Source organism: Coregonus lavaretus (assembly GCF_964263955.1).
Source record: "Coregonus lavaretus genome assembly, chromosome: 24".
In the NCBI taxonomy this organism is placed as follows: Eukaryota; Metazoa; Chordata; class Actinopteri; order Salmoniformes; family Salmonidae; genus Coregonus; species Coregonus lavaretus.
Genome location: NC_140011.1, coordinates 34,379,107 through 34,432,989, shown reverse-complemented (window position 1 = coordinate 34,432,989; position 53,883 = coordinate 34,379,107). Strand labels below are relative to the sequence as shown.

The 53,883-nt window shown below is 42.9% G+C and overlaps 1 protein-coding gene across 1 annotated transcript; it reads left to right on the top strand.

The window, feature by feature from the left end:
• The first annotated feature begins 17,952 nt into the window (after nucleotides 1–17,952).
• On the top strand, nucleotides 17,953–44,461 carry LOC311100208 (transmembrane protein 47-like). Its single transcript, XM_084141021.1, has 3 exons — nucleotides 17,953–18,242; nucleotides 20,805–20,945; nucleotides 41,126–44,461. Exons 1-3 carry the CDS (start codon nucleotides 18,047–18,049, stop codon nucleotides 41,305–41,307), a joined length of 519 nt encoding a protein of 172 aa, XP_083997147.1. The 5' UTR covers nucleotides 17,953–18,046; the 3' UTR covers nucleotides 41,308–44,461.
• Nucleotides 44,462–53,883: the final 9,422 nt, after the last annotated feature.

The following is a 53,883-nucleotide window of genomic DNA, read 5'->3' as shown; positions in this document are numbered from 1 at the left end:
GAAACGCTTAATTTTTACCACAGACAAGATTTCTACTTGTGAGCAGGGGCGGTGTGTTCATTAGGGCGATATGGGCGACGCACTGCCAAACGGGAAAAGGAAGGGATTTTTTTTCTAATCAATTATATCACGGCAACAGTAGTTATCAGTGTTCTAATCTAGACGTCTGATCTGCCACTAAATGTCCAATCAGGCTAAAGTCGTGCTTCAAATGGCCCCGCCCGTTTTGGGGCGATTTCAGTCAGGTTGAAAATCGCCCCAGAAGTCTCTCATAGACTCTCATGTAAAATCTTTTTTTTTCAAATATCAGAGCTTTCAATACAATCTCTATGGGTTCCGGGAGGGCTTGCACTTACGCGCTTTCGTCATACGTAACATAACCATGAACATAACTAAGAAAAGAGCGGGTAGCAGCGTCAATCAATTCACGTACTACTGTCAAGATGGCTAGCGTTCAGTGCAACTCGATTGTCTCTTTGAAAGAAGTTCCTTTTTGTCGGCGAACAAATCAAGATAAATTGGCAACGAAACAATTAGGACCTCCCAGACCAAATTTAATAATTCAACAGGTTTCTACTAAAGGGGGAAAGTCCTACACACGAGGATTTTCCAAAAATTGGTACGAACAAAGAACCTGGCTAGCAGGCTGCGATGTAGCTAATGCAGTCTTCTGCTACCCCTGCTTACTCTTTCACCCTGAAGGCGGCACGGCAGACAGCACCGCTTGGACAGCGACTGGTGTAACGGACATGCACCATCTTTCAGAAAAGATTAAGAAACATGAGCTGTCAAAGACCCACATGGATAGCTGTTTGAGATTGTCTGCTTTGGGGAGAGTGAACATTGCCACTCAACTGGATGAGGGATACAGGCTAGCTGTCCGCCGCCACAACGATGAGGTTAGCAAGAACCGCCACATCCTCAGCCGGCTAATCCAGTGTGTGAAGTTTTGCGGAGTGTTTGAGTTAGCTTTGCGAGGCAAAGATGAAACTGAGGGCTCCACCAACCCTGGTATTTTTCTTGGACTTGTCAACTTTGTGGCACAATTAGATGAGGTGTTTGATGACCATCTTAAAAATGCTAAAGTTTTCAAGGGCACATCAAAGACCATTCAAAACGAGCTACTGGAGTGTATGCTAGCGGTCATGAGGGAACATATTGTGGAGGAGGTGAAGTCGGCGAACTTCGTAGCTATCCAAGCTGACGAGACCACGGACGTTTCTACACAGACACAGCTGGTGCTTGTGCTGAGGTACATAGATAGCAACCACAAAGTGCAGGAGCGCTTTTTTGAGTTCCTTCCCATCTCGGAATCAACCTCAGTCTCAATCGCCAGTGTTCTTTTGGAGAGACTGAACGGTCTTTTTGCCGACGACGAGAAAGTCAAACTCATTGCGCAAGCTTACGATGGAGCCAGTGTGATGAGGGGAGAGAAGGCTGGTGTGCAGCAAAAGGTGCGTGAGCATTTCAAGAATGCCCATTACGTGCATTGCTATGCGCATCAGCTGAATTTGATCATGCAGCAAGCTACTTCTCGCATCAAAAAAGTGAACATTTTCTTTTCCGATCTGAGCGGGATTGCAACTTTTTTTTCCCGGTCACCCAAACGCACCAGCATTCTTGACCAGACTGTTGCACGAAGACTGCCCAGACCTTCATCCACACGGTGGAACTTCAACAGCAGAGTCGTGAACACTGTCTACGAGAATCGAGACGACCTCATAGAATGTTTTGAAGCCATCCGGACGGGTTCATTGGGTTCATTTGACCAGCCCACCGTGAGAGAGGCATCTGGCTACGTGAGGATGCTACATGATGAAGATTTTATTTTTTTCCTGGGGCTTTTTCACAAAATCATGCCCCACGTCGACATTCTGTACCAGAAGCTACAGAAGAAGGACATCGATGCTGTCTTCATCAAACGTGCCCTCGACAGCTTCACAAGCAGTGTGCAGGCCATAAGGTAAGATTAAACAATATAATTCGATCTTTCTCAAAGCAGAGCTTTATTTGAAAATGTATGCATGAAAGGAGACTGCATTTGTGTTTGAAATTACATTATTCTCATTATATATGGCCAGTGGTGTAATCTAGCTTATTTTATATACTATGTGTACTGTACAGTGGTGCTCATAAGTGTATGAACACATTCTAAAGTTGACTAAAAAGAGGAATAAAAAAATAAAAAAATCATCTTTTGGAAATTGATCTTAATGACTTAATTAAAAAAGTTGGAAAATCCAACCTTTAAGGACACCAATTTTCTTTTCTTTTTTATTCCTCTTTTTAGTCAACTTTAGCATGTGCTCATAAGCTTATGAGCACCACTGTATACTGTGCTGAACATCCAGGCTATGTGAGACACAAAGGCTAACTTAAACACTAAAGACTTTATGCATCCCTGCCCATTTTAAGTGGAACTGAAGTATTTGTACTATACATGGATATATTGCATATACCTGTGCATCACATAGACAACAATACTGTACAAAGCCAACAAACACATTGGTCTGTTTGCCTTCAGGGACTCCTCTCAACAGCAGCTGCAAGAAGCAACAGGAGCCAAAAGACCCAGAACAGCTTTGAGAGAAGAGGAGAAGCAGAGGCTGTCTGAAGAGGTCTGCAACACCATCCTGGATCACAACAAAGAAAGGTTCTCTTTCTCTGGCCACCTTGTGAGTGCTACCTTACTGCAAGCAGACATGTTTGAAAGGTACTGCCATTCATTTCCTGATGAGGCTCTGAATGCCACTTTGAATGCATAGCCATGCTGAGCAAGGCAAAGCTCAAGACAGAACTATCTCTAATCTATGAGAATCCTGAATTCAAGGGCTGCTGTGGTGCACTGGCACTGTACCAGGTTCTCATGAGCTACAACCTCCAGGAGACGTTCTCTGAGACTGTGACTCTGTTGAACATCCTCATAACTACTCCCATGACAACAGCTGAAGCTGAGAGATGTTTCTCAACTTTGACACGAGTTAAGACATTCCTGCGAAATTCAATGGGCCAGGAACGTCTGAATGCACTGGCCATGCTTTCCATGGAGAGGGAACTAGTCCTCAGCATGCCTGATTTCAATGAGAAAGTCATTGACCGCTTTGCTGCATTGAAAGAGAGAAGAGAACAGTTTCAGTACAAGTAATGTAGCCTCTCTCTCTCTTTGTCCCTCCCTGTCTGTCTCTTTAACACACACACGCCCAAATCAGTTCACAGTTGATGTTGTTTAAAATAGTTGTTTTTCATTTTTTTTTAAGTAAAAATAAATAAAAAATCTGTTCATGTTCATTTTTACAAATCTATACAATTGGCCAGAATATGGTTGATCATATTTACAAATCTATACAATTGGCCAGAATATGGTTGTTCATTTTTACAAAGCCATACAGATAGCTGTGTTTACCTTTTCTAGAAATTATTTTCAAATTCTGTTTTCAGACAAAATGTCTATCACTGTTCATTTTCACAAATCTATACAAGAGGGCAGAATATGGAAGTCTATAAAAATGTCTTATTACCAATAACTTGCATCAATGTTTTCAGTAGCCTCTATCAAAAGCTCCTGCTTGCTTGTTGTGAAATATGCTCAGGTGCACATATTTCCAATTCAACCATGAGGCCTTTTTGAAGCAAGTAATGTGTATATCAGTATTGACTTATATGCTGCCCCTGTCTTCATGTTGTTGCTGGACATATCTTTTTTTAAATGTGTGTAGGTCACCTAAATCATCAGAAAAATTGCCCCCCCTGAGAATTTTTTCAGGAGCCGCCACTGCTTGTGAGATACAGCATACGGGGCGGCAGGTAGCTTAGTGGTTAAGAGCGTTGTGCCAGTAACCGAAAGGTCGCTGGTTCTAATCCCCGAGCCGACTAGGTGAAAAACCTGTCGATGTGCCCTTGAGCAAGGCACTTAACCCTAATTGCTCCTGTAAGTCGCTCTGGATAAGAGCGTCTGCTAAATGACCAATTTATAATTTATTATATGATCACAAGGTCCAGGCATCACTTGCGATGTGCTAACTGTGAGACTGAAGTGCCACCTTGTGGACAATCTACAAACTTACGCTGCGCTCGCCTTTTTTTCTTTACATTTTATGGTCGGAAGGAGAGAAGGACAAACATGATCCGTTTAATCCCTTAATGATCTGCTCCAAGATCATATTAGGTACGACATAAATAAGAAAATAAGAAAAATATAAATATTGTCACATACACCGGATAGGTGCAGTGAAATGTGTTGTTTTACAGAGTCAGCCATAGTAGTACAGCACCCCTGGAGCAAATGAGGGTTAAGTATTTTGGCCCTTTTATTCTGTGATCACTTGTCAGCAATTAGGTTGCTGTGGGCTAATGAGTTGACGTATTAAACCAATTCTGAGACAGGATGTAATCTATGAATGATTGTAGGCTATCTTTTGAGTCTTAGTGAATCTTCTAACACGGTGATGTTATTTATAGCCAGAGCCTGTCAGATAAGCTGTTCTAGTGACCCCTAGTGTGAAGGCTCATAACCACACGCCATTTCAGCCTCAGGGCAGGAGGCCACACTGAAAACCTATGAGCATAGCTAGCTGGGGAGAAAAAAACTGGACAGATGTCTCCAGGGTGTAGGATCCCACCCATCCATCTGAAAAGAAATAGAACGTCTCTCATCACTACCACTAAATATTGAGTGAGTGATGTAGCCTAAACGCAGGCGAAATCTGTGTAGACGAACAAGCGCTGCTACACTAACTTAAAACCCTGGTGCTATGTACGGTGCATTAGGAAAGTATTCAGACCCCTTCACTTTTTCCACATTTTGTTACGTTACAGCCTTATTCTAAAAATGTATTTTTATTTTTTATTCCCTTATCAATCTACACACAATACCCCATAATGACAAAGCAAAAACAGGTTTAGAAATGTTTGCACATTTATATAAAAAAAAAAAAACAGAAATATCACATTTACATAAGTATTCAGACCCTTTACTCAGTACTTTGTTGAAGCACCTTTGGCAGCGATTACAGCCTCAAGTCTTCTTTGGTATGACGCTACAACCCCAGTCTGAGATCCTGAGAGCTCTGGAGGAGGTTTTCATCAAGGATCTCTCTGTACTTTGCTCCGTTCATCTTTCCCTCGATCCTGACTAGTCTCCCAGTCCCTGCCTCTGAAAAAAAAAAACATCCATCCTCAATCTTGGTTTCATCAGACCAGAGAATCTTGTTTCTCATGGTCTGAGAGTCCTTTAGGTGCCTTTTGGCAAACTCTAAGTGGGCTGTCATGTGCCTTTTACTGAGGAGTGGCTTCCGTTTGGCCACTCTACCATAAAGGCCTGATTAGTGGAGTGGTGCAGAGATGGTTGTCCTTCTGGAAGGTTCTCCCATCTCCACAGAGGAACTCTGGAGCTCTGTCAGAGTGACCATCGGGTTCTTGGTCACCTCCCTGACCAAGGCACTTCTCCCCCAATTGCTCAGTTTGCAATGTGTAGATTGATGAGGAAAATGTTTTATTTAATACATTTTAGAATAAAGGCTGTAATGTAACAAAATTTGGAAAATGTCAAGGGATCTGAATACTTTCCGAATGCGCTGTATATGCCCATGCCTTTCACAGGCTCCCCCTGAGAATACCTGGCAGCAGCCATCGCTGATTTTTGACTGAATGTGACCCCATGACACGGAGGTGCCCAGGACGGCTAGTCACTCAGGCTCCCAGAATGCTCAGGGGTTTCATTCCCCTCTATTAATCTGGAAAATATGTGTCATGTCCTAACGGTCCTCAGATTTGCCCACTAGACCTTGCTACCTGCTCTGGCACAAGGTGATGACGTAAGCATCACTCCAGGACCAGAGAGCAGGGAAAGCAATTATGGGGACAAAGAAGAGGGAAATGGAGCAGCAATTAAAGCCATCTGAGTCAATAGAGGGGGAGAGATTGGGATGGCTGTGCTGTGGAGATAGGCTGTTCCTCCATCACTGCCGAACAAACCCAGTGAGTTTATATGTGGATAGGCTACTCCGACTGGGAGGCTGTGGTACTACATGGGCACCAGCTATTTCAGGTAAAACACCGTTTTCAAAATGCATAAAATCAAGGAAGACATTTAACAATCCTGCTGATCATTTAATCAAAGTAGTAGCATCACTCACATGAGGGAATTGAGAGATGTGCACAAAAAGCAGGAAAGTCCTTACAGTGCAATGACACAATATGAGAGCACGTAGATAAAGGGCCAATGGTGGTCATAGAAAGATAATTAGAATGCACAAAAACATTGGTAAAGGACACAGAATAATGCTTTCAAGGAATACATTATATTACACAGATACCAACAGTACAATCAAGAAGGCACATACGTTGTGTAAAATAAAAAAAAGGCTGAATTGTATAAATATGGTCTTTCTTACATTTGTTACATTCATCCTGTTATGCTAAAATAGATGAGCCAACACCTCAGACTAGTTGGGCAGATCTCCAGTTGTGTTCTTGCCTGCCTGGAGTCTGCCAATTAGTGATCATGTCAGGTGAACTGGCCCTTCACTGCTGTGATGCTACAGGTGAGGTTGGGGGGGTGATAGCTCTCATCTCAAGAGGGCAACCAACCCCTACCAAGCAGGCACTCACGCTCTGCCTCAATTAGCTTTCATGTACTCGAGAGTATGGAGGCCTGGTCCATTAGCTTCCCACCACAGATCAGGCACCAGACTGATCTTAGAGTAATACAGGAATATTTTAATGTTAATTTCCTGCGGGAGCTTTAATTAAGCATTTCATTAAAACATGATAAAAGAAAGTGTACTTGAAAAAGATGCATCTAACCCCTCTGTGAAAAATGTCTCAGCAAGTTAACCCTGTAGTGAAGCCTACACAAGAAATAAGCAAATAAATGCTCTCCGATCTGATTCATTGAGTTGGGTGAAATAATGGCTCTGTAATATCAATGTTAAAGAAACATTACTAGAGGATCCACATCTGCAGGTCTTAAATGTTACATGTGGAGATATTATATGCCAAAAGAGTCAAAAGTCATATCAAGATGACAAGTATGGCACTATTTTCCGACATCAATATTTTCCACTCCTTCAATGATCCAGAATTTGTTGACAATTCTGTTTAGTTAACGCTTGACAGGTTGCCTTCTACTACTGAGCAAAGTGAGAGAAACTTTACAATATCATCTGTTTATCAAAACAGTAACCCAGCTTACAAGACAGGTCCCCAGCACATAAGATAACGTTTTCCTTTGGTTTATATTTTCTAAACATTGTTAGAACGTTTTTAGTCAAGCATGATAAAAATGATCTGCCACAAAATAACGTGCTTAAAATGGTTCAAATGTTCAACATAGAATTTGAAAGGTGTAAATATTTATAGAATATAAATCACAAAACAATTTATTAGACTAGTAATTTATACTGTAGTTTGATCAGCACAAAGTGATGAGAGAGGCAGGACAATGCGTCCGAGTGGGCTCTGATGATCCGAATGAGCTACACGGCGGCCAGTTCAAAATCTGGAAACATTTCCATATGACCCGCATTCTCCATATCTGAGGGCAATGGAGCAATTTTGTGTTTCATTCGGTAAAGCATCACGATCAACATGGCAAGCAAAAATAAGAGGAAACATACAAAAAGTCCAAGGTATGTCGATAAACTTGGTAGCGTTGGGTCTTGACGTTCAATTTGCGCGACAGTTGTTGTCCAGATGGGCTCCTCGCTGGAGTTGAATACAATTTTGGAAAAACCATCAGGTCTTGGGGTAGAAAAGTTCCTCCAGATTATTTGGTGATTCATCATGGTGAATATTACAGTGGTGTCATCAAGCTGTTGCCTGTGGGTTTCACGTGAATGAATGGTTTATGTCCAATTACATTTGAATGTGCAATCGATCGACATAATTCAAACGGTTTGGTGAATAAAGTCCGTTTTGTGAGTCCGAGTTCAAGTTTCGAGGATACACGGTGACCGTAGTAGATTTTGAGGTGTGCGTATAAGCACACGGGCGCGCGGACTTCTGTCACGCCTGTGAGTGCGCTCTTTGCGTTTTCTTTATTTAGGACGATCCGTAGGACTACGTCGCCCTTATAATGAGAGCATATGCATGATACAAAGCTTAATAGAAGACCGCTCTTTATTTGAATGCATTTAAAATGGACTTCTAATATGCTCTAAAGGTGAAAATAAATAAATACATTGTCTAGGGTTTTTTTGCGCACTGTCGTGACTGCGTTTCTCGTTGCCTCCCCCCAGGTCCTCTTATTTGGCAATTTGCTGTAAATAGACTATCCCTGAAAGCTAGAATCTTTAATTCAAACAATAACAAAGCACATACCCTGCCTCAGTTTTGGTAAAAAGCTGATGGATGGGCCTGGAGAAATGTAACCACTCTTAAATTCATAGGCAGAGATATGGACGCAAGGACTGACCATCCATGATATAAAAGTTATAATTTTAACCATGTTTTAAGGCTATACAGTGTATGTTTACATTTATATTGTTTACAAACAATGGAGTAAAACAGCTAATATTTTGGGTTCTGATGGGTTACGACAGAAGAACTATGCTCATGAGTCATTTATAAGTTATATTCTTCTTAATATTCTAAAAGGGGGGAGAAAACAGGGAGGGGGCGGTGGAGAGGGATATGTTTAGCTTGGGAGAGAGAAGGAAGGATTTAGCTATACTACAATGTAATTTTATTTATTTTTGTGACTTGCAAACCTGCTGTAAAATGAATAAGAGATCTGGACAGATTAGGAGAGGATGTCAAGTCATTATTATTCCTTGTTTGTCATTATAGCTAAGATTCAATGGTGGTTATTGGTGAGCGTGGAGAGGGGCTCTATCTGGGGGATGGGGATGGGATGACTGGGAAGGCATCAGACTCTTCTCTGAGTTGTGTGTGGTGCCTCCACTCATCTCACTTCAGTCTCTCAGTGGACCCACTCTCCCCAGGTCACCCACCAGCCACTATATTTTAATTTAATTTACAAGGTAATACAAACTGACCACAATACTTCAGTGGCAGTATTTCTTAAATATCGCCTCAAAGTACAAAGAAGTACTTTACTTTATGTTTTTTGTGTGTTTTCTGTTAAATGTCAGCTCAGTCCACATGCTCACACGCTCTATATATGTAATGTATACAATAACTATGTATTCATACTATGACTCTCCCATTTCATGTAATGCCCACTGTCCTCATACGACATGTCTGCTAAAATGTTTTATCACGGTTTTCAATGATAGACAGAACAGACAAGGTGATTGTATACAAGTAAAGACAAACTAAATCCAACTCATTACATGGAATATGCAAGGGCTCCATGATAATAAAAAAAAGCATATGGTTCTTGAACACTTAAAGAGATTGTCAGCAGATGTGGTTTTCCTGCAGGAGTTACATTTAAAAAAAGGAGAACTTTAATATTTAAAGAGCTGGGTTAGAGAGGCCTATGCTGCCACCTACTGTAGTAACAGCAGAGGTGTAGGCATCCTGATAAATAAGAATACACAATTTTCCCTTATATCCCAGCACACGGACCTCAGAAGGCCATTTTCTAATGTTCAATTGTACCTTAAATGGTGAAAAATACACATTGATTTCATTGTATATCCCACCAGGAGCACATCTGATGTTTTTCTATATAATTTAAGCTATATTAGATCAAATCCAGAAAGGAACTATTATCTAAGCAGGAGACTTAAATCATATATTCGATAAGATTGACAGACGTAGCAATAAAAGAGGCAAATTTAAGAAAAGCTATTCAAGAATTGACAACATTTTGATTTCCAAAATATGGAGAATGAACAGAGACCCGAAATGTATTAAATACGTAAATTATATATTTTTTACCTTTACCATTACAAATGTAGACATAGAGGACAGATAAAAGCCGTCCCCTGATATAATTTGGGATGCTTTTAAGGCGTACATTAGGAGAATGATAATCTCATACTCGGCAAAAGTTCAATCTGAGAGAAATTAAAATTAAAGAAAAATAAAACACTATTTCAGAAAAAGCCCATAAAAAATCTTTACAAGGTAAAGAAGAAAATACTATTTCTGAATTTAAGCAGGAATATTATATTTTACATTTGAAGAGAGCCAACAACTACAGGTTAAACTCAAATAAAGCATACTATTTAATGGCAAATAAACCGGGTAAATATCTCGCAGCCCTCACAAAACGAATAAACGCCAAACCAGTTATATTTTTAAAAGATAGAGATACAAATGCGTTAATTAGAAACAACAGTGCTATTAATTACAATTTTAAAAGCTTCTATAAAATCGACATAAATCAGAATTAAACAACAGTTGGACTGATCCTACAGCATTCTTAGACACAACAATCCTGAAGCAGGACCCAAACGTAACAGGTATCAGTATTGGTAAACATGAATAGAAACTAAACTTATTTGCAGATGATCTCCTGATATACCTGACCAATATTGAAAACTCAATGCCCCTTGCTAAAAGTATTTTCAGAACACTCTAAAATCTCAGGATATAAAATGAACGTGGAAAAGAACTAAATAATGGCAATACGAAAAATAAAATCATGATTTACAGCAATCCTTTAAGTGGACCACAACAAATATAAATGATGCTTAATAAGTGACAACAAACAACAAGTATATAAAGATAATTTTATCCCATTATTCAACAATATGAATGCAGATCTAATTAAATTGAAAAATCTTCCCATAAATCTTACAGGTAGAATAAACCTCTTCAGAATGGCATGGCTCCCAAAGTTTTTATATTTATTCTAGGTAATACCAATTACCCCACTGAAGACATTCTATAAAAATATATACTTGGTCATAACAGACTTTATGTGGGCAAATAAAATTCATAGAATAAAAAGGAACATTTTACATATTCCTAAAAAGAGGGTGGTTTTAACCTTCCAGACTTGGAATTGTATCAACTCGACACTCAGCGCTTTTACTTGCTACATTGAGGGCATGCAGTTGTGTTACAAATCACCTAGCAACCGCACCAGGCGCCATGTTGGAAGACCAGTCAGTCCTCCAATCATCCACATGGCTAGCTGCGTTTTGCTATCACCGGAAACTTCGGGAAGATTGCCCATTATTTTGTTTTTCTAAGGACCCAGCAAACGGAGGCCGTGAGAGAACCTACAGTGCATTTGGAAAGTATTCAGACATTTACATTTTAGTCATTTAGCAGATGCTCTTATCCAGAGCAACTTACAGTTAGTGAGTGCATACATTTTCATACTGGCCCCCCTGGCCCCCCGTGGGAATCAAACCCACAACCCTGGTATTGCAAGCGCCATGCTCTACCAACTGAGCTACACGGGGCCTATTACTTTTTCCCCATTTTGTTACGTTACAGCCTTATTCTAAAATTGATTCAATCGTTTTTTCCCCTCATCAATCTACACACAATACCCAATAATGACAATGCAAAAAGAGGTTTTTATGCAAATATATAAAAATAAATAACTGAAAAATGTCATTTACATAAGTATTCAGACCCTTAACTCAGTACTTTGTTGATGCACCTTTGGCAGCGATTACAGCCTTGAGTCTTCTTGGGTATGACGCTACAAGCTTGGCACACCTGTATTTGGGGAGTTTCTCCCATTCTTCTCTGCAGACCCTCTCAAGCTCTATCAGGTTGTATGGGGAGCGTCGCTACACAGCTATTTTCAAGTCTCTCCAGAAATGTTAGATCGGTTCAAGTCCGGCTCTGGCTGGGCCACTCAAGGACATTCAGAGACTTGTCCCGAAGCCACTCCTGCGTTGTCTTGGCTGTGTGCTTAGGGTCATTGTCCTGTTGGAAGGTGAACCTTCGCCTCAGTCTGAGGTCCTGAGCACTCTGGAGCAGGTTTTCATCAAGGATCTCTCTGTACTTTGCTCCGTTCATCTTTCCCTCGATCCTGACTAGTCTCCCAGTCCCTGCCGCTGAAAAACAACGTACTGAGTAAAGGGTCTGAATACTTACACTACCGTTCAAAAGTTTAGGGTCAAACATACAGTCGTGGTCAAAAGTTTTGAGAATGACACAAGTATTGGTCTTCACAAAGTTTGCTGCTTCAGTGTGTTTAGATATTTTTATCAGATGTTACTATGGTATACTGAAGTATAATTACAAGCATTCCATAAGTGTCAATGGCTTTTATTGACAATTACATTATGTTTATGCAAAGAGTCAATATTTGCAGTGTTGACCCTTCTTTTTCAAGACCTCTGCAATCAGCCCTGGCATGCTGTCAATTAACTTCTGGGCCACATCCTGACTGATGGCAGCCCATTCTTGCATAATCAATGCTTGGAGTTTGTCAGAATTTGTGGGTTTTTGTTTGTCCACCTGCCTCTTGAGGATTGACCACAAGTTCTCAATGGGATTAATGTCTGGGGAGTTTCCTGGCCATGGACCCAAAATGTAGATGTTTTGTTCCCCGAGCCACTGTCACGATCGTCAGGAACAGAGGAGGACCAAGGCGCAGCGTGATGAACGAACATATTTATTTAATTAATGAATGCACGAACAAAACAACAAAACGAAAACGTGACGTCCTACGGTAAACACAACCCAAACGGAACAAGATCCCACAAACACGAATGGAAAACAGACTGTTTAAATATGGTTCCCAATCAGAGACAACCAGCCACAGCTGACACTCGTTGCCTCTGATTGAGAACCACACTGGCCAACATAGAAATAGAACACATAGACCTACAACACAGAACTAGAATACATATAATCTACACACCCTGGCTCAACATATAGAGTCCCCAGAGCCAGGGTGTGACAGTACCCCCCCCCCCCAAAGGCGCGGACTGCGACCGCGCCTCAACATAGACAAACCAGGGGAGGGCTGGGTGGGCATTCCTCCTCGGAGGCGGTTCCGGCTCCGGGCTTGACCACCACCCTTCAAAACTCCCCCCGTAGCGCCCCTGGTCCGGTCTGGCCCCGCTGGCTGGAGCTGGACTGGACATCGTAGGAGCGGATTGCTTCAGCTCCGGTGTGGAGCAGCTGACCGGTACCTGACCAGGCACCGGTGACCCAGGCACGGGTTGTGCCGGACTGACGACGCACACCCCTGGCTTGGTGCGTGGAGCAGGAACGGGCCGGACCGGACTGACGACACACACCCCTGGCTTGGTGCGTGGAGCAGGAATGGACCGGACCGGACTGACGATGCGCACCCTTGGCTTGGTGCGTGGAGCAGGAACGGGCCGGACCGGGCTGACGATGCGCACCCCTGGTTTGGTGCGTGGAGCAGCAACGGGCCTTACCGGGCTGACGACTCGCACCCCTGGCTTGGTGCGAGTGGCAGGAACAGGCCGGGCCGAGCTGACGACTCGCACCCCTGGCTTGGTGCGAGTGGCAGGAACAGGCCGGGCCGGGCTGGCGACGCGCACCGTAGGCTTGGTGCGAGTGGCAGGAACAGGCCGGGCCGGGCTGGCGACGCGCACCGTAGGCTTGGTGCATGGAGCAGGAACAGGCCGGGCCGGGCTGGCGACACGCACCGTAGGCTTGGTGCGAGGGGCAGGAACAGGCCGGGCCGGGCTGTGGAGACGGATAGGAGGCCTGGAGTGAAGAGCGGCCACAACCCGTCCTGGCTGAATGCCTACCTTCACACACTCTGTGTGAGGCATCCGCACAGGACGTACAGGGCTGTGTACCCGTACTGGCATAACAGCACGTGACACTGGCGCAGGATATCCGGGACTGAGGAGAGGCACTGGAGACCACGAGCGCTGAGCCGGCACACTCCGTCCTGGCTGCATGCCCACCTTCGCACGACACGTGCGGGGTGCTCGCACAGGACGTACCGGACTATGCCGGACCACTCGTGGCACAGTACGCAGCTCCGCATACCGCGGAACCTGCCCAGTCCCATGCTGCCATGCCTGAGTACGGGGAGTTGGCTCTGCTCTCCATCCAGGCTCCGCCAACCTGCCTTCTGGCCCCCCAAACCCGGTGGCCTCCTCTCCAAATCTCCCAAATCGCCCTGTGGCAGCCTCCTGCTGCCCAGTCGCCCATGCCGTGTGCCCCCCCCTAAAAAATGTTTGGGGTTGCCTCTCGTCCGACCGACGACGACACTGTTTACGCCGTTGCTCCTCTCTACGTCGCGCCTCTACCGTCTCCCTCCATGGACGGCGATCCATCCCGGCCTGGATTTCCTCCCAGGTCCAGGACCCCTGCCCGTCCAAGATCTGCTCCCACGTCCAGGCTGCCTGCTCCTGGACACGCTGCTTGGTCCTGGTATGGTGGGATCTTCAGTCACGATCGTCGGGAACAGAGGAGGACCAAGGCGCAGCGTGATGAACGAACATATTTATTTAATTAATGAATGCACGAACAAAACAACAAAACGAAAACGTGACGTCCTACGGTAAACACAACCCAAACGGAACAAGATCCCACAAACACGAATGGAAAACAGACTGTTTAAATATGGTTCCCAATCAGAGACAACCAGCCACAGCTGACACTCGTTGCCTCTGATTGAGAACCACACTGGCCAACATAGAAATAGAACACATAGACCTACAACACAGAACTAGAATACATATAATCTACACACCCTGGCTCAACATATAGAGTCCCCAGAGCCAGGGTGTGACAGAACTTAGTAATCACTTTTGCCTTATGGCAAGGTGTTCGTCACCAAACTGTTCTTGGATGGTTGGGAGAAGTTGCTCTTGGAGGATGTGTTGGTACCATTCTTTATTCATGGCTGTGTTCTTAGGCAAAATTGTGAGTGAGCCCACTCCCTTGGCTGAGAAGCGACCCCACACATGAATGGTCTCAGGATGCTTTACCGTTGGCATGACACAGGACTGATGCTAGCGCTCACCTTGTCTTCTCCGGACAAGCTTTTTTCCGGATTCCCCAAACAATCAGAAAGGGGATTCATCAGAGAAAATGACTTTACCCCAGTCCTCAGCAGTCCAATCCCTGTACCTTTTGCAGAATATCAGTCTGTCCCTGATGTTTTTTCTGGAGAGAAGTGGCTTCCTCGCTGCCCTTCTTAACACCAGGCCATCCTCCAAAAGTCTTCGCCTCACTGTGTGTGCAGATGCACTCACACCTGCCTGCCACCATTCCTGAGCAAGCTCTGCACTGGTGGTGCCCCGATCTCGCAGCTGAATCAACTTTAGGAGACGGTCCTGGCGCTTGCTGGACTTTCTTGGGCGCCCTGAAGCCTTCTTCACAACAATTGAATTGAGTTTTTTAAATTAATTTTTATTTAACCTTTATTTAACTAGGCAAGACAGTTAAGAACAAATTCTTATTTACAACGATGACCTACACTGGCCAAACGCGGACGACGCTGGGCCAATTGTGCACCGCCCTATCGGAGTCCAAATCACAGCCAGTTGTGATACAGCCTGGAATCTAACCAGGGGATCTGTAGTGATGCCTCAAGCACTGAGATGCAGTGCCTTAGACCGCTGCGCCACTCGGGAGCTCTTGAAGATCCGATAAATGGTTGATTTAGGTGTAATCTTACTAGCAGCAATATCCTTTCTTGTGAAGCCCTTTTTGTGCAAAGGAATGTTGACGGCATGTGTTTCCTTGCAGGTAACCATGGTTAACAGAGGAAGAACAATGATTTCAAGCACCACCCTCCTTTTAAAGCTTCCATTCTGTTATTCTAACTCAATCAGCATGACAGAGTGATCTCCAGCCTTGTCCTCGTCAACACTCTCACCTGTGTTAACGAGAGAATCACTGATCCTTTTGTGGCAGGGCTGAAATGCAGTGGAAATGTTTTTTGGGGGGATTAAGTTCATTTTCAATTAATTCAATTAATTGCAATTCATCTGATCACGCTTCATAACATTCTGGAGTATATGCAAATTGCCATCATAAAAATTGAGGCAGCAGACTTTGTGAAAATTAATATTTATGTCATTCTCAAAACTTTTGACCACGACTGTCCATGAAATGAGTTTGAATAGGAAATATAGCAAAATTAATAGGAAATGTAGTCATTGACAAGGTTATAAATAATGATTTTTAATTGAAATAATAATTGTGTCCTTCAAACTTTGCTTTCGTCAAAGAATCCTCAATTTTCAGCAATTATAGCCTTGCAGACCTTTGGCATTCTAGTTGTCAATTTGTTGAGGTAATCTGAAGAGATTTCACCCCATGCTTCCTGAAGCACCTCCCACAAGTTGGATTGGCTTGATGGGCACTTCTTACGTACCATATGGTCAAGCTGCTCCCACAACAGCTCAATAGGGTAGAGATCCGGTGACTGTGCTGGCCACTCCATTACAGACAGAATACCAGCTGACTGCTTCTTCCCTAAATAGTTATTGCATAGTTTGGAGCTGTGCTTTGGGTCATTGTCCTGTTGTAGGAGGAAATTGGCTCCAATCAAGCGCCGTCCACAGGGTATGGCATGGCGTTGCAAAATGGAGTGATAGCCTTCCTTCTTCAAGATCCCTTTTACCCTGTACAAATCTCCCACTTTACCACCACCAATGCACCCCCAGACCATCACATTGCCACCACCATGCTTGACAGATGGCATCAAGCACTCCTCCAGCATCTTTTCATTTGGTCTGCGTCTCACAAATGTTCTTCTTTGTGATCCGAACTCCTCAAACTTCGATTAGTCTGTCCATAACACTTTTTTCCAATCTTCCTCTGTCCAGTGTCTGTGTTCTTTTGCCCATCTTAATATTTTATTTTGATTGGCCAGTCTGAGATATGGCTTTTTCTTTGCAACTCTGCCTAGAAGGCTTTTTTACATCACTAAGTTTGGCGTAGAAATCAGCCTTACAACACAGGCAGTATGCCCGTGTATCATCTCCAATAAACGTCTTCAACCAGCCTTTGAATTCAGGGTTTGATTCCCACTCCTTTCTGTATTTTTGAGGTGTACAGTTTAGACTGAGACATGATGAGCTAGCCAGCTAGATGTTTAGCTTATGTCACAGAGAGGCACACACACAGTGGACGAGGTGAGTAAGTGACTGAGGCTGTGTGAGTCAAATGCAGTGATTTATTTTAGACAAAGAACATTTTACATTTACATCCTGCCCTGAATGTAAGCCAGGGCGGGATCAGCCAGCGGCAGCTTCCCTCATGCGCGATTCATTTGCAGTCTGGACGCGGAGGGGTGAACATCTCCTGCTCTGACTGCAGCTGGGAGGGACTGCTGCGCGAGGACTGGGCCGCATGTGAGTGCTTTGGGACGGGGCCCACAGCAGCACCTGCTGCTCGTTGAGAAGAGTAAGAACGATACGTGCTTTCACGTCAGAGTCTCCAAAAGTCTCCATTAACACCAGAAAAAGTCGCTAGATTTGTCGCTAGTCGATTTTTTGAAAATGTGTCGCTAGAGGGGTCTGAAAACTCACTAAATATAGCGACAAAGTCGCTAACTTGGCAACACTGAACAAGCATAACCTACTCAGGTGAGCTCATTTATAGACTTGGTCCAGCCTCTGACCAGGTGGTCGTTATGGGACGGTCATGTGATCTTGATAGAGGTGTTTGGCGACCAATGAGTAGCGGGATTGTCCAATGTGGGGAGGAAATGGGGATTTTGAATTTGAACAGGGGGGTTGATTTTACGATCTCAAATTCTCAGTTCTCATGATTGGTCTCCAGTCCATGGTCTCCAAAGTGCCTCCGTCTGTAATCTCGGTTAACCCAGAAGTAAAATATCGAGTAATTTGGTCAGCTACACGCAGAATCTGCCCGCGGGAGATGACTCCGTCAGTGATTCTTATATTGATGGCTCTATATTTCCATCCTTATAGTAGTGAAATGAGTTCCGCAGTAAAAATGCAATTATACTGCCTGGTGAGTGGTGATTGTGCCACCTGCTCTATCAGTTGTCCAGATGGGGGCGCACGGGGTCTGAGTAAAGCGCATTGTGCGCACAGACAGACGCGAGGAGGAGAGGACTTTATTTAGGGGTTGCATCACAACTTGCTGTAGTCGATTCTGAACTTTCGGAACTGATCGTGCTTGAGGACCCTGTCGCAGCTTTTCTTTTCTCCTCAATTTCAACACGCGTGTATCCAAGTCAACTTAATATGAAAACATGTCTATAAATGAAGTGTACGTTTTCCGACCGTTCAAGTTGATTGCTTTACTTTGTGTATTTCTGGCATTGTGTCTGGACATCGTAGCGTTATTGAGCCCCGCCTGGGTAACGGCAGAGCGTTTTTCTTTGTCGCTATGGGAATCATGCACTGAAACAGAGGCTGGCTGGAGATGCCTTTCCACCCTCACGTCTGGTAAGAAGCGATGAACGTTTTTCCCCCAAAAATGATTCTGTATGTTGATGTAAATCACTCCTTTCAAGTGGTTTTCTGTCCAGATGAAAAGGAGTCCCCAAAATGAGTTACAATCCTTTCGACTCCCAAAATAATCGGGAAGTAGGCCTTTGTTGGCAGAGCATGAAATGGGACTATCGGAACCCAAACATTGTGATATTGGCCTTTTTAAAATGATTTATTTCCAGGCTATTATTTCCCATCATCTGTTGTAACACACTTTATAGAACCTGGCAATAAAGCCTGCCTACATGCTGTGGCATGGAAACTGGGGGTCATCTGATGCAGTTTATTTATTTAACCTTTATTTGACCAGGAAAAGCCAATTGAGACCCAGAGTCTCTTTTTCAGTTGTTTCTCTTCATCAAAGTTCTAGCATAGGCTATACAATGTTTAGGCTACACACATTAACAGACTGGCCCAGATGGATAGAAGAACAATGCGTAAATCAATCGGATTATAGTAAGAGAAATGTCTAGAATTTACGGTGAATTTCTATGTACATCACGGATGCAGAGATCAAACAATGGACCATTGTTAATGTACTGTAATCGCTCTCGGTCCGGATGCGTATCTACTGCAACATTTGCGTTCCAGGCCAGGGGCAATATTTTGCTCCCTGCTCTGTCAGTCAGAGCGCGACAATATAGCGGAGATTCGCCACTTCTGTGAGTGATTCTCGTCATACAAGATGCTGTTTAGGCCTATCTGAGACGGTTATCTTTTCGTTTCGTCACGGTTTGTTGATCTGTTGCAATGTGAAGTTTTCTTTCTCACCGTAGAGTTGTCCCAATGACGTGATGTGCCATCTGGGTGCTCCACCGGCCTTTGTAAGCTTTGTGAATGCAGGTGGGTGTGTTCCACCTATTGTTGCGTTCCTCTGGTGGAGGGCACTCTGCGTTTTGTTGTCTCTTTTTGTGAATGTCTCTCTCCCCCTCTCTCTCTCTTTGAATGGGGGATGGGGATGGATTGGCCTTGGTTATGGTCTGAAAGCATTATCATAGATATATTTCACAGTTTATGAGACAGAGTTCTCACACATTCCTATAGGGTTCAAGACATAAGCCACATATTTAAGGGATACTTTTTTTTTCTTCCTTTGGCCTTAAAAATACTTTAAATGGAATGTATTCAATCTATTTATGGCAACAACGTGTTATCATATTGCACTACTGAAACCTATTGTTGGTCTCTTTGAACATCCCATGCTCCTTCCTAACAAGAGTTTCTTCCTTCTCCCCAGCTGCTTCTCATTATCTCAGTAGCTGTTTTGGCTGAGCCTCCCAGCAGAGTAGAATGTGCTGTTTGTTTTACCTGCAGGGAGAGCGTTATGGCTCTAGCACAGAGCAGAGAGGCTGGCAGGCAGTGGAGACTGAGACAGACACCAGTTGGGTGCTGTGCTCAGGAGGGGCAGGTTAACCCTGGCTGTCTCCTCTGATAGGATCCTTTCTCTCAGATCTGTGCCCTCCCCCGTGGTGCCCAGCCAGCGGCACCCACCCTCTCCCAACCCAGCTTGATTATCCGTCTCTGTCAGAAAAACACCTGTCATTCTCCTGCCCCCTGCTAGAGCCCCCTGCTATCTCCACCTCAGAGGTTTCTGGACAGACCGTGTCGTCAATGGAATGGTCTCTGTATTGTTCCCCTGGTCCACCCTGGTGTTGTGGTTAATTCTAAATCCAGCTCCTCTGAATAGGGGTGAAATGAGGAACCGTCATCATCCATCTCCAGTGGGTCTGCGGAGGCCACTCATCTCACACAGCCTGATGAGGAGGAGCAGAGGGGGCATTTTATGAGCTGCTGTGATGGATCTCCTCCCCTCTGTTGTTGTGGTGGAATGTGGAGAGTGATGGGGGGGGGCTGAATGTGAGGTGGGCCCTGAGAGATGAGCCTGTCCCTGGGCAGTGAGAGAGAACGCCTGCCTGCCTGCCTGGCGGAGCTCATTAGGACCAGGGCATCAGGGTTGTGTGGTTAACATTACAGGAGACAAAGGAGTCAATGGCCTGGGGAGCAGAGAGAGACACGACAGAGGGCAGACGGAGCTCATTAGCTGCCTCCAGTGGAGCTTCTCTCTGTCCTCTGAGGCGAGCCAGCCAACCGAGACGCAACAGACCTGAGGAGAACTGAACAATCAGCTGGATTTTGGAGCACTGTACCTCAGCTCTTTCTGCACAGCCAGAACCTGGACAGAGATGAGGCAGAGGCAGATGAGATGGAGGATATGGGAGAACGTTTTTGGCACATAGTCAAGTGAGCATGTTTGAAGTACCTCTATGGGTTAAGCTCCCTGTTCACTGTCTGCTAACGCTGAAGACAGAGAGAGAGAGCTGTGTGTGTTGGTGAATTTTAATCTCTTTCTCGACCACGAACACACACACGTGTTTTGCATTGTAGCGAGCAGTAGGCTATTTGTTTCCTGCTTGACTGTCATCACTGGTCTGAGTGACTAGAGTAGAGTACCCTGTGAATCGATGGCGATGGTGGTCTGTAACGTGTGTCTGTAACATGTGTCTCCTCCTCCTGCAGACTGGCAGATAGCCACCCTGGTGCTGCTGCTGGCCGGTGCTGCGGTGACTCTGGTGACCTTCCTGGTGGCCCTCATCTCCCTGTGCCGGGGGACACACAGACGGCACTACCGCATGGTGGCCGTGTTCCTGTTCACTGCAGGTGAGTCCACCATGCTCCAACATAAACACCATACATGGACATACTCCACAACACTCTACAATACTCCACAACACTCTACAATACTCCACAATACTCCACAACATGATCATTTACATCTCTAGTGATTCCCCTATATTCATTTAGGAGCAAGGGCCTACTGCTGCTAAATTCTTGCCACCATTAAAAAAAATATTTTGCATCTTCAAAGTGGTAGGCATGTTGTGTAAATCAAATGATACAACCCCCCCCCCAAAATCCATTTTAATTCCAGGTTGTAAGGCTACAAAATAGGAAAAATGCCAAGGGGGGTGAATACTTTTGCAAACCACTGTATATACTGAGATCATGTGACACTTAGATTGCACACAGGGGGACTTTATTTAACTAATTATGTGACTTCTGAAGGTAATTGGTTGCACCAGATCTTATTTAGGGGCTTCATAGCAAAGGGGACGCACCACTTTTCCATTATTTATTTTTTAGCATTTTTTTAAACAAGTTATTTTTTTCATTTCACTTCACCAATTTGGACTATGTTGTGTATGTCCATTACATGAAATCCAAATAAAAATCCATTTAAATTACAGGCTGTAATGCAACAAAATAGGAGAAACACCAAGGGGGACGAATACTTTTGCAAGGCACTATATATATATATACAGTGGGGAAAAAAGGTATTTAGTCAGCCACCAATTGTGCAAGTTCTCCCACTTAAAAAGATGAGAGAGGCCTGTAATTTTCATTATAGGTACACGTCAACTATGACAGACAAATTGAGATTTTTTTTTCCAGAAAATCACATTGTAGGATTTTTAATGAATTTATTTGCAAATTATGGTGGAAAATAAGTATTTGGTCACCTACAAAGAAGCAAGATTTCTGGCTCTCACAGACCTGTAACATCTTCTTTAAGAGGCTCCTCTGTCCTCCACTCGTTACCTGTATTAATGGCACCTGTTTGAACTTGTTATCAGTATAAAAGACACCTGTCCACAACCTCAAACAGTCACACTCCAAACTCCACTATGGCCAAGACCAAAGAGCTGTCAAAGGACACCAGAAACAAAATTGTAGACCTGCACCAGGCTGGGAAGACTGAATCTGCAATAGGTAAGCAGCTTGGTTTGAAGAAATCAACTGTGGGAGCAATTATTAGGAAATGGAAGACATACAAGACCACTGATAATCTCCCTCGATCTGGGGCTCCACGCAAGATCTCACCCCGTGGGGTCAAAATGATCACAAGAACGGTGAGCAGAAATCCCAGAACCACACGGGGGGACATAGTGAATGACCTGCAGAGAGCTGGGACCAAAGTAACAAAGCCTACCAATAGTAACACACTACGCCGCCAGGGACTCAAATCCTGCAGTGCTAGACGTGTCCCCCTGCTTAAGCCAGTACATGTCCAGGCCCGTCTGAAGTTTGCTAGAGTGCATCCAGAAGAGGATTGGGAAAATGTAATATGGTCAGATGAAACCAAAATAGAACTTTTTGGTAAAAACTCAACTCGGGGGACCAGGACGACTGATCCGTGTAAAGGAAAGAATGAATGGGGCCATGTAAGGTGAGATTTTGAGTGAAAACCTCCTTCCATCAGCAAGGGCATTGAAGATGAAATGTGGCTGGGTCTTTCAGCATGACAATGATCCCAAACACACCGCCCGGGCAACGAAGGAGTGGATTCGTAAGAAGCATTTCAAGGTCCTGGAGTGGCCTAGCCAGTCTCCAGATCTCAACCCCATAGAAAATCATTGGAGGGAGTTGAAAGTCTGTGTTGCCCAGCGACAGCCCCAAAACATCACTGCTCTAGAGGAGATCTGCATGGAGGAATGAGCAAAAATACCAGCAACAGTGTGTGAAAACCTTGTGAAGACTTATAGAAAACGTTTGACCTGTGTCATTGCCAACAAAGGGTATATAACAAAGTATTGAGAAACTTTTGTTATTGACCAAATACTTATTTTCCACCATAATTTGCAAATAAATTCATTAAAAAGTATTTAGTCAGCCACCAATTGTGCAAGTTCTCCCACTTAAAAAGATGAGAGAGGCCTGTAATTTTCATCATAGGTACATGTCAACTATGACAGACAAAATGAGAAAAAAAATCCAGAAAATCACATTGTAGGATTTTTTTATGAATTTATTTGCAAATTATGGTGGAAAATAAGTATTTGGTCAACAACACAAGTTTCTCAATACTTTGTTATATACCCTTTGTTGGCAATGACACAGGTCAAACGTTTTCTGTAAGTCTTCACAAGGTTTTCACACACTGTTGCTGTTATTTTGGCCCATTCCTCCATGCAGATCTCCTCTAGAGCAGTGATGTTTTGGGGCTGTCGCTGGGCAACATGGACTTTCAACTCCCTCCAAAGATTTTCTATGGGGTTGAGATCTGGAGACTGGCTAGGCCACTCCAGGACCTTGAAATGCTTCTTACGAAGCCACTCCTTTGTTGCCCGGGCGGTGTGTTTGGGATCATTGTCATGCTGAAAGACCCAGCCACGTTTCATCTTCAATGCCCTTGCTGATGGAAGGAGGTTTTCACTCAAAATCTCACGATACATGGCCCCATTCATTCTTTCCTTTACATGGATCAGTCGTCCTGGTCCCTTTGCAGAAAAACAGCCCCAAAGCATGATGTTTCCACCCCCATGCTTCACAGTAGGTATGGTGTTCTTTGGATGCAACTCAGCATTCTTTGTCCTCCAAACACGACGAGTTGAGTTTTTACCAAAAAGTTATATTTTGGTTTCATCTGACCATATGACATTCTCCCAATCCTCTTCTGGATCATCCAAATGCACTCTAGCAAACTTTAGACAGGCCTGGACATGTACTGGCTTAAGCAGGGGGACACGTCTGGCACTGCAGGATTTGAGTCCCTGGCGGCGTAGTGTGTTACTGATGGTAGGCTTTGTTACTTTGGTCCCAGCTCTCTGCAGGTCATTCACTAGGTCCCCCCGTGTGGTTCTGGGATTTTTGCTCACCGTTCTTGTGATCATTTTGACCCCACGGGGTGAGATCTTGCGTGGAGCCCCAGATCGAGGGAGATTATCAGTGGTCTTGTATGTCTTCCATTTCCTAATAATTGCTCCCACAGTTGATTTCTTCAAACCAAGCTGCTTACCTATTGCAGATTCAGTCTTCCCAGCCTGGTGCAGGTCTACAATTTTGTTTCTGGTGTCCTTTGACAGCTCTTTGGTCTTGGCCATAGTGGAGTTTGGAGTGTGACTGTTTGAGGTTGTGGACAGGTGTCTTTTATACTGATAACAAGTTCAAACAGGTGCCATTAATACAGGTAACGAGTGGAGGACAGAGGAGCCTCTTAAAGAAGAAGATACAGGTCTGTGAGAGCCAGAAATCCTGCTTGTTTGTAGGTGACCAAATACTTATTTTCCACCATAATTTGCAAATAAATTCATTAAAAATCCTACAATGTGATTTTCTGGAGAGAAAAAATCTGTCATAGTTGACGTGTACCTATGATGAAAATTACAGGCCTCTCTCATATTTTTAAGTGGGAGAACTTGCACAATTGGTGGCTGACTAAATACTTTTTTCCCCCACTGTATATACAGTGTGTATTCAGAAAGTATTCACACCCCTTGACTTTTTCCACATTTTGTTGTGTTACAGCCTGAATTTAAAATAGATTAAATTGAGATTTTGTGTCACTTACACACAATACCCCATAATGTCAAAGTGGAATTATGTTTTTAGAAATGTTTACAAATTAATTCCAAATGAAAGCTGAAATGTCTTGAGTCAATAAGTATTCAACCCCTTTGATATGCCAAGCCTAAATAAATTCAGGAGTAAACATTTGTTTAACAAGTCACATAATATGTTGCATGGACTCACTCTGTGTGCAATAATAGTCTTTAACATGATTTTTGAATGACTACCTCATCTCTGTACCCCACACATACAATTATCTGTAAGGACCCTTAGTCGAGCAGTGAATTTAGTGGCACATGTGCGTACTGATAGGAAGCATGGGTAGGGCTGTTGTGGTGAGTCATGGCCGCTGTAAAATTCCACATGACCGTTGAGTCATGGTAATCTCCTCTTATGCACTCTGGATATGCTTTGTTACCCAACTTGCTAACAACCAACAGGTCCTAATGGCTCTATTGTCCCTCTAACCACTCTGACATCAATGCAAATGCAATAGAAAATCACATCAAACACTTATCAAAACAGTATCCTGCTTTTAAAACTCACCTCACTGTGATGATCAATTTGAAGAAAGAAGTTCAACAGCAGGTTGAAACTGAGTGTAAAACATGGTCATTGTGGATGTTGTTTCAAAGCCTAACACAACAAAATGGACAGTGTTTTCTAAGTTGATGATTAATTCAAAACACCCATACACATATTAGAGCTTGTGCATACGCATAGAACTATATATGAGCCCAAGCCTGAAAAAATAAAAAATAAAAATCTGAATTATGATTGTGCCTTATACAATACATAGCCTACCGCATATTACGCATGGCAGAAAAACATAAAACAATACTGATTTAAAATGTCTTTGGTACATAATTGGTCTAGCCTATACTCCAACATTTCACAAATTCGATTAATTGCCTTTGAGTGTGGACTGTATTATTATGCATACTGGATGGACTGGTTACCTTATGCTATGCTCCAAAATGTATATCCATGAGTCTGGGAGAGAACAGATAGTCCTAGGCAATGTTCCCGCAAATATTAGGTCTGCTGAGCACGAACTTGACCGTTGTGAAAATTCTGTGCAACTTATGGTGCACGTTTACGGTGAACACTGAGGCTGTATCCGCTATAAGTTACAGTTTTAAGTGGCCAAGTAGGCTACTGTGGCTATGTGATCCTAATCTAGACCTACCAGAGTGGCTTACCATCAAAAACAATGGAGAAAAATGCATCCCATAACATTTAAACATGGAAATAGCTGTTCTATCATTCAGCCTACAGTAGCAGCCAATGTATGGTGTTCAATGTAGACCTACATTCCATGAGACTTTTGAGAAAAAAAACATGCAGGGCTTAACATTAACCTGTTCATCCACTAGTCCTTCAGACAAGGAGGTGACTAAAAATGTTGTGTTTGTTGCAAAAAAAACAGTTTACAAAATAAAATGCATTATTATTCCCATACCACTATTACAGAGAATCTGACAAATTAGGCTACCCTCTGCCTATTGGCTACTTAGCTTATTCAAGACCGTCTCAAAATACAACACTGCCCCCTTTAAGACATATAAAAAAAAGATCTTTACCTGACTCGCTTTTCAAAGATAAATGCACACATTTTGTGCTCTTGTACGAAGCAACCAATGTTGACTAGATATTCGGCAGGTCGGAGTTTGGGAAACCCTGGTGTAGAGTATGGGCCTACTCCAATGCGCTCTGCCTACAACAAAATCTCTTGCACAGTTAGTTTTACATACTAATAAGTATTGCATAGTTAGTTTTGTTTCGGTATGTTACATTGAAAGTGGCTAATATTGTGTTGATTTGATCACAATTCCCACAGTAGAGCGAAATGTTGATAGTGTTAACTAAAAGGGAAAACTCTAGAAAGTTGCTTCTATGCGCAGGCTGATATTTCTTCTGCGTGGCAGTCCGAGGGGAGCTGCGCGCCTGTGCGCCGCTTAGAGGGAACTCTGGCCCTAGGCGAAACTGTTGGTTCCTTGATTGTGCAGGGTGGCTTACAGGTAGCCTACAATTACAGTGAATTTGTATTTGATTTTGAATAGCCTAGTAATAGGGCATTTTTTATATTTTCATAATTATTGGGTGGCACATTACCTTTATCTATATAGAATATCTCACCACCATGCGTTTCCATCTCCTCTTTCTCCTTCATTTCTTTCTCCAGCTGTCAACTGTTTAATGACATATGTTTCATTGTGAAAACATGTTACTACACGTTGCTGAACAGATTTCACTTGGTTTCCCAAATTAAGCACTGGGTAGCTGCAGGAACAGGGTTGGAGAGCCCATGGCATACAGAGTTTGGGCGGAATATCACCTGTCCTGCAGCTCCGCTATAAAACCAAAGTAGCCTACCAGGCATCATTGAGAACGGACTGGCGGGAAAGCGCACGGCCTCCATTCACTATTCGAGTGCACAGAGATTACATGTATTTTTGCCCCTGTTCCTGCCCATTTGATAATAGGCCATTCTAAATCTAAACTAATTTTACATATTAGTAAAGACTTTATTAAATTGAGAATAGTCTGATGGGTGAAAATATGATCACTTGATGAGAGAAGAGCTTTGCAGCCTGTAGCAAGGAACGGAGCACAAGCTTTTTTTGCGACTTTCTCAAATCATCAATAGCCTTTAGTTGCATCATGCAGCCCATATATGTTTTGATTTGTAAGACATTCTAAGGTTTGTATCATTCACAACTAAAGTTGCCAAACAACTCCAAAATCTAGCGAATCAGACCTGTTTCAAATGATCACTTTTACGCTCAACATAGCCACTTCATATGCGCACTCGCTCCGGAATGGGAAAAATATCCTTTCAATTATATTCTTCTTACTATAAAATCATATAATATAAAAAAATGGCATGGGACTTATAAACATATCTTGTCAGCTAAATGAACAAGCCTACAGCTTATGGCATGGATCATAGCCAGATCTATGACAAGGCGCATTGAAGCTGTTCTCGTGGCTCACGGTGGTCCAATGCCCTATTAAGACACTTCATGTTGGTGTTTCCTTTTATTTAGGCAGTTACCTGTATTTTCCCTTCACACCACAGTTTGTCTCCATAGAGACAGAATTACCATTTGAGAAAATGGTTAAGTTGTTTGCACAAAGCTACATAGATACTGACTGAGACTGAATGTGAGGGTAAGAGGTAGTGATGTGTTAAAAGTACCAATCTGTCTGTTTAATCGGTTAACACACAGCTCAGACTCTCATATGTACCCCACAAAACATGCCACCAGAGGTCTCTTAAAAGTCCCCAAGTCCAGAGCAGAGGCTAGGAAATGCACAGTACTATATAGAGCCAGAATGGAACTCTCTTCCACCTCAGGTAACTCAAGCTAGCAGTAAAATCTGATTTTAAAAAAAAAAGAAACGATAAAACAACACCTCACGGCACAACGGGGACTCACACACACACACTCTAAAACATGCATACTACAACCACCCACACACTATTCTTAGTAATGTAATGTAGTATTGTAATACTGTAATGGAGAAATGTAAATTTGTTTTGTTTGATGTAATGTTTTATCTCTGTTCGGACCCCAGGAAGAGTAGCTGCTGCCTTGGGATCCTAATAAAATACAAAATACTAAAGGGTGGAGAAGGGGGGAGGGGGTGAGAAGGGAGTTTGTATTTGTATTTATTAAGGATCCCCATTAGCTGCTGCCAAGGCAGCAGCTACTCTTCCTGGGGTCCTGCAACATTAAGGCAGTTATATACAATTTAAAATATTACATGACATTATATTTCATAACACTTTACCCAATACATCTAGTGTGTTCCCTCAGGCCACTACTCCACTATCACATATTTACAATACAACATCCATGTGTACGTGTGTGTAGCGTGAGTGTCTGTGTATGTGCCTGTGTGTGTGTGTCTTCACAGTCCCCGCTGTTCCACAAGGTGTATTTTTACCTGTTTTATGAATCTGATTCTACTGCTTGCATCAGTTACCTGATGTGGAATAGAGTTCCATGTAGCACTGTGCGCCTCCCATAGTTCGTTCTGGACTTGGGGACTGTGAAGAGACCTCTGGTGGCATGTCTTGTGGGGTATGCAGGTGTGTCCGAGCTGTGTGCCAGTATTCCAAACAGACAGCTCGGTACATTCAGCTCGTCAACACCTCTCACAAAAACAAGCAGTGATGAAGTCAATCTCTCTTCCACTCTGAGCCAGGAGAGACTGACATGCATGTCATCAATGTAAGCTCTCCGTGTACTTTTAAGGGCCAGCCGTGCAGCCCTGTTCTGAGCCAACTGCAATTTTCCCAAGTCCCTCTTTGTGGCACCTGACCACACTACTGAACAGTAGTCTAGGTGTGACAAAACTAGGGCCTGTAGGACCTGCCATGTTGATAGTGTTGTTAAGAAGGCAGAGCAGCGCTTAATTATGGACATACTTCTCCCCATCTTAGCTACTGTTGTATCAATATGCTTTGACCATGACAGTCTACAATCCAGGGTTACTCCAAGCAGTTTAGTCACCTCAACTTGCTCAATTTCCACATTATTCATTACGAGATGTAGTTGAGGTTTAGGGTTTAGTGAATGATTTGACCCATATACAATGCTTTTAGTTTTGGAAATATTCAGGACTAACTTATTCCTTGCCACCCATTCCGAAACTAACTGCAACTCTTTGTTAAGTGTTGCAGTTATTTCAGTTGCTGTAGTAGCTGACGTGTATAGTGTTGAGTCATCCGCATACATAGACACACTGGCTTTACTCAAAGCCAGTGGTATGTCGTTAGTAAAGATGGAAAAAAGCAAGGGGCCTAGACAGCTGCCTTGGGGAATTCCTGATTCTACCTGGATTATGTTTGAGAGGCTTCCATTAAAGAACACCTTCTCTGTTCTGTTAGACAAGTAACTCTTTATCCACATTATAGCAGGGGGTGTAAAGCCATAACACATACGTTTTTCCAGCAGCAGACTATGATCAATAATGTCAAAAGCCGCACTAAAGTCTTAAAAAACAGCCCCCACAATCTTTTTATCATCAATTTCTCTCAGCCAATCATCAGTCATTTTGTGTAAGTGCTGTGCTTGTTGAATGCCCTTCTCTATAAGCATGCTGAAAGTTTGTTGTCAATTTGTTTACAGTAAAATAGCATTGTATCTGGTCAAACACAATTATTTCCAATAGTTTACTAAGGGTTGGTAACAGGCTAATTGGTCGGCTGTTTGAGCCAGTAAAGGGGGCTTTACTATTCTTAGGTAGCGGAATGACTTTTGCTTCCCTCCAATCCTGGGGGCACACACATTCTAGTAGGCTTAAATAGAAAATATGGCAAATAGGAGTGGCAATATCGTCCGCTATTATCCTCAGCAATTTTCCATCCAAGTTGTCAATTTTCCATCCAAGTTGGCTTGTCACTGTTAATAAACAACAATAATTTGTTCACCTCTTCCACACTCACTTTACGGAATTCAAATTACAATGCTAGTCTTTCATAATTTGGTCAGATATACTTGGATGTGTAGTGTCAGCAATTGTTGCTGGCATGTCATGCCTAAGTTTGCTAATCTTGCCAATGAAAAAAAAAAAGTATTAAAGTAGTTGGCAATATCAGTTGGTTTTGTGATGAATGAGCCATCTGATTCAATGAATGATGGAGCTGAGTTTGCCTTTTTTCCCTAAATTTCATTTAAGGTGCTCCAAAGCTTTTTACTATCATTCTTTATGTCATTTATCCTTGTTTCATAGTGTTTTTTCTTCTTTTTATTCAGTTTAGTCACATGATTTCTCAATTTGCAATACGTTTGCCAATCGGTTGTGCAGCCAGACTTATTTGCCATTCCTTTTGCCTCACCCTCTCAACCATACACATTTTCAATTCCTCATCAATCCACGGGGATTTAACAGTTTTTACAGTCATTTTCTTAATGGGTGCATGCTTATTAGTAACTGGAATAAGCAATTTCATAAATTATATTCCTTACTAGATTTGTGTGTATTGGGTATATGTTGTGAAATTGTTAGATATTACTTGTTAGATATTACTGCACTGTCGGCACTAGAAGCACAAGCATTTCGCTACACCCGCAATAACATCTGCTAAACACGTGTATGTGACAAATACAATTTGAATTGAAGTGTCTGTTTGCTCCTCATTATACACCACGGACCAACATATATTATTTACATCAACAACATAGGAATCCCTACAAAACGTATTGTATGACCCCTCTTCAAAGGGGGTGACACTCTAGATCCAAACTGTTACAGACCCATATCCATCCTGCCCTGCCTTTCAAAAGTTTTTGAAAGCCAAGTCAACAAACAGATCACCGACCATTTCGAATCCCACCGTACCTTCTCCGCTATGCAATCCGGTTTCCGAGCTGGTCATGGGTGCACTTCAGCCACGCTCAAGGTCCTAAACGATATTATAACCGCGATCGATAATAGACAGTACTGTGCAGCCGTTTTCATTGACCTGGCCAAGGCTTTCGACTCTGTCAACCACCGCATTCTTATTGGCAGACTAAATAGCCTTGGTTTCTCAAATGACTGCCTCGCCTGGTTCACCAACTACTTCTCAGATAGAGTTCAATGTGTCAAATCGGAGGGCCTGTTGTCTGGACCTATGGCAGTCTCTATGGGGGTGCCACAGGGTTCAATTCTTGGGCCGACTCTTTTCTCTGTGTATATCAATGACGTCGCTCTTGCTGCTGGTGACTCTCAGATCCACCTCTACGCAGACGACACCATTTTGTATACATCTGGCCCTTCATTGGACACTGTGTTAACAAACCTCCAAACGAGCTTCAATTCCATACAACACTCCTTCAGTAGCCTCCAACTGCTCTTAAACACTAGTAAAACTAAATGCATGCTCTTCAACCGAACGCTGCTTGCACCCGCCCACCCGACTAGAATCACTACTCTCGACGGGTCTGACCTAGAGTATGTGGACAACTACAAATACCTAGGTGTCTGGTTAGACTGTAAACTCTCCTTCCAGACTCACATTAAGAATCTCCAATCCAAAGTTAAATCTAGAATGGGTTTCCTATTTCGCAACAAAGCCTCCTTCACTCATGCTGCCAAACATGCCCTCGTAAAACTGACTATCCTACCGATCCTTGACTTCGGCGATGTCATTTACAAAATAGCCTCCAACACTCTACTCAGCAAATTGGATGTAGTCTATCACAGTGCCATCCGTTTTGAGTACATATTACCTCAACTACCTCAACTAGCCGGTGCCCCCGCACATTGACTATGCAACGGTACCCCCCTGTATATATAGCCTCCCTACTGTCACTTTATTTTACTGTATATATAGCCTCCCTACTGTCACTTTATTTTACTTCTGCTCTTTTTTTCTCAACACTTTTTTGTTGTTGTTTTATTCTTACTTTTTTGTTTAAAATAAATGCACTGTTGGTTAAGGGCTGTAAGTAAGCATTTCACTGTAATGTCTGCACCTGTTGTATTCGGCGCATGTGACCAATAAAATTTGATTTGATTTGATTTGTCTCCAAAGCCCCATATAATACCCACCACTGTGACCTGTACGCTCTTGTTGGCTGGTCCTCACTACATATTCGTCGCCAAACCCACTGGCTCCAGGCCATCTATAAATCACTGCTAGGCAAATCCCCGCCTTATCTTAGCTCATTGGTCACCATAGCAACACCCACCCGTAGTCTGCGCTCCAGCGGGTATATCTCACTGGTCATCCCCAAAGCCAACACCTCCTTTGGCCGCAATTCCTTCCAGTTCTCTGCTGCCAATGACTGGAACAAATTGCAAAAATCTCTGAAGCTGGAGACACTTATCTCCCTCACTAACTTTAAGCATCAGTTGTCAGAGCACCTTACCGATCACTGCACCTGTACACAGCCCATCTGAAATTAGCCCGCCCAACTACCTCATCCCTATATTGTTATCTATTTTGCTCATTTGTACCCCAGTATCTCTATTTGCACATCATCTCTTGCACATCTATCATTCCAGTGTTAATACTAATTGTAATTATTTTGCACTATAGCCTATTTTATTGCCTACCTCCATAACTTGCTAAATTTGCACACTGTATATTATATGTATTTCTGTTGTATTTTTGACTTTGTTTTGTTTTACCCCATATGTAACTCTGTTTGTTTTTATCGCACTGCTATTCTTTATCTTGGCCAGGTCGCAGTTGTAAATGAGAACTTGTTCTCAACTGGTTTACCTGGTTAAATAAAGGTGAAATAAATAAAATAAATAAATAAAAATTATACACAATATTAGGCCCAGCCTTTGGAACTTTGGTTTTCCTAGATATGGCTATTATATTGTGATCACTACATCCAGTGGATTTGGATACTGCTTTCAAACAAATCTCTGCAGCATTAGTAAAGATATGATCAATACATGTTGATGATTTAATTCCTGTACTGTTTGTAACCACCCTGGTAGGTTGACTGATAACCTGAACCAGGTTGCAGGCACTTTCTCTTGAGTGGGCAGCCTGATGAACGCCAGTCAATATTTAAATCACCCAGAAAGTATACCTCTCTATTGATATCACATACATTATCAAGCATTTCACACATGTTATCCAGAGACTGACTGTTAACACTTGGTGGTCTATAGCAGCTTCCCACCAGAATTGGCTTTAGGTGAGGCAAATGAACCTGTAGCCATATTACTTCAACAGTATTTAACATGAGATCCTCTCTAATCTTCACAGGAATGTGGTTCTGAATATAAACAGCCACCATTGGCATTTCTATCTTTTCTGTAAATGTTATAACCATGTATTGCTACCACTGTATCCTCAAAGGTATTATCTAAGTGAGTTTCAGAGATAGTCAGAATATGAATGTCATCTGTTACTAGCAAATTATTGATTTCATGAACCTTGTTTCTTAAGCTACATACAGTGGGGAAAAAATGTATTTAGTCAGCCATCAATTGTGCAAGTTCTCCCACTTAAAAAGATGAGAGAGGCCTGTAATTTTCATCAAAGGTACACGTCAACTATGACAGACAAAATGAGGGAAAAAAATCCAGAAAATGACATTGTAGGATTTTTAATGAATTTATTTGCAAATTATGGTGGAAAATAAGTATTTGGTCAATAACAAACGTTTCTCAATACTTTCTATCCCTTTGTTGGCAATGACACAGGTCAAACGTTTTCTGTAAGTCTTCACAAGGTTTTCACACACTGTTGCTGGTATTTTGGCCCATTCCTCCATGCAGATCTCCTCTAGAGCAGTGATGTTTTGGGGCTGTCGCTGGGCAACACGGACTTTCAAATCCCTCCAAAGATTTTCTATGTGGTTGAGATCTGGAGACTGGCTAGGCCACTCCAGGACCTTGAAATGCTTCTTACGAAGCCACTCCTTCGTCGCCCGGGCGGTGTGTTTGGGATCATTGTAATGCTGAAAGACCCAGCCACTTTTCATCTTCAATGCCCTTGCTGATGGAAGGAGGTTTTCACTCAAAATCTCACGATACATGGCCCATTCATTCTTTCCTTTACACGGATCAGTCGTCTTGGTCCCTTTGCAGAAAAACAGCCCCAAAGCATGATGTTTCCACCCCCATGCTTCACAGTAGGTATGGTGTTCTTTGGATGCAACTCAACATTCTTTGTCCTCCAAACACGACGAGTTGAATTTTTACCAAAAAGTTCTATTTTGGTTTCATCTGACCATATGACATTCTCCCAATCCTCTTCTGGATCATCCAAATGCACTCTAGCAAACTTCAGACGGGCCTGGACATGTACTGGCTTAAGCAGGGGGACACGTCTGGCACTGCAGGATTTGTGTCCCTGGCGGCGTAGTGTGTTACTGATGGTAGGCTTTGTTACTTTGGTCCCAGCTCTCTGCAGATCATTCACTAGGTCCCCCCGTGTGGTTCTGGGATTTTTGCTCACCGTTCTTGTGATCATTTTGACCCCACGGGGTGAGATCTTGCGTGGAGCCCCAGATCGAGGGAGATTATCAGTGGTCTTGTATGTCTTCCATTTCCTAATAATTGCTCCCGCCGTTGATTTCTTCAAACCAAGCTGCTTACCTATTGCAGATTCAGTCTTCCCAGCCTGGTGCAGGTCTACAATTTTGTTTCTGGTGTCCTTTGACAGCTCTTTGGTCTTGGCCATAGTGGAGTTTGGAGTGTGACTGTTTGAGGTTGTGGACAGGTGTCTTTTATACTGATAACAAGTTCAAACAGGTGCCATTAATACAGGTAACGAGTGGAGGACAGAGGAGCCTCTTAAAGAAGAAGTTACAGGTCTGTGAGAGCCAGAAATCTTGCTTGTTTGTAGGTGACCAAATACTTATTTTCCACCATAATTTGCAAATAAATTCATTAAAAATCCTACAATGTGATTTTCTGGATTTTATTTTCTTAATTTGTCTGTCATAGTTGACGTGTACCTATGATGAAAATTACAGGCCTCTCTCATATTTTTAAGTGGGAGAACTTGCACAATTGGTGGCTGACTAAATACTTTTTTTCCCCACTGTATGTTAACGTGGGCAATTTAGAGCACTTTACTTCTGGGATGCTTACTTGTTTTTATTGCTTTACTGGGAAGCTTAGCAGCAGTAGTTGTGCTCATGTTCTTTATGTTAGTGCACGGTGAGCTGCACACAGTGGACTGCCTCCTCAGGCACACCGGCTCAGTGCTAACAGTATAAATCTGGTTCTTAGGCACATGATTACTGCACACAATAGCTGTAGGATCAGTGGTGGCATTCAGGGCAGTTAGAGGGACATAAATTAGGTTACTTATATTGTGACTACCGACGCCCCTGATGTAATGTACATTTGCTGAAGCATTTTGACAACTCTGCGTCACAATGGTAGGGATTAGCTGAGCTGGGCTTGGGTCATTGCTAAGTCATTGTCTCAACGCAACCTAATAATGCTGTGAAAGGATCCAGGAACTCAAATGATTTGGGTGGATCCCATCCTCCTTATAAAACGTGTTTTGTTTCCAAAAGGTATCGAAATTGTCAACAAACGTTACTCCCAGTGAGCTGCAATAATCACGTAGCCAGTTGTGAAGAGCAAGAATCCTGCTAAAGCGTTCAATGCCACGATTCAGAGAGGGCACAGGGCCAGATATGATGGGTTTTTTGTTAGTGTCTAGCAGATCAGCTCTTTAAAATCCAGTTTCAACTGTTCAGAGCTGCCCTTCATAATATCATTAAAACCCACATGGACTACGATAGAATCGATTTCCATGTCCTGACATAGTACATTCGGGTTGGGTTTGAGCTAACTCTTTCTGTGGTGAGGGAGCTGTTGTGAGTCCCAGAAAGCAGGCTGCTGTGTGCCAAGAAAAAGCAGCCACAGAATTTGCACAGTTACCAATGAAGAGAGGAATGTATTCCCTCATGGATAATATCCAGGAAGGAAAAAACCAATTATCCAATTCCTATAGCTCTCTATCTGCTCACACACTCTGCTCTCTCTCTCTCTCTCTCGCTCTCTCTCTCTCTCTCTCTCTCTCTCTCTCTCTCTCTCTCTCTCTCTCTCTCTCTCTCTCTCTCTCTCTCTCTCTCTCTCTCTCTCTCTCTCTCTCTCTCTCTCTCTCTCTCTCTCTCTCTCTCTCTCTCTCTCTCTCTCTCTCTCTCTCTCTCTCTCACACTCTTTCTCTCTCTCTCACTTTCTCTGTCTCTCTTTCTCTCCACCTTGCTCCCCTTTTCTCTCGCTCTCTCGCTCTCACTCTCTCTCTCTCTCTCTCTCTCTCCACCTTGCTCCCCTTTTCTCTCTCTCTTTCTTTCCCTCTTACTTTCTGTCTGCTCTGGTCCTCTCCTTTTCAGGCTCAGTGAAAACACAACAAATAGGCCTGGAATGACAGTGCAGAGGAGCACTCAACTCATAGTCATTGTTCAAAAAACTAATTTCACAATACTTTGTATTTGTCTTGTGTGAACTGTACTGTAGCAAATTAACAGCTGCATATTACAACCAATACATCCCCATATAAAACATCCACAGAGGGGACAAGCACAGTAGAGCATATAAGAAAGCAATATTATAATGAAAAACAAAAGGTGTATTTGTGCGTGGCTGTGTGTATGTCAGTGTGTGTGCGTGTCTGTGTGTGTGATGTCAGGAATAGAGCAGTGTGCAGTCAGTACATCCTGTGGTTTGAAAACAGTGATGAAGCAGAGAACACAGCCTTACTTGGGTGGTGCTCAGTACCACTTTCCCCAATATAAAACGTGTTTATATAACAGACAGGCATCCTGTTATGTCATTTATGTAGAATGCTAACAAATACCCTTACTCCCTGCACTTTCTCTTCTTAGGCAACAACACATATCTTTCCTAAGTTTTCTGAATGGGAAGTTTTCTGTTCAGGAAGTGTTCTGCAAGTCCATTGGGGGACAGGTGTAAGGATGGATACAGGCAAGCATTGGTTCCATCAGCCGGTTACTTAAGAGAGCCCTCAGTCACAGGAGGGAGGGGGGGGGGGGGGGGGGGGCAGGGGGAGAGAGCCCTCAGCAGAGAAAGGCTTGGAGTCAGTAGTGTTGTGCCTATCTGCTGGCCAGAGGTACAGCCCCAGCCCAGCCGCCTCAGTCTGGCCTTCCTCAACAGTCATGTTCCTTGGCTTATGTCTCAGCCTACCTCCCTCTCCTCCTCTCCTCTCCAGGCCCCACCGCCTTGTCCAGCAGGAAGGAAATAGGTGGTCTCAGTAAATTACACAATGTCCTCGCTCTGAGTCCAGTACACACACTCACATGTACACATGCACACAGGTTTTAACAGGGAAAAGGAACAGTAGTTAACGTTAAAATGTCTAGAGGGCCCACAATGTGCTATTTCTCTCTCCCTCTTTTAACTAGACGTCCTACTGTTTGACTCTAAAAGTAGGAAGAACACAAATGCGTGACCGCACACACACGTGTACGCAGGCATGTACGCACACACACACACACACACACACACACACACTGACAGCTTCCTGCTCTTAAAATGATTTATTAAGAATGTGTTGACTGAGAATGTGAGGAATGTGATGTGAGGGATTAGTTTACACAATGTGACCAAAGGGAGTCAAAATGAATCATAAAGTTAACAGTTGTGTATGTAGTGGTATTAGAACAAAGTTCAATCGACTAACATTGGTGACTATTCCACAGGATGAACAGAACAGACACTCACTGAGCCTTATAACAGTCTAACAACTGTGTGGCAACTACTGCGTCAAACCTTTCCTGCTCTGCAATGTGCACAGAACGATGTTAACACAGGATGCCCATAATGAAAGTTGTCGCTATAGGGATATTTCAGTGTGACGCATCGTGTTTTCAATTATGAGCTCTGCCACTACAGTCTATAGAAAAGTTTGTGGTCATACGCACATCCTCAAAAACATAGGCTAATAAAGAATACTAGTCAAGAACAAGAAGGCCCGCACACTGTTAAAGCTCCCAACTCATCGCTTTATTGACAACGTTTCGATCCGAAACGGATCTTCGTCAGGTCAAACAGTGTCAATAAAGCAGTGAATTGGGAGCTTTAAAAGTGCCTTCTTGTTCTTTACTCTGCCACTACAGTCTCAACACAGTCCAGTGGAACACAACGTCACAAGTTATACACTGGTGGAACTTTTTACTTTTCTCTTGAAGTTCAGGATCATATGATAGTAATATGCCTACATAGAGCTAGTTATAGTACAGGTGTCGGATCTAACGCTGAACAAAAATATAAACGCAACATTTAAAGTGTTGTCCCATTTTTCATGAGCTGAAATAAAAGATCACAAAACAAATTCCATGTGCACAAAAAGCTTATTTCTCTCAAATGTTGTTCACAAATTTGTTTACATCCCTGTTAGTGAGCATTTCTGCTTTGTCAAGATAATCCATCCACCTGACAGGTGTGGCATATCAAGAAGCCGATTTAAACAGCATGATCATTACACAGGTGTACTTTGTGCTGGGGACAATAAAAGGCCACTCTAAAATGTGCCGTTTTGTCACACAACACACTGCCACAGATGTCTCAAGTTTTGAGGGAGCGTGCAATTGGCATGCTGACTGAAGGAATGTCCACCAGAACAGGTGCCAGAGAATTGAATGTACATTTCTCTACCATAAGCTGCCTCCAACGTCGTTTTAGAGAATTTGGCAGTACGTCCAACCAGCCTCACAACCGCTGACCATGTGTAACCATGCCAACCCAGGACCTCCACATCCGGCTTCTTCACCTGCGATATCGTCTGAGACCAGCCACCCGGACAGCTGATGAAACTGTGGGTTTGCACAACTGAAGAATTTCTGCACAAACTGTCAGAAACCATCTCAGGGAAGCTCATCTGCCTGCTCGTCTTCCTCACCAGGGTCTTGACATGACTGCAGTTCGGCATCGTAACAGACTTCAGTGGGCAAATGCTCACCTTTAATGGTCACTGGCACGCTGGAGAAGTGTACTCTTGACAGATTAATCCCGGTTTCAACTGTACCGGGCAGATGGCGTGTTGTGGGCAAGCGGTTTGCTGATGTCAACGTTGTGAACAGAGTGCCCCATGGTGGCTGTGGGGTTATGGTATGGGCAAGCATAAGCTACTGACAATGAACACAATTGCATTTTATCGATGGCAATTTGAATGCACAGAGATACCGTGACGAGATCCTGAGGCCCATTGTCATGCCATTCATCCGCCTCCATCTCATGTTTCAGCATGATCATGCACGGCCCCATGTCGCAAGGATCTGTACACAATTCCTGGAAGCTGAAAATGTCCCAGTTCTTCCATGGCCTGCATACTCACCAGACATGTCACCCATTGAGCATGTTTTGGATGCTCTGAGTTGACGTGTACGACAGCGTGTTCCAGTTTCCGCCAATATCCAGCAACTTCGCAAAGCCATTGAAGAGGAGTGGACAACATTCCACAGGCCACAATCAACATCCTGATCAACTCTATGTGAAGGAGATGAGTCGTGCTGCATGAGGCAAATGGTGGTCATACCAGATACTGACAGGTTTTCTGATCCACACCCCTACCTTTTTTTAAGGTACTGTATCTGAGACAAACAGATGCATATCTGTATTCCCAGTCATGTGAAATCCATAGATTAGGGCTTAATGAATTTATTTAAACTGTAACTCAGTAAAATCTTTGTAATTGTTGCATGTTGTTTTATATTTTTGTTCAGTGTAAATTGATCACTCTTTTGTTGCTGAGAATTTTAAAGGTGAGTGTATTGCACTTTTCATGTAGCCTCATTTTTGCCACCCAATATTATGGACTATTATGCTGAAGGATTATTTTGCTACGACAATACTGGTCAAATTAAGATCCAATATCTGTAGCTCTTTACCTACAGACTTCAGTACAGCGTGTAAAATACTGGACCAGAATGTTTTAATACAATGGCCCGTATTCATAAAACGTCTGAGAAAAAGAGTGCTGATCTAGGATCAGGTGCCTGCTGTCCATATAAACCTATTAATTTAGATCCGAAAGGCAAAACTGATCCTAGATCAGCACTCCTACTCTGAGATGCTTTGTGAATACGGGCCAATGAGCCTATATTTAGGCTGTGGTCAGTAAAGCCCAAGAAGGTTCTGCCACAACCATACAGTACAACATATAGTAGAGTACTGCTCAGAGTCAACTGAAGGAGGATGCATTAGAACTTTGCTAGAGAGCTAGAGATTGGATACAGGATGTTGTTTGTTTACTGCGTGGTTAAGCATGGGTCAGTGTGTTGGGCTGCTAGCTGTAGGCTAGGTGCAGGCTGCAGTAATGAGCCCGGTGGGTGTGTTGTGCCTGGTAGTTGGCTGTAGGCTGCAGTAATGAGCCCGGGGGGTGTGTTGTGCCTGGTAGTTGGCTGTAGGCTGCAGTAATGAGCCCGGGGGGTGTGTTGTGCCTGGTAGTTGGCTGCAGGCTGCAGTAATGAGCCCAGTGGGTGTGTTGTGCCAGTAATGAGCCCGGTGGGTGTGTTGTGCCTGGTAGTTGGCTGCAGGCTGCAGTAATGAGCCCGGTGGGTGTGTTGTGCCTGGTAGTTGGCTGCAGGCTGCAGTAATGAGCAGCTGTTGGGCCTCTGAGAGCAGACACCGTGTGATAGGACCACTGGAGGAGGAACAGGGTTTATGGGGTGTACTGGACGCTGAGGAGAGGGGGTGTGGATGGACCCCCTGGGTAACGGCTGGGTTGGGGTATCTATCTACCACCCTTTTCCTGGCCCTGGCTGTTGTCCCCTCTCTGACTCGCACACGGCTCCAGTTTCCCATCAGCAGCCTTGGTGTCACTGGCCCTCTACCTGCACACAGGTAGTCATTCATTCATACAACAAAGAGTCTTGTCAGGCAAGCAGAAGTGATGATGGTTATCTGGTGATATTCCCTTTCACCAGCACACATCTCAAATAGTATACAGAGATAGTAGACATACGTACATTGTCTAATTGCTAAACTGTAAAATGTTAACTCACAGAAAGATGTAAATATGTTATCTTTGTTTTTTCCCTTTCTTTCAGTGGTCCTTCAGGCCTGTGCACTGGTCCTCTACCCAATCAAGTTCATTGATGGAACCGTCCTGCAGACCTACCATGAGTTCAATTGGGGCTATGGACTGGGCTGGGGGGGCACCATCTTCATGCTAGGGGGAGGCATCCTCTTCTGCCTCCGGACGGACATGTACGAGGATGCTATGTACTGAGTCCTCTCTCTCTCCTACTCTATATCTCTCTCTTGCTCTTTCTGTCACACACACAAACAAACAAATATTGACATTCACTCTCTTGTGCGACAACACACCCACACAATCACAAACACATAAACACACACACTCCTTACTCTGCCCACATAGACAAGCTTCGACACCTACATATAGTATATCTCTGTTATTTATAGACCGGTTGAGAGGGCTCCTGGCTCTGGCTGATCAGCAGGAGAGATGAAGTCGGAGGAGCAGCTGTGTGGAGAGAATGTCTGTCTGTCCCCAGTGGGGTGCCAGAGTAAGCTCCCAGAGACCCCCACCACGGTCAGACAGACAGACCGCCATGTTGTTAAAGCATAGAAATGGTTTTGTACAGACGGGCCACTCGACCGATGAACTTTTCTACAGCACATCCCATGAATCTCCATTCGTAGAGCAAAAAGGAAGTAGATTCTCTGAGCCCTACCCTCTGGGCTGAGGTGTTTATATAAGGGATTGTTACAGTATATGGGCCATCCCACCAATTCAGTGCCTTTTGAGAAGTTTAACTTGGTTAAAAAAATATATACACTACTGGTCAAAAGTTTTAGAACACCTACTCATTCAAGGGTTTTTCTTTATTTTTACTATTTCCTACATTGTAGAATAATAGTGAAGACATCCAAACTATGAAATAACACATGGAATCATGTAGTAACCAAAAAAGCGTTAAACAAATCAAAATATATTTTATATTTGAGATTCTTCAAATAGCCACCCTTTGCCTTGATGACAGCTTTGCATACTCTTGGCATTCTCTCAACCAGCTTCACCTGGAATGCTTTTCCAACAGTCTTGAAGGACTTCCCACATATGCTGAGCACTTGTTGGCTGCTTTCCTTCACTCTGAGGTCCAACTCATCCCAAACCATCTCAATTTGGTTGAGTTTGGGGGATTGTGGAGGCCAGGTCATCTGATGCAGCACTCTCCTTTTTGGTCAAATAGCCCTTACACAGCCTGGAGGTGTGTTGGGTCATTGTCCTGTTTAAAAACAAATGATAGTCCCACTAAGCCCAAACCTGATGGGATGGTATATCGCTGCAGAATGCTGTGGTAGCCATGCTGGTTAAGTGTGCCTTGAATTCTAAATAAATCACAGGCAGTGTCACCAGCAAAGCACCCCCACACCATAACACCTCCCCCTCCATGCTTTACGGTGGGAAATACGCATGCAGAGATCATCCGTTCACCCACACCGCGTCTCACAAAGACACAGCGGTTGGAACCAAAAATCTCAAATTTGGACTCCAGACCAAAGGACACATTTCCACCAGTCTAATGTCCATTGCTCGTGTTTCTTGGCCCAACCAAGTCTCTTCTTCTTATTGATGTCCTTTAGTAGTGGTTTCTTTGCAGCAATTCGACCATGAAGGCCTGATTCACAGTCTCCTCTGAACAGTTGATGTTGAGATGTCTGTTACTTGAACTCTGTGAAGCATTTATTTGGCCTGCAATTTCTGAGGCTGGTAACTCTAATGAACAGCAGCAGAGGTAACTCTGCGTCTTCCGTTCCTGTGGCAGTCCTCATGAGAGCCAGTTTCATCATAGCGCTTGATGGTTTTTGCGACTGCAAATGAAGAAACTTTCAAAGTTCTTGAAATTTTCCGGATTGACTGACCTTCATGTCTTAAAGTAATGATGGACTGTCGTTTCTCTTTGCTTATTTGAGCTGTTCTTGCCATAATATGGACTTGGTCTTTTACCAGATAGGGCTATACCAACACAACTGATTGCCTCAAACGCATTAAACAAATTAACTTTTAAGGCACACCTGTTAATTGAAATGCATTCCAGGTGACTATGTCATGAAGCTGGTTGAGAGAATGCCAAGAGTGTGCAAAGCTGTAATCAAGGCAAAGGGTGGCTATTTGAAGAATCTCAAATATAAAATAAATTTTGATTTACTACATGATTCCATATGTGTTATTTCATAGTTTTGATGTCTTCACTATTATTCTACAATGTAGAAAATAGTAAAAATAAAGAAAAACACTTGAATGAGTAAGTGTTCTAAAACTTTTGACTGGTAGTGTATATATTTCACATACTCTTTACATTATGTCATAAAGAGCAAATGATCAACTTAATAAAAGTTTTCCCATTTCAAGCGGTTAAATAAATAAAATAATACTATGTTAAGTGCCAAATAAAGTAACAGGTGTAACAGGGTTGACGATTTCATCTTAAATCAGCCATGAATCCTGTTTTGACTTGGGGAATGGAAGCTTGTTGTGTGCAACAGGGAGTGGCAATTAAATGCAAGCTTCACAAAAAAATGGAAATTGTTAAAACATTTATAGAATGTCTATCTATGGGTAACAGGGTTGACGTGTTATGCTCGACCTGCTCACTTTCCACCACAGACACCAGAAAATGGGCAATAAGAGTAGAGCCAGCTCACCTGCTGATTTGACAATTAAATGTTCAATGTTTTTTTTTTTTAAGGCATAGTTTCACCATATTAAAACGAGAGTTAAGTTAATGTAACAGGGTTGACCTTAAAATGAGGGACAGACGTAAATGATTCACTAATCACATTAAATAATCTTCAGAAATGACTTTGTCAAAGCAACAACATAACTAGGGCTTTACAATGATGGTGAAAACATGGAGAATTCTAGGGTTAAGTGGGTTAAAATATTAAAAGTCACAGAGGGTGCATGGAGGGACATGTGAAAATGCAAATTTTTGGCACTTTAGAAAGTCTTTAATCATATAAAAAATGTGATTTATTTAATTCTCCATGTGGTCTATATTAATTTAATATAACAGGCTTTTAAAATATAATATTGGTGCACAATGTTTACTTAAAATATCAAATGGATGCAAAAGGCACTCTTTTCGTGGAATGACCCATATAATAATTTTTTTCTTTTGTGTATTTTTTGTGATGATGACAAATTAAAATAGTTAATGTATTGATGGTATCATTTATCTTGCTATCTATTCTCCCACAGGAAGATATATATATTTTATGTATTGCTGTTTGATAATTGCAGTTCCTGAACACTTAAAATGGGATCAGAGGTGAATCCTGAACATATCTGGTTTTCTAACTCCTCCTGACATTTCTAGTGTAAAATAAAATTTACTGATATATATATGCAATAATGACCACGTGTTTCTCATTTGTTTTAAATTATTACAGCAGTCTTGGGCGTTTGCTCTGGATTATGTCAACTGAGCATTGCAAATTGATTTGGTGGTCTGAACATTTGCACAACTATGAAGAGTGAAAATCATGTGAACATGCATAACAGTCTTTGAACAGTATAGTTCCAGTCATAACTCTGGCCCAGAAATACCCAGTGAAAACTATGGCAGGAATGTACCACAGAGGAGGAGGGTAAATGATCGGTGCCTCGCTTTGGAAGAAGTGGCATGGCAGGGAGCCACTTGCAAACTCTTACATGGCTGCACTATTCTTTCACGACCCAGGACACAAGGGCCTCGCAGGCCAGAACGAAACAGCCCAATTATAGTTGTCATTACCAGTCTGGCTGCTTGTGGCTCTGCGGGCGGCTAAATGGGACGTGGGAATGAGACTCCTGGGCGTAATGAGGTTTGGAGCTATTGGCTGGTAGGATATTGATGGTCTCTCAGGGCTTCACACAGACACTAATAGTGGTTCCTGTCCACTAGATGAAAGTGGGGCCAAACAACAGTGGCAAAATAGTTCAGGACCCCACCATTTATTACATGCCTATGGTGCCATTAGAGTGGTGGAGTATCATTATTGCCTATTTTGTCATTTTGAATGTTCGGGACACTCATCCTAATGGTTATGTAAATATCAAACACGTCCCAAGGCTGTGCCATGCATCTCATTTGTGAAATTCTCCTTTGACAGGATGTGGGTAGATTTGGGTATAACAATACATTCAAGTCAAAGTCATTATACTACAGTCCAAACCGCTTCCCTTTTCCTCCCTGCATTCCTTTAAACACTTGTAACTAACGTTCCATATAATCCCGTTTCCTCCTGTATATTCCACAGAAGCTCAGGGTTAAATAAACAAGTCATTTAAAACAGCCCCTGAATGGATAGCTTGATTAAGTAAAATCAAGCAATCCGTTCAGGGGCTGTTTTAAATTACCTGTTTATTAGTTCCTCAAAACAAACCATCAGGGTTGCTGTTCCCCCTCTGTGACTCCAGACTGTTTTCCCTGCAGGATGTGTTTTTAAGGCAGAGAGGAAAATGGAATGCACTGCCTGGGATGCTGTTTCAATTCAGTCCATCTCATCTGGTTTCAATTCCGGGGATACTGAGGACTGTGATAACATTTGCCTTGATATATATATATATTTTGAAAGAAAAATGATGATGGCTTTCTCAGCAAGCGAGGTCTTGAGCCACTCTCCCTCTCAGCAAGCGAGGTCTTGAGCCACTCTCCCTCTCAGTAATGAGACTCATGTTGTGTCCGGGGTCCTAGCAGAGTTGCTGTGTGACTGCCTGTGTTCAGTAGAGTGGGACTCGGAGGAGGTGCCCAGGCAGGCCAGTACTCAGCTGTTCCTCCTGAACCACTAACTCTCAGGTGTCAGGTGGAGAGTCAGCCCACCTGGTGCCTGTCCTTCCTGTGCCGTGTGCCCACTCCTCTCCTCTCTCTGGCCAGCAGAGCGCACACTGCAGCAGCTGGGACTCCCTGCCTTGAATGGGGTCATCCATCCTCAACACTTTCTAACTATTTTAGCTGAACCAGTGATAAAAGGGTCAATTTTACTGTGTGGGTGCTCTTGTAGAACACTTCTTCCATGGTGTCGGCCTCTGTCCCCAAGCTGTCAACAGCTTCTTATAGGAGTCTGGAAGGTGTTAGGTAAAATGGATCCTTAGCCTCTCTGATAGTTACTGAAGTGGCTGTTCTAGGGCCAAAGTAGATTAAAAATAAATAAAGAATTATAATGACTTTTCAAGAATTCATGGACTGCAGCTTGTTGGTTAGGGGGTCATGGTCACGTGGTGTGGTGTATTGGTTACATATACTCTACATGGGGAGGTGGGCGGGGGGCTTCTATAGAATGGCAGGTGTGCAGCTGTGTTACACTAAGGGTGTGTCCTCAGTTGTAACTGAGGAGTCTAAGTTATCTGTAGCTCATGCCATATTGCTTTCTCATATTGGGTTTGGTAGCAAAGGCATGGCCTTGTATTTAGCCCACATTCATTTTACCATGCACACACCCACTTATGAATAGACAATACAAGTTTGCACAAACACTGTCATTATTATAAACCATAAACAATAAACCATAAACTGTATGGAGCTAAATTACATGTTAACTGGCACAATTATTTTGTTTACTTTAAAATCTCTCTCCTTATGGTTGAGCATCCCACAGCATTGAGGTCATTGGAGCAATCATCCTGTTTCAGTCTGACCACACCTGCACTATAAACACATCTCCATCTTGCCTCCTAGTGGACAGAAATAACACTGAGACACTGCTGGGAAAAGGCATGGCCTCATTGGCCTGTTAAAATAAGTTGTTGGGTCATTCTTGAATTGCAGTGGCATTTAAGCATGGCATTTTGAAAAAAATTAATTCTAGATTTGTATTTTATTTAAATGTATTTGAGTACATCTTCCCATTCTACATCAACTACTATGGTAGCTTAGTGGTTAAGAGCGTTGTGTCAGTAACCGAAAGGTCGCTGGTTCTAATCCCCGAGCCAACTAGGTGAAAAATCTGTCGATGTGCCCTTGAGCAAGGCAGTTAACCCAAATCGCTCTGGATAAGAGCGTCTGCTAAATAATGTAAATGTGAATAATTTGGACCATTATGATAACATTGTACCACCAGTAGGAGTACTAACGCCAATTATACATTTGAGGTAAATTAGAATTTTATTAAATGGAGGGCACAAATGCTCAAATCTAAGGTCATCAATCCTTTAAAAATAATTTACTAAAGCGATATAATTAATACTTTTGCTCACAATGTTATTTCCTTTAATTTAAATTGACTAAAACCAAGTTACACTTTTGATTTAGACACCAAATTATCAATGGAATCATTAAATCTATGACAAACTAAAAGGGAGTGATAAGCTAATAATGTTATTTAACATAAACCCCTCCCCTAATAACAGTTTTCCACTGGAGGAAATGCTCAAGCTCCTTGTGTAACTTTGTAATGAGTGATTTTCAAGGCGGTAACTCCAATGACATAAAACCGAGGGACACACATTATATTTGTAATAAAATAGATATTCTAATAGCCTTCTTTGTTTGTATTGCTCTATGCAATATATTAAACACTTGTGTTTACTTTCTATCATGCTAAATAATAGATAGATATCTCTTAACCCCCAAAACATGTCACCACAACTCTACACATCACTACTGGGACAAACCCATTTGCACACCCTAAACAATGCATAAACAATATGTTTTGCAGTATAAGTGACTTGCATTATGTTTTATTGTTGATAAACAGTTCAATATAAACAAAAACATGCATGATGTGTAACTGTAAGTCATCAGCTCTAAGTCTAAACTGAGGAAGACACAGAGTCCCAGGACTACAACACACCTATTTAAAAGTGCAACTGGTTGACATTTTTATTTATTTCAAATGTAGAGACAGATGTGAGTCTCAGTTTTGCTCTAATGTGAGTGATACACACAACCAACCAACTCCCACCATACAAACTTTACATATAACTCCCGAATGAGTCATCTAAAAACATGAGCAGCCATGGAGGGAAGCCTGGCCCCAGGGCGCAGTAACCAGCCAGCCCTGCTCTACAGTGTCTCTGCAGGGACAGATTCCAGTTACTGAGCCTGGAGGACAGAGGTGTGCAGGGGATAGGATGATGGGCTTAGGCAAGGCTGCCACCACCAAGGGCTGTGGGAGCCATGGTGAGCAAGAGAAAAATAAAGTTGACTGTTGGTTTAATGACAATTAAGCATTTTAGCAACTGTAAAACACAGAAAGGCTACTCTAATAGTCGATCAAAATAAGGACTGACCTTTGGTTGCCACCTTCCTCCTGAGGCGAGGGATCTCCAGCAGCTCGGCCACGTGGCCCAGGGACAAGTGGGACAGAACAGGTGGGACACCTCAGTAGGATGTGGACGCTGCCTAAACCCAACAGCAGCCTGAGGGGTCCAGAGAGCTCCATAGCTGTCCCAGCCCAAAGCCTCTGTCAGAGCCTGAGAGATGTTCTGTGGCTGTGCAACTGGTCAGTCTACAGCAGGATCCTGCCCCTGTCTCTCTACGTGTAGGCCATCTATCTGATGCTGTCTGGTCCAAACAAGTATGACATTGTTGCCGCCCGTAACTTTGAAGGCAAGGGAAGCCAGCGAGCATCTGGCCTCCCTTGACAAAAAAAGTTAGCCAAAATTAGCCAATCAGCGTTGAGCTAAATTAAGCGAGCTCAACTGTGAATGGTTCTGGTGCACCAAAAAAAGTGGATATGGCGTCATTCCTATCAAATACCATTGAGAGCATACGTCATTGACAGAAAAACTTGAATTGTTGCATCTCGTTGTGTTGTTGTCCTCCGGTGGCTGCTAGCTAGCTAAAATTGGCCCTGTCCTAAATTAGCCATGGATGGAGATAGGGATTTGGACTTGTGGTTTTACTTAATTCTCCGTACTGGCCAATGATTATAACGGCGATTCTGATCCAACCATTAATTCATACAATGTTGTGCCCCTAGCCTGAGAGGATGGAAGTTCAATATGTAGCTAGATGCAGAAGGCTAACGTTAACTAGCTAACGTTGCCCATGAATGGAAGTTAGGCTAGCAAGCAAGCATTTTAGCCAGGTAGCCTTGGACAACAAAAAATAAAAGTGTGTACTGTATGAAAGAGAGATAGATCCTTTGGTCAACATGAAAGAGAGGAGGATGGCGTTTCTCTACAAGATACCTAGTCAGTTGTACAACTGAAATGGGTCTTCCGCATTTAACCCAACCCCTCTGTAGGGGGAGTCAACATGTTTTTATACTTTTACATTTTAGTCATTTAGCAGACGCTCTTATCCAGAGCGACTTAAAGTAGTGAGTGCATACATCTTCATATTTGTTTGTACTGGTCCCCTGTGGGAATCGAACCCACAACCCTGGCATTGCAAGTGCTATGCTCTACCAACTGAGCCACACGGCACCTACTTGCACAAAACACACACACACACACACACACACACACACACACACACACACACACACACACACACACACACACACACACACACACACACACACACACACACACACACACACACACACACACACACACACACACACACACACACACACACACACACACACACACACACACACACACACACACACACACACACACACACACACACACACACACACACACACACACACACACACACACACACACACACACACACACACACACACACACACACACACACACACACACACACACACACACACACACACACACACACACACACACACACACACACACACACACACACACACACACACACACACACACACACACACACACACACACACACACACACACACACACACACACACACACACACACACACACACACACACACACACACACACACACACACACACACACACACACACACACACACACACACACACACACACACACACACAAAAGAACCATGGACAGCCACATCGTATTTAGCTTACGTTGATTGGAATAAAATTATTTTTGGTATCTTTTAGTTGTCACTGTATTAGACTAAGCAGAGGTGATTTGATGATGTTGAAATGTTGAAGTTTAAATGGTGCTGGAATAGAGAAGGCAGCTCCTGTTTTCTTTGCGACTTGCGCTAACTCTCTGTGGTTCTAAATCAATAGTTATTTAGTGGTCCGGTCAGAAACATCAACTTGCTTGACCATGCTGTAGGTGATGTAACTGTCTGTTACATGCGATATGCTTTGTGGACTTCACTGGACAGAGGTTGCTATCCGGTTTTGTGATAAAACAAAGGTGTGGTTGAATTTATTCTGCCACTGTATCTTCTTATTGTCTCGGCCTTTAGGCCTATATATCACAGTCGCAAGGCATATGAATTAACAGGCTTGGCTTCCCCAGTGATTTTACCCACACACCCTTACTGGTGCTTATACCCCCAGACCGGGCCTTTTCCAGTGTATTGTCTTCTGACTAAACAAAATGTTTCAGTCATTAAGTCTCAGAATTAGTCACAAATTATTCATCAATGGTGAATGCCTAGTGAACTAAGCTGTGTGAGTCAGGGCTTTAGCTCCCAAACTGATTGTTCGACTCAATCATTTGTTTCCTCTGATGTCGCAGAGGAAACAGCAGCTACCAGTTTACAATAGCTATATAATATTGTCATTCCATCTGCATATCTATTGGTACTCGTTATGCGCCAATGAAACACGTGAGATCAAAATCAGAAAATGTTGTGTGTGTGTCCACGTGCATGTCTATGAGTATGTGAGCCAGTCTGACACATCCCTGAGGCGATAGCTCTATTTTCCTCTGCTGTCTTGTCACATCAATGCCTTTGTTCCCTGAGCTCTCAAACTGTGTGTGTGTGTGTGTGTGTGTGTGTGTGTGTGTGTCCAGACGCCTCATCAGCAATAGCTATCCTCTGTTTCTGGCGATTTGTCATTAATTAGTAGAGAATTGTTCCATGAGTGACAGTAGAACGGCAGGATTGTCTGCCTGTATAACTCCTCCGTCTCCTCACTGGGCTGACAGGAGTACATTATATAACATGGTCAAATTAGAGTTTCACTATTACTCCATTCATGTAACCTGGTGAGAGTAGACCAATATGTGGTCATGTCCTCCAGTCTTTATCATGTGTCCTGGACAGATACACACTTAGAAAAGAGGGTTCCTCAAGGGTTCTTTGGGATGTGTGAGCCCTTCAATGGTTCTTTGCATTTCACAATAGGGTTCTTTGCTCTTTAAGTGATAAACAAAATGCAGGGGCGGCGGCTCATTCAAGTATTTTGGGGCATGGTTTGCGCCACAGCTCTTTTTGTGCACCCATGAGTGAGAGTGTCATTCCAGTTAATCTAATCTGTTGTGTTATACCATTACATGTTAAATATGATTATAACCAGTAACAGTGTCTTGTGAAAGGCTCATGTATGGCCTTGTGTCAATTGGGAACGGTGGACTAAATCAGTGGTTCTCAATTCTCTCCTCAGTGACCGTCAGCTGTTCCAGATCTAGCACACCTGATTCAACAGGTCAGTTAAGACAATAATAACGCCTAGGGAATTTTTACAATATAATATGGCTAACCAGAATAAACAACTTTATGGTTCTTCAAAGGATCTATAAAGAACCTTTCAGATTGAGAAAGGTTCTTTATAGAACCATTCTCCATAAAGGTTCTTTAAAGAACCATAAAAAGGGTGCTATATAGCCCCAAAAGGGTTGTAACCATAGCATAACCCTTCTTTGGTGCTATATAGAACCTTTTTTAGTGGTTCTTTATAGAATCTTAGGAAATGTTTCTTTATAGCACCATAACGGTCCCATTTAGAACCCTATGAGCATGGTTCTTTATAGAACCTCCAAAATTTTTTTATATATAGCACCAAAAAGGGATCTGCTATGGTTAGAAGCCAAATAACTCTTATTTGGCACTATATAGAACCATTTGTTTTTAGTGTGTAGCCCCAGTGCTGTGGGAAGAGCTCCGCTGCCTCTGTGGCCTTGGGCATGTCCATCAGTGAAACAGTACAAAGGAGAAATAACAGGACAAACACACACCAGGTGGTCATTCTCCCAACACTGTAAAAGTTATTTGTTCATTGTTACACTCTTTCACAGAGCTACAGGGTTATGAGTTCTATATCTTCTCAAGACAGCTCAGGAGATAACATTTTATCTGAATTAGATTAACAAATGCTGTGCATTTTGGATAGACTGAGGGACATCGAAATAAAACAGACCATTTCAAGCCGTTATCAGTATGAACATTTACCCAAGGTGCCCAAAGGTTTTGAGCAGGTGCTGTACACAAAAGGTGTTGTACACAAAAGGTGCTGTACACAAAAGGTGCTATGCACAAATGTTCATCAGCAAAAAGACACCTCTGCACACTACAATAAATGCTCCCAGGTGTGTCTAGAAGGTTTTGACCCTTCATTGATTTATTTTTACCTTTATTTAACTAGGAAAGTCAGTTAATCACAAATTCTTATTTACAATGACGTCGCTATAATTTACATTTTAGTCATTTAGCAGACGCTCTTATCCAGAGCGACTTACAGGAGCAATTAGGGTTAAGTGCCTTGCTCAAGGGCACATCGACAGATTTTTCACCTAGTCGGCTCGGGGATTAGAAGCAGCGACCTTTCGGTTACTGGCACAAGGCTCTTAACCACTAAGCTACCTGCCGCCCCAATAATGGATACTTGGAAGCGTATATTGTAGTGTGCAGTATTTTTTGCTGACTTTTTTGCTGACCAACATCAGGTAATTAACTTTTAGTAGTGGACAGGGTAGGTGGGCTTTATTGTTAAAAACATTTTTGTGTGCATATCAAAGTGATAACACTGTATTGCCATCTAGTGGTGTTGCATGGCACATGCTCAATTGAGAGGCGTCTGAGCAGCAGTTGCAACTGCAAGATCTGTGCTTATGGAGGCATGATTTTGTTTTTTTGCGAAGGGGTGACCCAAGCAATTTAAGTTCACAGCATTGTATAGAGCCATGGTTACAGGGAACTCCCTTCCATCTCAAATGACCCAAGCAAACAGCAAAATTAGCTTTAGAAAACAAATAAAACAACACCTCCCCTATCTGACCTAAATAACTTGTATGTATATGTCAACTGATATGTATGTATGCAAGCATGACATTGATAAATGTGACTGAATGTAGGCCTATAGTATAGGTCTCTCTGTCTTCAGTGTTTTGTCAGTACAGGACATTTTTTATTTCTATTATTTCTATTATCATATACAGGTACAGATGAAGTCGGAAGTTTACATACACCTTAGCCAAATACATTTAAACTCAGTTTTTCACAATTCCTGACATTTAATCCTAGTAAAAATGCCCTGTCTTACGTCAGTTAGGATCACCACTTTATTTTAAGAATGTGAAATGTCAGAATAATAGTAGAGAGAATGATTTATTTCAGCTTTTATTTCTTTCATCATATTCCCAGTGGGTCAGAAGTTTACATACACTCAATTAGTATTTGGTAGCATTGCCTTTACATTGTTTAATTTGGGTCAAACGTTTTGGGTAGCCTTCCACAAGCTTCCCACAATAAGTTGGGTGAATTCTGGCCCATTCCTCCTGACAGAGCTAGTGTAACTGAGTCAGGTTTGTAGGCCTCCTTGCTCGCACACGCTTTTTCAGTTCTGCCCACACATTTTCTATAGGATTGAGGTCAGGGCTTTGTGATGGCCACTACCTTGACTTTGTTGTCCTTAAGCCATTTTGCCACAACTTTGGAAGTATGCTTGGTGTCATTGTCCATTTGGAAGACCCATTTGCGACCAAGCTTTAACTTCCTGACTGATGTCTTGAGATGTTGCTTCAATAGATCCACATAATTTTCCTTCCTCATGA

Excerpts from the sequence above, each read along its gene's own strand:
- LOC311100208 (XM_084141021.1), top strand. The coding sequence starts at position 18,047 with ATGTCTATAAATGAAGTGTACGTTTTCCGACCGTTCAAGTTGATTGCT. Across the intron at positions 18,243-20,804 it reads CCTTTCCACCCTCACGTCTG|ACTGGCAGATAGCCACCCTG; the intron begins GTAAGAAGCGAT and ends CTCCTCCTGCAG. Across the intron at positions 20,946-41,125 it reads CGTGTTCCTGTTCACTGCAG|TGGTCCTTCAGGCCTGTGCA; the intron begins GTGAGTCCACCA and ends CCTTTCTTTCAG.